The sequence below is a fragment of the Amaranthus tricolor genome, chromosome 15 (assembly GCF_026212465.1).
Source record: "Amaranthus tricolor cultivar Red isolate AtriRed21 chromosome 15, ASM2621246v1, whole genome shotgun sequence".
In the NCBI taxonomy this organism is placed as follows: Eukaryota; Viridiplantae; Streptophyta; class Magnoliopsida; order Caryophyllales; family Amaranthaceae; genus Amaranthus; species Amaranthus tricolor.
Window position 1 is genome coordinate 2,804,479 of NC_080061.1, and position 71,433 is coordinate 2,875,911.

The 71,433-nt window shown below is 32.8% G+C and overlaps 8 protein-coding genes and 1 non-coding gene across 18 annotated transcripts in view; 2 read left to right on the plus strand and 7 right to left on the minus strand.

The window, feature by feature from the left end:
• Window positions 1-988: 988 nt before the first annotated feature.
• Window positions 989-4,875, plus strand: LOC130801767 (SNF2 domain-containing protein CLASSY 4-like). Its single transcript, XM_057665647.1, has 3 exons — window positions 989-2,125; window positions 2,592-2,759; window positions 2,854-4,875. The coding sequence occupies exons 1-3, from the start codon at window positions 989-991 to the stop codon at window positions 4,657-4,659; spliced, it is 3,111 nt and encodes a 1,036-aa protein (XP_057521630.1). The 3' UTR covers window positions 4,660-4,875.
• A 136-nt stretch (window positions 4,876-5,011) lies between these two features.
• On the minus strand, window positions 5,012-8,380 carry LOC130801663 (uncharacterized). Its single transcript, XM_057665549.1, has 3 exons — window positions 7,214-8,380; window positions 5,808-6,072; window positions 5,012-5,592 (listed from the first exon to the last, which is right to left on the minus strand). The coding sequence occupies exons 1-3, from the start codon at window positions 7,942-7,944 to the stop codon at window positions 5,416-5,418; spliced, it is 1,173 nt and encodes a 390-aa protein (XP_057521532.1). The 5' UTR covers window positions 7,945-8,380; the 3' UTR covers window positions 5,012-5,415.
• A 3,195-nt stretch (window positions 8,381-11,575) lies between these two features.
• On the minus strand, window positions 11,576-16,997 carry LOC130801664 (casein kinase II subunit beta-1-like). The gene is made up of 5 exons (XM_057665550.1): window positions 16,196-16,997; window positions 14,018-14,236; window positions 12,773-12,882; window positions 12,531-12,696; window positions 11,576-11,978 (listed from the first exon to the last, which is right to left on the minus strand). Exons 1-5 carry the CDS (start codon window positions 16,428-16,430, stop codon window positions 11,848-11,850), a joined length of 861 nt encoding a protein of 286 aa, XP_057521533.1. The 5' UTR covers window positions 16,431-16,997; the 3' UTR covers window positions 11,576-11,847.
• Window positions 16,998-18,131: 1,134 nt separating this feature from the next.
• On the minus strand, window positions 18,132-24,522 carry LOC130801467 (NAD-capped RNA hydrolase DXO1). Its single transcript, XM_057665328.1, has 13 exons — window positions 23,998-24,522; window positions 22,426-22,655; window positions 21,338-21,403; window positions 21,158-21,236; window positions 20,743-20,822; window positions 20,616-20,639; window positions 20,215-20,339; window positions 19,781-19,997; window positions 19,646-19,699; window positions 19,481-19,527; window positions 18,814-18,898; window positions 18,653-18,716; window positions 18,132-18,572 (listed from the first exon to the last, which is right to left on the minus strand). The coding sequence occupies exons 1-13, from the start codon at window positions 24,425-24,427 to the stop codon at window positions 18,466-18,468; spliced, it is 1,608 nt and encodes a 535-aa protein (XP_057521311.1). The 5' UTR covers window positions 24,428-24,522; the 3' UTR covers window positions 18,132-18,465.
• An 8,153-nt stretch (window positions 24,523-32,675) lies between these two features.
• LOC130801477 (uncharacterized) lies at window positions 32,676-38,315 on the minus strand. 2 transcript variants are annotated; one of them, XM_057665339.1, is made up of 3 exons: window positions 37,799-38,315; window positions 34,438-36,177; window positions 32,676-33,446 (listed from the first exon to the last, which is right to left on the minus strand). In XM_057665339.1, exons 2-3 carry the CDS (start codon window positions 36,155-36,157, stop codon window positions 33,025-33,027), a joined length of 2,142 nt encoding a protein of 713 aa, XP_057521322.1. In that variant the 5' UTR covers window positions 36,158-36,177; window positions 37,799-38,315; the 3' UTR covers window positions 32,676-33,024. The 2 variants fall into 2 exon arrangements, with proteins under 2 accessions (XP_057521322.1, XP_057521321.1); XM_057665338.1 differs by having other exon boundaries at window positions 32,677-33,446; window positions 34,438-36,163; window positions 37,799-38,314.
• A 3,530-nt stretch (window positions 38,316-41,845) lies between these two features.
• Window positions 41,846-41,927, plus strand: TRNAS-AGA (transfer RNA serine (anticodon AGA)). Its single transcript has one exon. It is a non-coding gene; the product is annotated as a tRNA-Ser (tRNA).
• Window positions 41,928-42,820: 893 nt separating this feature from the next.
• Window positions 42,821-44,936, minus strand: LOC130800914 (chlorophyll a-b binding protein CP29.3, chloroplastic-like). Its single transcript, XM_057664647.1, has 2 exons — window positions 44,155-44,936; window positions 42,821-43,373 (listed from the first exon to the last, which is right to left on the minus strand). The coding sequence occupies exons 1-2, from the start codon at window positions 44,662-44,664 to the stop codon at window positions 43,017-43,019; spliced, it is 867 nt and encodes a 288-aa protein (XP_057520630.1). The 5' UTR covers window positions 44,665-44,936; the 3' UTR covers window positions 42,821-43,016.
• Window positions 44,937-45,704: 768 nt separating this feature from the next.
• LOC130800915 (peptide methionine sulfoxide reductase A1-like) lies at window positions 45,705-49,684 on the minus strand. Its single transcript, XM_057664649.1, has 2 exons — window positions 48,773-49,684; window positions 45,705-46,196 (listed from the first exon to the last, which is right to left on the minus strand). The coding sequence occupies exons 1-2, from the start codon at window positions 49,310-49,312 to the stop codon at window positions 45,945-45,947; spliced, it is 792 nt and encodes a 263-aa protein (XP_057520632.1). The 5' UTR covers window positions 49,313-49,684; the 3' UTR covers window positions 45,705-45,944.
• Window positions 49,685-67,241: 17,557 nt separating this feature from the next.
• Window positions 67,242-71,433, minus strand: part of LOC130801422 (pentatricopeptide repeat-containing protein At4g17616) — a 5,695-nt gene continuing 1,503 nt past the window's right edge. For 3 of the 9 annotated variants that reach the window (XM_057665276.1, XM_057665280.1, XM_057665281.1), the window contains exons 3-5: window positions 68,815-71,352; window positions 68,617-68,713; window positions 67,257-67,877 (exon numbers count right to left, since the gene is read on the minus strand). In XM_057665276.1, the coding sequence (XP_057521259.1) occupies window positions 69,106-71,274 (2,169 nt within the window). In that variant the 5' untranslated portion in view covers window positions 71,275-71,352 and the 3' untranslated portion in view covers window positions 67,257-67,877; window positions 68,617-68,713; window positions 68,815-69,105. Of the gene's footprint in view, window positions 67,878-68,616; window positions 71,353-71,433 lie in introns of all 9 variants that reach the window. The other 6 variants (XM_057665279.1, XM_057665278.1, XM_057665282.1 and 3 more) reach the window with 5 other exon arrangements.

The following is a 71,433-nucleotide window of genomic DNA, read 5'->3' on the forward strand; positions in this document are numbered from 1 at the left end:
TTTCAGTTTACTTTTTTTGGCGAATTACCTACTATAAAAGGTCATTGGGTTATCCAAATTTACTCTAGGCAAACATCCCCTAAAGTTTAGATTATTCTTGGTTAATCAATATGTGAAAATTGTTAAAAAATCAAAAAAAAAATTGAATTATTTTAGGTAATTTTTCTTAAAAATAATTTGTATGTTATATTTGTGTAATAAAAGCTCAAGTAATAAAAATTGACCAAATACTTTTTGCTTACAACTTAACAATTCACCAACTTTAGTAAAACGTCTTGGTAAAAATTTGACAGTTCTAATATTTTCTCTATTAATTTACTTTATTAATTACACCAGTTTTTATATATTTTCTTCGATTCAGAGTAATTGTCACATTTAATTATTACACAAATTATCGTGAGACAGTTTTTTTGAGAGATCATCTCTAATTTGATCAACCCATTGTCATTTTTTACTTTAATTAATTTTTAATGGGTTGAGTTTGAGAGACGTTTATCAAAGAGACGGTCTCTTAAAAGACCGGCTGTTTAATTTTTTATTTGATTCTTCTCGATATAAATTTTATTAATTTATTAAATTTTCATAATTATTAATTACACATAATTAAAAAAATTTAAAATTAAATTTGTGCATTTAATAGAATCTAAAAAATCAAATAAGGCGATTCATTTGATGTAAAGGACGTATTTTTTTCAATTACCTCGAAGCAAATGCCAAAAAAACCTTCCTAGAAAGTGTACTGGGTTGCATGTATTTTTGGCGCCCAATCTTCCTTGCCCTTCATAGGCTGCATCAATTCTCTCTGAAAAACCTAATAAAGTGATACTTCTAAGTACTAAACAGCATTAAATTTTCACTATTTTTCATTTCATTTCTTCTGCATTTTTATTTTTTAGTTTCTTCCTTTTGGGTCATATAATTCATAATTGAATCTTAAAAACTCTGTTTTTAATTGTTTTGATTATTGGGTTAGAATTTTAAGGAAAAAATGGTGAGAACAAGGTTTCAAAAGGCTAAAATATTGAATGAAGCAATAAGAAAATCTCGTTTGGCTGCGAGAAATAAATGGGAAAAGAAAACAAAGCAAGTTTTAGTGTTTGATAATGGTGGGAAAATGGTGGGTGAAGTTATGAAAGAAAAAGATAAAGAGGACGAGATGATTTATTTTGTTGATGAACATGCGTTTATTGAATCTAAGAAAAAAACCCAAAAAAATGAAATGAAGATTGTGAAAAAAGAAGTTTTTGATGATGATTTTGGTAATGATTATGATGTGTTTGATGATAAGAAGGGGAATGAGAAACTGATGGTTGATGTTAATGGTTATGATAGTGATGATTCTTGTCAAATTATACATGAATGTTATAACCCACTATTATGTAGGTTGAATATTGATGATGTTGATGAAGTTGAAAAAGAATTGTCTGATTCCAAGTCTAGTTCATCAAGTGAAGAGGATGGGGATGTTTCTGATAAGGATTATGATGATGATGATGGTGATGGTAATGATGATGATGGCGATGGTAATGATGACGATGATGATGATAATGATGATGATGATGATAAGTCTAGTAAGTTTGTTGAGAGAAAAAAGGATCCTAGTGATAATATTTTTGTTGGGAATGTTAATGATGGTGATGTTGTTTTTATTGATAGTGATGATAATGAAGAAGGTGATGATGATAAGTCTAGTAAGTTTGTTGATAGAATTGTTGATAATGATAATCAAAGGGAAGAGAAAAAGAAAGAAGGTCCATTTGGGTGGGATTGGGAGGTTGTGAAGGAGAAAAAACAAGAAATTCAACCCAAAGTGAAAAGAGGAAGACCACCCAAAAACATAAATGTTGAGTCAAAATTTGTGCCTTCAAATATTAAAGTTAAGAAAAAGGAGAATAATAATGAGTTCCAAAACACACTCTTAAACACAGTTTTGGATGGTGGAAATGAAATATTAGATGAGATGTTTTCTAAGAAAAATGAGTGTGAAATTCCATTGAAGTTTAGACTTGGAGGTGATAAGAAAGTAGCTCTAAAAACTGAAGAAGAAGAAGAATTTGATGAACTTTTTAAAGAATTTGATTTTGCTCTTGCAGCTTGCAATATTGGTATTGATGAATCTCATATGGTATGGCTTTTGATTTAATTCCTAGCTTATGTTATGCTTTAGAAATTAGATGTGTTGTATGATTAATTATGGTTGAATTAGAAGCCAAATATGTTGTATCTGTCAAAGGAACCAACTCAACCAAAAATTTAAGCTGATACTTGAAGCCTCGTGATATACTTACATCTAATATATCTAACACGCCTTCTCACACGAGAGCCTTTCGGGTTGGATGTGTGGATGCAACGATCTAGTGCTGAATGTTCCATTTTAAACGAGGGATGATTGTCTTGTGATTAAAATTCGTGACCTCTTGACATGCTGACTTTTGATGCCATGTCAAAGAATCAACTTTACCAAACACTTAAACTGATGGTTGATTAATTTATGTTCTTTGTTGTTTAATAGTACTTTTATAGCAAGATTTGATTCATATTGGCATTAATGCTTTTAGCTACACTTTATGAATGTGTATCCTAATTTGCAGTACAATAGTGAAGATGGCAATGAAGATGTTCCAACCAATTGTCCCATTTTGCAAAAGAAACTTTGTACTAAAGGAAAACATTATCTCATCCTCGATGAGGAAATCGGAGTCGTATGCAAATTCTGCTCTTATGTAAAGCTCGAAATGAAGTATGTCATGCCAGAATTTGTAAGTCTTTTTCATTGTGTTTATGATGTATTCAGTCCCTTTTGCTGGTATGATTCTGTCTATAAAGTCAAATATTTCGGTTTGTATGCGACAGCATAAGAACCCGTTTGGAAGGGAGGACAGAAGACGCTATGGAAGGTTCTATTATGAAGATAACTTGGGTAACAATTGTTTTCAGTTTCCCGATTCTGGGTATGATCATGATGATCATTCAATGTTCTCTGATGATGACACTGAAGGAACTGTGTGGGACCTTATACCAGGGGTGAAGAGGACACTGTATCCTCACCAGCGCGAAGGATTTGAGTTCATTTGGAGAAATGTTGCAGGGGGGATAAAAATCGATGAACTCGGGCAGTCTAGTGCTGACTTTGGTTTGGGCGGTTGCATTATATGTCATGCACCCGGGACAGGGAAGACTCGTCTTGCAATTGTGTTCTTGCAATCGTACATGAAGCAATATAAGAAGGCGAAACCAATAATTGTAGCGCCTTTTAGTATGCTTCGAACGTGGGAAGAAGAGTTTGCTAGGTGGGGTGTTGATATTCCGTTTTATACCCTGAATGATACGGAGCTGACAGGGAAGGAGGACTCGAAGATTGTTAGTTATGTAGGGAAGGGATGCAGAGACAAGAAGGTAATCCGGAGTGTAAAGATTTATAGTTGGGCCTCAGGGAAGGGTGTTCTTGCGATGAGCTATGGACTTTTACGACAACTTGCTGGTGAGACAGACGGAGATGATAAGATGAGGGAAATTCTTCTTAAGACGCCAGGAATAATAGTTTTAGACGAAGGGCATACAGCTAGAAATGACGACAGTAGTATATGGAAAGTGTTGTCGGAGATATCTACTAAGAAAAGGGTGATCTTATCGGGAACACCATTTCAGAATAACTTTGAAGAGCTTCATAACACAATCTCGTTAGTGCGAGAAGAGTTTTGGGGACCGGTTTTATCAGGGTATTATGAACAAGATAGTAGAAGAATTGACGAGTTCAGAAAAAGGATCAAACCGTTCGTGCATGTACATAAGGGGGAGATATTCAAGAAGATTTTAAAAGGGCTATTCCATTCACTGGTTATTTTGAACCCGTCTCCTTTGCAGAAGCAGTGTTTCGCGCTCTTGAACTCATCAAGGACGAGAAATATATTCAAAGATGAGAATTTGGTCTCGATTACTGCTGTTCATCCTTCAATCCTCTGCCATAAGAAACCCGATTTTGTTGATAAACAACTCGAGGCCAAACTAAAAAAGCACAACATGGATTGTGATGCAGGGGCAAAAATCAGGTTCCTTATTGAGTTGATTAAGCTAAGCAAGGGGGAAAGAGTACTAGTGTTTGGGCAGTTTCTTGACCCCTTGGAATTTATTGGGGATTTGCTCAAATTTACTTTTGACTGGACCATGGGGACTCAATTGTTGTATATGGATGGTAAGCAAAGCTCGAAGGACAGACAATCCACGATAACCCTTTTCAATGATCCAACAACTCAAGCTCGGGTTCTTTTGGCTTCCATAAAGGCTTGTTCCGAAGGTATCCATCTTGTTGGTGCGTCAAGGGTTGTTTTACTTGATGTCGTGTGGAATCCCTCTGTGGAACGACAAGCAATAAGTCGAGCTTATAGGATTGGCCAACTTAAAGATGTGTTTGTTTATCATTTGATTATCTCCGGAACTCTTGAAGAAGCCAAGTATCGTAGACAGTCTAAAAAGGACCTTATATCCGAGCTTGTCTTTTCTTCTTCCGAGGAAATCATGCTCAACAAAAATACCAAGTCAAACATTTTTGAGGATCGTGTGCTAGAAGAGATGGTCGCTCACAACAATTTGAAACACATGTTCGACAAGATTATCTACCACCCAAAAATCGATAATATGATTGAAAGCTTTGGTCCTTAACTCTTGGTTGTTGCGGATACTTGCTATTTCCGTGGGTTTTTTGGTTTTGCTCAAACGGGTTTATTTATTTTGATGTATTTAGTACATAAATTGGAACGATGTTCCTATAGGTCATAACTTTTCGTTTTCAGGATTTATATATACTATAATTATAATTGCTAAAAAGGATCAAATCCCATTTTACGATAATTTATGTTTTATCATAATTTGTGAAAATTTGGCTGCATCGAGAATGGACATCTATATAATAGCCAATATAAAGCATCAAGAATTGAGTGAGCCTTTGACAAAGATCATATGAAAGAAGCTACCAGCTGATGTACATTAACATGCTGCATTTGGCTCAATCTGATGTGAAATTTCGGAAATTCGATTGATTAACTAGAGTGATTGTACATGATGAATCGAGCTATACGGATAAATAAGATATAGCTGCTGTTTTGGATTACATCAATATTACATCCACGGAGATTACCCCAAAAACGTCATGCTAGAATTCAGCAGCCAGCACCTTCGGCACCACTGCCAGAATACCGCCTATTCAACTATGTACATCTTGGTTTATGAGCTATAAAGCTTGAGATTTGATCTCTTCAATGATCTACATATGCGTTGTAACGATTCTCGTTACATGTAGGGTTTTTGTTTGCAGTTGCATTCTTCCGGTTGGGAAGACAAAGTACTCGGTTCCTTCATGCATCCTCGTTTGAACAGCATTTTTCAGTATCGGTCTGTCATTTTTTGAGGGGGGTGTTCTCAGAAATTTCGTAACAGAACTCGACTGTTGATTCCTTCGTGCATCCTCGTTTGAACAGCCTTTACAGCTGCCACTCGTGCTGCATTAGCTGCTCGGTTAGCAGCTGCTACGGTTTTGTTCACTCTGTCGTCTACTGTTTTCACATTATATGCTTTCTCAGATGCTGCCCTTGCTTTCTGCAAATACAAAAAGGCTTACTTCTTAGACCAGTATAGGCATGGCCAAATAAATTTGGCACACGGAAGGCCAAAAACTCCGCCCAAACTTGAAAACACTAAGCTGGGCTAAGGGGCTCAATCACGTTTAATGAACACATCGAAATACATTATACGCTAAAGCGTGGAAAAACGCTTAAAATTTATTGCGGTTTTTATATTAGATCGTTCTTTACCTGAATAGCAGTAGAAACTTTGCACGAATAAGCAGAAAAGTGAGATTCGAGTTCAGGTGATTGAGTTTGATAGCTTGCTTTAACGAGGAACCCATTTTGCCAGTAACCCGATTGAGGATCCCCGTTTCTGAAAGTGTAAGCACCCATCCCTTGCCTTCTACCCTCGTGCCAGGACCCCTCGTATTGGTGTCCATTGCCGAATTTGTAAACTCCGAACCCATGCATCTTGTCAGCAAAGTATTCACCAGCATATACATCTCCATTTCTGTAAAGTGAATGTGGAAAACCTTTTAAGGAATGCAGTTAAAATTGGTAAATTATAGGGATACTTAAGTTGAGAGGCTCAGACAACAAATTTGTCCAAGTATTGATAAGCAATGTATTATTATATAGCTTAATCCGGAAGCAAAAAATTAAGAGTAAGTCGCTATTAAGCAACAACTACCCAAAAACTAAGAGCAAGTCGTAAACAAGCAACACAACGACAATAATGTTAAAGCCTTAATCCCAAAAAATTTAGAGTAAGTTGCGAACAAACAACCACCCAAGTTTAATGTCTATTGGCTATAAGCACCTCTAAAGAAAAGAAGATCGGATGAGCGCAACCTCACTGCTCATGTATGCTACTTCACAACTAAAAAGACGGTTTACTCCATTAAAGAACATCTAAAGCTAAACACCAGTTCATTATACAAATAAAGCTATTTCTAAGTGAGGATCAGTGGTTTAGGTCCCACCTAAGATCCCTTAGGTCTCCTTCAAAGTGTACTTTTTCATTTTACAAATGTACTCCCACCGTCTCCTTGAATTTGCTACACAACACCTAAAAAGCTCACTTTGAATAGCTTTATGCGGCAAATTCAAAGGGCTAAGGAGCATTATCCTAAAAAAACCAAAAAGTTTTGAACTTTTTGAGTTAAGTGGTTTCCCAACTTCTAAGACAAACTCATATTTAATTTTTTTTTTGAAGTGACAAACTCATATTCAATCCATCCAAGCAAATAATTACAAATCATGGACCATGTAGACTACATTAATCATGTGACCATGTCATCAACATTAGATCATTGAGAACCAATATTACAAAATCCCATCAATTTTGATTCCCTATTTTTCCCTAAAACATCCAATTCTGCCCATAAAAAACCATGACTATGTAAAGCTACATGATGTTGGACTCTTGATGAATAACCATTGCTCATTGTAACCAAGTCAAAGTAACAAATCACCAACAAACATTAAGCAATATTAGTACTCTACAACAGCAATAACAACAAAATTGTCAGATCCCTATTCAACAAATATTGGGATCAGCTCCATAAACCAATAGAAGTAATCTAAAAGAAGCAAAATCACAACTTTAAAGCTTAATAATCAAAAACAAAGTTATTAGAGAAAAAACTTACCTATATTGGTAGACACCAAATCCATGCTTAACACCCCACTTAAACTCTCCAACATATTTGCTACCATCCTCAGAAGCATAAACTCCACAACCATGAGATTGTCCATTAGACCACTCTCCTTGATAAACATCACCAGTATAAAACCTATAAATCCCAATACCATGCCTCAATCCTTGCCTATATTGTCCCCTATATCTACTTCCTTTTGCCCAAGTTTCCACTCCATACCCATCATATTTCCCATCAATCCAATCACCTTCATACTTTCCACACATATAGTAGTGATAAACCCCATTTCCTGAACACTTCCCCTTATGAAATTCCCCTTCATAAAAATCCCCATTACTAAAACCCTTGACTCTAAACCCTGAATCCAAACTTTTATCCAATTTAGGATTTGACCCAATTGTCCAAACAACAGGAGGAGTATAGTTTAAGGTTGGATTAATTGCAGAAACCTTAAATGGGTGAGATTTGGTAGTAAAGAATCTAGGTTGAGGAAGGTGAGGAAGAGCTAGAGTGAGTGATATAACAAGAGCAGCTAAAAAAGCAAAAACCCAAATGAAATCAATTGAGTTTGAAGTCAACAAGTAAAGTGAAGAGAGGGAAAGTAGAATAGCAATAAGAAACAACCATGGAGTTTTTTGGAATTGGATCTTGTTTTGGGTGTTACTTAATCTATGACAAAGATGAAAGATCAAAACTTTAGGGCTTTTGAGTGATGAATCCATTAAAGATTTAAACTTTAATTGGTTTTTTTGATTGGTTGATTGATAAAGGAAATTGGGTTATTGTTTCATTGCAAAATTTGGGTATTTTGTGATTGTTTTTGTTGGATTAGGAAGTGGAAAATGGTGGGTGTTTTGAAATTATAAATCCTTGGTTTTGATTGGTTTTTCTGTTGGTGGATTTAGTTTTCTGTTGGTGTTGGTGGATTCTACAAAGGAAAAGTGATTGGTATAAGTTGATGAAAGGTTAGGGGGGAATGGGATAGTTGATCTTAATCCTATTGGGCAAGTGGGGTATTGAAGTATACGTCACATCTAATCATCTAATTCTTGATTTAATCCTAATTTAGTTTTTGTTTTTCAATTATCAATATTTAATTCAATGATTGTGTTAGATAATGTTCATGTTCATTGATTCAATTATATAACATAAACTATCCTTTGTTAGACCATTACTCTTTTTTTCTCAACATTTAAAATTTTCGGGTAAGAACTATTTTAAAGAGATTATATTGCATGTGAAAATGATGACTAGGTCAAGTTGAATAATAAAAAACGAGTCGAGTGAATTGCATTTGTGATCATTCAAATTGACTTTATACATAATCAAGTCTTATTCCTACAACTTAAATGGGTTGAAGATGATGATTAGGTCAAGTTGAATTACAAAAGAAAAATGGAATGAATGATACTTTTATGGATTCAAATTGACTCTATGCTTGATCAAGTTGATTGATTAATCCAAGATGATTGTCTAAGTCAATTTAAAATAAATAAGTCAATATGAAACTCAATTCATTCACTAGATAAACATATTCAAACAACGTACTTGTGTTGTTATAGAGTTATCTTGGATATATATAGTACTATGTAGAATTTCATAATTTTATAGTTCTAAAAACGAAGTTAAATTTAACGTAAAATGATTGAAAAAATAATCTACCTTTTAAAAATAATTCAATAGTATAATTTCCATTATTCAACAAGGACTACATTGATATAAACATATATTAAAAATATATATACTTTATCGAGACTTTTTAAGATTGATGTTCTAAGCAATTGTTCATTGTGCACATGTTTATAAGACCCTTCTATGTTAATATTAAATTGATCAGTCTTTGTTGAAATTTAAAGTTAAATTGACCTACTAGTCTTTGCTCTCAGTATATTTGAATTTAATTATTAAAAATATAGTTAATCAGTTTAAATTAATTTTTAGTAGTTTAGTTGAATTAGATGAATAGATGATGACCTTGACAGATGACTAGTCGGCATGACAACCATATGTTAAGATGAGGAGTGTGATAGAACAACAATCTAAAACCCAAAGATATGGATGAATATTTAGCTTAACATACTTTGATACAAGTAATTTAGTCAAAATAGTTACACGGTTACTCCAATCCATTGGGATAACTACAATTATGACATGACTCATGAGGATGCAAATTGTGATCTTTTGGGATACCAAAGTATGGCCGAAATTGCTATGACATGGAAAGTTGGTAGGGGTAAAATTATAGAGGTATTTATTTAGACTTGAAAATGATTTTATTTATTTAAAGAAATAATAGTGTTAACATAAGGAATGAAAATTGATCGAACCCAATTAGATTTTGAGTTTTTATTTTAAGCTGATAAATAATCGGATCTATTAAAACTTAAAATTTTTTATTTTGAGCTGATGCAAACTCTGAAAGTTTTAAACCCAAGTCTAAACTCATTGGGTGTACTCCCTAAAACAAGTTCAAGTTATATTAGTATTTTTAATATTCTTACGTCAAAATTCTTATAAATTAGGTTTGAAGTCTAATTAAGAATATAAGTTTAGATTGGGTCATGATCTATAGATAGAGTTTCGATTTATAAAGTGATTGTAATTTGAACTTAAATCACTAAAAACAAACTCGAGCTTGACTCATATTCGTTATGAGATGGAAACCCTTTTGAAATCTAACCAAGAACATAAGTTTAAATTGGGTCATGATCTACAGATAGAGTTTTGATTTATAAAGTGGCTGCGAACTTAAATCACTAGAAACAAACTCGAACTTGACTTAGATCCATTATGAGACGCAAACCCTCAAATTATGATTGATTTCTATTACTTCATTAGGGAAGCTAGTTGGATCCAAAACACAAGTTTATGTTGTGATTGTGAAGCTAAATAGCTAATTCTATAGTAATTGCACCAATCTTCAATAAATTGCATTTAAAAAAAAAAATTCTCATAAATTGTGATAGACATCTACATTGAAAGCAAAAAGGCAGCCTCCACAAATCCAAATCAGGAATAAAATGCCATCACTCAACTTGGATAGGATAAGAAATTTCCTTTAAATTCTAGTATTATATAATTTGCTCTTATCTTTTCTCATGTTGGCCCCATTAGCAATGCTATGTACTCCATACCATATGTTTGTATTTTTTTTGGTAGGAATTTCATTTATGAGAACTCCTAAGTATAAATATGTCCTCAATCTGCTTAATAAATGACTATTTTGGTCAAAAATTCTTGAAAAGTGGATGGTTTTGGTGATCATAAATGTATGTTGAGGAGTTGTGGGAGAGAGGTGGATGGTATTGGTGATCATAAATGTATATTGTGGACTTGTGGGAGAGAAGTGGATAATTTTGCTCCATACGTTTTATAAATTTATAGGTCCCTTTCTAAAACATTGCATTCAAGAAATGTGAAAATTTTATCCAAATGTTCCAAGTATATAACAAAATAATGTTAATTACGATTATCATATAAGTAAGTTTAGTTGTTCATATATTTGTGATCGCGACTAAATTTTGGTTACTCCACTATTTTTATGCTCAATTTTACCAATTGTGTTTGATGGGTCAAACCTTCGAGACAATATGTTTTCTTTCGGCATTGACTTATTTGTGAACTGCAATAGAAAAAGTCGGGCTGATTATTAATGAAATACACTTCACTAATGTGACTGTATACAACAATATACATCGTAAAAATGTGATAGAGGATGAACTTTATTTTTTTTTATCCTTCGGCCCCTTTTCACTTTTTCAAACATAACCTAAATAGAATATTTAAAGGTAAACAACAATTGTTTACATATTTATATTATTCCTATGCATTTTTTTGAATGATAATTATTCTTAAGCATTAGTATTTCAATGACATAATATCATCATTAGCATCGTAAGTATTATAATTTATGAGTATACTATGATACTTGTCTGCGAAAATCGGAATAACGTTCAATAGAGCTTTCCCGAACCAAAAATGGTAACAGAAAATTCAAGCCCATACTAAACACAAAACACCTCCATACTCGTTGCAGAACAGAAGCTTTAAAGCTAGTGAACACAATTTTCTTAAGAATTCAACAAAAATAATTTTTGGCAAGGGTAAGCTTCTCTTCATCAGTGACAAAATATAGTAAATTTCTTTTTTAAAAATAAAGATAAACCAAAGAAAAGTAAATTATACACGAAAAAACTTTTTTTTTTTTTTTTTTTTTTTTTCAGTTTTGTTACAAGGAACCGAGGATTTTCAAACTACTTGCAAAACTAAGGGCAAAAAAAAAAAATACAAGATTAATTTGAACACTTTCAAGTTCCAAATACATAGCTTACAAACACTATAATAAGGTAGATATAATTTTGGATAAGAGTGATAATAACAGGAAGTGCAGCATCTACCAGACTACCACTGCATTTTTCTTCTTCTCCCGTATTAGGGGGTGGGGGGATGGGGGAAGGTAAATTTACGGTAAACATAGCATTTAACCCAGGACAGCAGTTTCCTGGCGGTTGTATAAGCTTTCTGATCTCACTTCTTAAAACTCGACATCCAGCAACATATCCTCCCTAGGATAGGTGGAGGTAATGAACTGCGTATTTGTTCTAACCGACAGGGTTTTTGGACAATCATGGTTTGTGGAGCTTGAAACCAAATACCCTAGGAGTATAGCTCTGACTTGGTTTTTGAGTATTGAGATGAGGGTATGTCATCAAGAATAGGTGAGGAAAGGTCGTTCCAAAATAAGCTCCATCAACATCTACAACTTGTCAAAGAAAATATAGCAATAAATGTGATTGCTATCAAGTAAACACTACAGAAATACACAGCAAAACTAACATCTGGAAAACAATGATGCCTACGATTTAACAATCCGATTCTGCAAATTTAGTCTTAATTTTTTATAATTTTTTCTTATTACCTTCATTTACTAAATCTTTTACCATATTTAAGTTTGTTTGTAGAATCCTACGCTCTTATGATTCGATTTTATGGACTCGATCCTACATTTCTGAACAATTCAAAGTGGAATCTCGATCCTAATAACTTTAGCTGCGAATTGCATTGATGGTCCATATGCAGACAATGATATGAGAAGCAATACTGCTAATCTACATCAGGAAGGATGAAGATTCTTAGTCCTAGTACATGAATATATGGAGAAGAAAAGAATCATGTAGCTCATTATAATCTACAAACCACTGGGCATTTATGATGCACATCAGTAATCAACATGAGTGAAAAGCAGCAAGCAGCTATCAAAAGGAGATAGGCAATAACATTAAAAGAGTTTTCAAATATCGAAGGATACTGCCTTGATACTTCGAGCGAGGATAGAAGATATCTTCGCATTTAGGACAGTAAATTTTTACTGTGCTGGATCTTGCAAGATCAGATTGCCCAACAGGAAGGCAAGGTTGTCCACAGCAGTAAACCCTTGGACATCTTCCAAAGTCATAGTTTTTATATTTCTCGAGCTGTATGCCGACCAGAACACCCAATTAATATTTTGGCATCCTAGGTATAACATAATGTAACTAAGATATTTCTCACCATTGCAGCCATCCCTTTGCTTGTCAATATGTATCGAGCATGGATTAGACCATAAAGCATCTCCGCTGCAGATTCAACTAACTCGTTCTGCTCATCAGTAAACATATCACCTGTAGACAACATACATGCCTTGTAAAAATAGAATAACTGAACAAAGGTAGAAGTAACACACTGGAGCAGCATCAGCAATCTGTTGCAGGCATAACCAAGAAAGAGAAAACGATTACATATGGGGGTTTCAGCAAAGGAGAAGATAATCATGACACTTGTTTCCCTAATTCTAAACATTGTTTATGATTTTTTGACTTCCATTTCCCCTTTTCTCAGTCACCAACTCATTCAAATCCCTATGATCAGAAGTTCTCTACAGTCCAGAAGTCCCACAAAACTCACAATTTTCTCTATAGTACACTATGATCATTAGCCATTATGACCACCACCAACCCCAACCACCGTATGACCCCACAAAAACGGTGCACGACACATCCACTATAGATCCAAAATGCCATCAACCAACCAAGTGTCCTTCACAACTCCGTCATAACCTCATCAACCAACCAAACATTCTCTGGCCACCATCTGTCACTCTGACAAAAAAAGAAAAAAAGCATTCGAGAAGAGTAGGGGACATGCAAAATCCAAAGTCTCCATGATATACAGGACTTTTCAATGGTAAAATAACCAGAGCTTAGATGGTTGATATCAATCACGAAAATTCGCAGCTGTGGAAGGGCAATGAAAGGTACCAATAGAAAAAAAAATAATTGTTGTAGTGGTTAGAGAAATTTGGTGTGTATAAAGTTGGGCCAAAGCTGCTGATAGAGGTTGGTTGGGGACTAGGGAATGAAGGAAACATAAAAAATTTCTAAGGACGGGAAGTCAAGACGAGATACAGAGGAGTGGGTTTAGTTAGCATTATTGATCAAGCATTACCCAAGGAAGACTTCTAATACTTAACTCATATTTACTACAGGCCAATTATAAACCTATACACTGGTAAGCAATGTAGTGAGACAACTAAACAGGGACAAAATTTGCAAAATACGCTTGCTTAAGTATGTATATGATAAAAAGATGCAACATAGACATACATGATACATCAACTGGATGAAAACTGAATACAGAAGTAACACCAAGAATTTAGCCATATAATGCATCAAATAACTTAAATACCCATCTAAACATTTGTATGCATCATAATAAAAAAAAAAATTCAAGGGTGGGGGAGAGGAGCTTAGAACTCACCATGTGAAGACTCCACGTCCAGTATCAAGTCCAGTGCATAGTCATAGTATGGGACTTGACTGCTTAATCCACACAGGTTAAAATCATCTTGAATGTAATCATCATCAACTTCACAAAAAAATTCATTGCCTCGCAAGTTGCAAAACCATGAGATCCAAGAGGTGTCATCACCGTCTGACCCACTAACATCAGACTCTTCACTATCAGTTTCTGATTCGTCTGCAAGTCAAGAGCCATGGCATGAAAACCCAAAAATGAACAAGAGCAATGATAAAAAAAGTGAAAGAAGCAGATAAAGTGATAAAAATTAATGGGACATATCATAGTTGAGTAAGCAGTCTAAACTACGATAAGATATTCAAGGAAAAACAGAACAAGAAGGCAGTTCGCAAAATAGAAGAAAGATGACGAGTAGAGAATTCAACTCAAACTTATCACAATGCGAAGGCCTTCCAATCTTGCATGATAACATATGATGCATAGCACATCATTAATAACTAATATGGACCTAAAATCTAAATCAAAAAGGTCGTTGTTTATATCACTCACAAAGAAAAAGACACATGCACAACACTAATTCCCTCCAAAACACACAATCAAGCTAATATAAGCAACTACAATAGAAATAAGCAAACCACCTGTAAGTATCTATCATAGCTCACCAATAAAGAGTATATGAAAGGTAATTGAGCTGCGTGAATACACAACAATGGGGCTGTTCCTCGACAAAGACTACATCAGTAGTTGGAGATAATTCAGTAGAAAAACTTAACCAACTTCTTTGAGATTCTAACACTTCCCTCCACCTCTAATACCAGCCTCACAAGTTAATTCAAGTATCTAAATTCCACATCCTCATTGCCACTCAAACACTATCCATGGTACCCGAGAATACTGATACAATGCACTTGTTATCTCAAAATATATACAATATGAAGCATGCAGAATCGTCTCAACCTCTAAATCCACACCTATACAATTGACACGACCTCCAAATATTAGAAATGAGAAAAAAAAAAGTCCACAAAAACTATAGCAGTTCAATACAACCAGATCACCAGCTCCAGTTCTGAGCCTGACATTCTTTTTCCAATCATAAAACAAGCAAACTTCATAATTAACATTTAGCAATCATAGCACCTAGCAATCATATACATTGCAGCTAGCAATCATAGCACCACATACATCCTACAGATGGAGCAAAAACAACAAGGCCTAGCCAACTAGGATGTAATGTGTTCAACAATTAACATTTAGCATTTTAAGATTCTCCAGATCAAGGCCTTTTCAGGTTCTTTAAGATCTAAAAAAAGCAATTACTGGCTGATAAAGCGAATAGAATTTTGTGTAACAAACAGCCATTAAAAAGTTAAGTATACAACATTTCAACAACATTCTGTAATAGAGACATCACATTCCATTACCCTAAAGCCATTGAGTAAGTCGGATGACCGCAACTTTTCCCTTATTAATGATAAAATTAACAAAGAGGTTGCTTTCGATTAACCCAGCAAACTGCAAAAAGGTCAAGTGCAACCTCACATAAATAAGAACTGCACATATTTAATAGGCCAATTTGCCAAACATCAACTAAAAAAGGGTAAACAAATGGTCAAGCTCAATTTCATCAATTGCCTTACAGTGTCTAAGTAGCAGTTTGAAGGGAATAGCAAATGATTAACATAATACAGCAACAGTAACACACAAAACTCAGCTCTTCACTCGAATTAAAACCTCAATCAATCTCACACCTGTAGCGATTATTAGTCATTAGCGTCCTACATCGTCACAAACTTGCTTAATAATACTTTCCCCATTCTTTTTTGCTGCATCATTTCTTCCAAAATATAATTTTTTATATATTCTTTCTCGATTGTTGAACATGACAAACAACTTCTATATCTACCATCACGAACCATACACTTCGTAAAATAAACTCTAATCTACCACCTTAAACAATCAAAATGTAGTCATTAAAACCCAACAGTGAACCCAAACCACTACAATTTTAAAAACAAGCAGATCAAACCATTCAAAACCAATTCAATCAACTAACCATATACCACATTATACCAAACAAAAGAGCAAAAACTACACCATTTTCTAAAACTACACACTAGAATATTAAACTCAACAAACAGAAAAGAAAAAAAGTAAGAAATAGTGAAAGGAGCTGACCATCAGAGCATCGATTCTTGGAAAGCGAAACAGAACGAGAATCTCTTTGATCGTAAGGTTGTTTACCACTACTACCACTAATAACCGTCGGTGCCGACAGCCTATCCTTATCTTTACCATTCAGTCCTTTTGAAGTCGATGGCGAAGACCTTTCCAAATGCTTATCCAACGCTTCATTGATTCTCTTCCGATCCACAGCGCCCATATCCGGTTTCAATCCTCGATCTTTGTACATCTTTCACACTTTAATTAATTAATCAAATCACTAATCAACAGTTAATTCATTCCAATTTTATTCATTATATCACAATCGATAACTAACAATAAGTTGCAGTTCAAATTCGCTTAATCCTAAGAAGAATAAAGTTTAAAAAGGAAAGAGAATAATGAAAATCTAAACCCTAAGATTCGAGATTTGAGAAAAATAAGATTAGATTAGATTTGGTGTTTAAATCACATAGATTAGGGAGAGAGATAGAGAGAAAATCGGCGAGAGGAAAAAGGGGGATAGAAAGAGAAAGATTAGGGTTTAGGAGAGAGAAATGAGGAGGGAGAAATAAGCCATTTTCCTCTCTTTTGGTTTCTTTTCGTGAGAGTTTTGTGCCGGAGAAGATATTTTGTTAGGTCTCTCGTTTCGGTGTTACGAACTGTTTGTTTTTGGCCAATGGCCAATTTGCACATTCTATTTGCATCGAGTATGGTCCTCACATATATACTTTTTTCGGTCACTACTGTCTCAGATGAGTCTATGTATAATAAAAACTGAATTTCCAAGAAGTGTTTTTTTAAAAAATAAATAAATGTAATTTCTTTTTAAAAATAGTTTTGACTTACCCGATTAAAGTCATTTCACGGTGAGACGACCTCAATTAAAAATTAGTGGTTTTTTTTAATTACACACATGAGCTTGAATCAAGCTGACACATGAGCGTTGAGGACTATGTTTCAGCTCAGCATAACTGACACGACCTTAAAATAGATGCAGTGAAAACGAGCATGCCACAATCACCATTTTGTAGGATTGACAGGATCTTATTCCGTCAAATTTGCCATTTATGTTGAGAAAAAGTGAAAAAATAGAAATTTGTATTATATCATGGCATGACTGACACGATCCACATGCTTGTGCTGTGTCATAGACTATTATTTGAGAATAGACAACACGTTACCATACATAACCCGCTCCAGCACATCCTATAACGGCTTAACCTCAGACGAATTTCATGTTTAATTGCACCTAACTACAATCGCACATAATTATGATATAGGCAACAACGGAGAATGTTTCAATATTGCTTTTGCTTGTAAAGTGACTAGGAGAGACTTGCACCTAACTACAATTACACATAAATTAAGATATCCTTATTTTATTGAACTTTTGTCACTCAAGTGAACTTATTTGAAATTGAAGACTTAATTTATACTGTGTTTTCTAAAAGTCACATTATTTTTTTTATTTGAACTTGTCTTTTCCTCTAAAAATTTCTAGTATTCCTTAAACAAGTCGTGTTTATTTTATAATTCATGTTTTTCAGATACAATAATATTTTAAATGGAAAATAATTGTCACATGTTAAAAGAGAATGATAATGTTTTGATGAGATTGATCAATTAGAGGTTGGATTTTAGTTATTGCATTTAGCATATTGAACGCACCACCAAAACATGTAGGCATGTGAGAATGAACATTTGCGAATTTGAAAGAAACAAAGATTGAGAATTGACAAAATTCCTTGGCCATTTGGTAAAAATTATCGTTGGGTAGGAGGGAAAAAGATTGAAAATGGATAGAATCTTATTATTTAGCTGAATTTGCAAATTACGTTTCATTATTAAAAATCAGCTAAAAACAATCTCTTTATTATCACAGAATTCCTTATAAGAGTTAATTTGTCTGTATATGACCTTCCAGTTACCGTTTAGGCGGACACACAGGTAAAAAGCCTCTGGTGGCATTGGCGGTAATAAAATATCATTACGATGATCATAACAATGAATGTAATATTTTGGTGATTACATAGATGAAGTTCTCCAAAATGCTCAACTCACTTTACATTAGCCTAAGGAAAGGCTGATGAACTGGTAAGCCAAAATTGTCATCAGCTTAACTACAGCTGACATAAACTGCATTTTAGGACGGCGAAAATTACACATCTATGAGAATAAACTTATCTGGATGGGGAGGGACATCTAACTTCTGCTAAATGTCGAGATCTAAATAACATCGATAATAACAGTATATATATCATACATATTAGCCTTCGGAGATGTCATCCCAATTGCTCAAGATGGTAGGTAATCACATCCGGACACGAGTTTGCCTGTAGAAGCTCCAGACGGTTGAAGGGCGGAGCAAACTGCAATAAATAGTCTTCACCTGAAATGGTCGAGAAAGACGAAAATAAATGTTCAAGTCATAACTTATGTTGAATTCACAGGCATGTACGGAAAACTTACCCTCTTTAACAGTTCCGTAAAGCCAGCATAATACTTCATCGGCAAATGCTAGGCAAACTCCCCCCTGATATGCAAAGCAAGAATATAACATGATGTAGACCGGTAATTTTTTCGGTGAGTGAAGAGTTTCGAAGGGAATGTTGTGCCTAGATTAGAGTTACCTGCCAATAATTCTTCATCTTTACTCTTTGATTAATCTCTTTAGTCCTCATTCTTTCGGTGCGTACAAGACGTCCCGAGTCATCCCTGCACATTAATGCTCGTTAAGTCAAGTGCGGAATCCAACTTATACTGACTATTATAATCGGATCGCATACAAAGCTAAACTTTTGTTGGTTCGTACCAAAAACTTTTCGGGATTAGTAAAATGATTTAAGAGTATGTAATATTTGGACTTTTCCCTACAACGAGATGCATGTTGTCCTAATTTATACAAGTAAACTGAGGTTAAAGTTAAATTTTGTCGGTCCAAATTGGTAAATCGGGTGATTAAGAAGACAGTCATGGTCTGTAAAACGGGCAATTTGCGGACGCGGCACCTCATGGTGTTACAACTCATTTTGTAGACATGGTAATGTGAATTAAAGCTTATACATAGACCATTTTGACGGAGTAATGCAAGTTTTCTAGAACATATATTTGAATTGAAGCTTATAATAGACCTTTTTAGAACTTAATACAGGTTACATAATGGGGTTTTGCGGAATAGTAAATGCAAAATCCGTTATCACGCGACCATTATTTAGCAGAACGACCTCATTTTTATTCCAAGAACGGGACAAGCAAATGATTCAACAAATAAAGTAGATGGTTGCAAATGAATTTTACCTAAAACCAACAACGATATAGGGAACGCCTGCTAAAAACGATTGAATCTGCAATCAAAAATCAAAATGTATAACTCTCTACAATTGAGATTTGAAGGAGATAAACTACCAAAAATCAAGGGGGAAGAAATTCGAAACAAAGACCAAGATAAACGGTTACGCGTACCCAAAATTTGAGTAGTTTTTCTCTCTCGTATCTTTCCTCGGTGTGATAATCCAACTGTCGAACAATAGTTGCGCAACGTAAGCCCACATCAAATCTTCATTCCCCTACATTTATGAAGATATAAAAAACACTAACCTCTCGGGATGTCTTCAATTCCACATAAAACCTCCTCCCATCATCGGTGGAATCACAACAATCCATTTCAGCACCCATTAATATCCGATGAGCGCCAAGTTTTGTTTTGATCACAGCACAATACTCGACGTTGGCATCAATATCATGTATACCCTCTCCGTCATCCCTCCTTGGATCTTCAGTTGCTAGGGTCTCAAAGCAATATCCCCAATAGCACCTAATTTAACATGAACTGAAGTATTACAAAAGATTCGAGAAAAAACAGGGGGAAGATGTATGTGAAGCAAAAAACAAAAAACATTTCCCCTCCATTTCAGCTACTTGGCAACTTGTCTATTTATTTCAGCTCCTTTTCATAGTTACATCCCTGAATATGGGTAGATATACGGATACAAATACTTAATTTGTAATAAAAAAAAAACATTTTAGAGTACCTTCTGCGATCCAATTCTGTTTGCGGTCTTTCGGGTAGTTTGTGAACATCAAGATAGACCACTCCATTTCTTTTGTGCACTCCCATTTCCCAGGGCTCATTCCTAATATAAGCTGTGGCCAGAATCTGCACAAATGTGGAACAAGACAAAAATTAAGCTTCAAATTGAAGCCAAAAATTAAAAAAATTTTGAATAGTTAAACCGGATAGATTGTAGAATGTCTATATAATATGCAAAAAATCTGCAGAGCGCCACATACTCCACATCATTAGCATAGAAAACTTTCACAAAGCCTTGTCCATTACCATCAGTCACATGGAAGATAAGATAGTGTAATTTCTTCTATTGCTAATAACACACGTTTTGTAAATAAATGAAAACAAGGGAGAAATAACATTTACCTTATTTAGGTTGTTGCGAAAAGTCTACACAAGACAAAAAAATTAATGAAAATGAAATCAGATAAACAGATACTTCACGGGAAAGATGTCAACCACAGAAGCCTCGAGAAATGACAAGTGTGCTTACCACAAAATGCATATTTTGAAGAGAAATTCTTTTATGTCTTATGCAATTAAGTAAATCACCAAAACCCTGGGAGCCCAAATCTATTATAAAAACCACCAAAATCAGCATAAACCAGTTATTGAGACACAATACCAGTGTAATATGGTTTGTCAGTTAATTCATTTTTTGGATTCGCGATTTGCTCAAAATGACCCTTAAGCCCAAAACCGACCATAATTCGCTTTTTTTGATTCGCGATTGGTAAGAAGAATAGTGAATCATGTGACAGTGCACAGTACACCAATGGCCAAAATGCAAAAGCATCTCCCTCGTTATATCATTGCAGATATTATCAGCATATATCACCCTCGATTGATCTCGTCCTCCCCTTTATAAATTACTATATTAACACTAGCATCGTTAGTGACTTCCCTACCTTTTTTTGGAGTGAAAGTATCAAAGCCTTCATTCAGATCTGCTCCCACATCTTCACTGATTAGTCGCTTAAAAAGCCTCTAATTAAATACATGCAAAAGATGGCAGACATTCATTAATTACATTTCATAAAAGGCACACATATTGGAAAATGATTACATAATTCATCTGGATGGCTTACCAAGCTGCGATCATCGAAGAAGACATCACCATCTTCAGCACGACTATAGCAGGCAAGTTCGCAAGGCTATTTAATGAAATGGCCATGAAGCTGTATTAGCAAACAGTAATTAAAGGAAAATTATAAATTACATAACGATCCTAACAAACCATAAGGTATATTAAGCCTAGGGCATGCTTGGAATGAGGGTAAAGCAACGAGGTAATAAAGTCAAACTAAGGAGATCAATGTGAGTTCAGTTACTAAGAAGGTGAAATAGGGTTAAACGAAGACATGTAGTAACGGTATGAAGAAAAGTTAGATATGGGGCTATTATTACTCCTATTATCATTGTGTAAAAATGTGATAACGGGTGATCTTGGTAACAGAACAGTTATGCGGTTATTATAGCGCCTAAATATCGATCAAAACCATAAGATATTCGTTGATGCAGCCCAAACGCGATTTTTTACGCCTTTACAACGCGAGAAATATTGGTTTGTTTATTTTGAAAACCTTAACAAGTTAACAGCGCGTCCGATGCAATGCGATGCAGCCTTGTTTTTACTCTGTGCCTATTGTGAAGGTAATAGACTATCCACCAAGAGTATGAGATATGTAATACACTAATAATTCACTATCCCTTCATTTTTTCATATCGCCACCATCCTATTCTATTTACAAAAACCTCAATATATTTATATTCTTTGAAAATACATTACCTTCCCCATTTTTGGATTATTTGACTTTTACCCGCAATGGATTACTTCCAATCCAAGCATGCCCTTAATAATATAATTTAATCCAAACAGTTGTGAATAAGAAAAGAATTAGAAGTCTAAAAATCCAAAAAACTACACAACACACTAGGAATCCATATATACATTAGTTTTCAGATAATCACATGATAAGCAATACAAAACACAACACATATATCAAGTCATGAAGTCAAGCTGAACACTAATGACTAATAATCTGGCTATGGTGTAACGATAAAAACATATCTGCCAAACCAAAGACCCCAAAACTACCAAAAACTCCTCATACTTATAAATTGATGCATATGTTTTATCGAAAGTAGTTACACATGGATCAAAAAAAGTATTTACCTCTTGGAACTGTATAGGTTTTCTAGAAAGTGTTTCCTCGCTCTTTGAAAACTTGAGCTCCGAAACAAAGCGTTCATCTCGTATAACAGGAAATCTGTTGCCAAAGCCATAATTTTGTCTTGGAGGGTATCCAGGCCGAGGTAGTATACCTCTATCGTTTTGCCATCGTCCACGGCCACGACCACCTCCACCTCTATCTTGGTGATTGTTAGTGCGGATTGGAGGCAATACTGCAGGATAAAAGTCCAACAGAAGGACAAGCAGAAAAGAAAGGAAGAATTGGAAAAGATAATCAGCAAATTCCTCAAATCAAGTAGTTACAGGTTGTTTTACTAAAGCTGCACAACATCTTCAAAAATACATCGACAAGGCATAGCATGTCAACAGAAACGCTTACAGATTCATCATCAGATCAGTGATAACTCGACATGTTAAACAAAATAGCCTAGTCACCAGATTGCCTAAAATATTAGCATGACTCAGCACCTCATACTTAAAAGCAACATTTTGGTTTGCAACCTACTGACATCACCTCATACAGTCATACTTACATCAATACAGCAACAGACATCCCCTCCTAAATCCTCATAAAGATGAACAATCACAAGCATGTAACACTCAAAAGTCAAAAACAACATTAAAGGTTAGCATCAATCTCCCAACAAATATATCAATTCAGTGACATAAAAAATGTTAAATCTAATAAATGATAATGCAGAGAGAATAATGGCCATCATATTAACAGGAATGAATAACATTTCAGTTTACAAAGCCCATTAGCAGGCAATAGCATCTAACACACAAACCACATTCAGTCTTTAGAAGACTAGCAATGGTGAATCACAAAATCTTCAATAGCGAACACCAAAGAACAAGTACTTCAGTACTAGAAGCATCATAGCAGTGTAACAATATCCCAATTTCCTAAAACAAACCCCTATACAAAAATGGCTCACTAAACTACAAACAGTAAGTATCAAAATCCAAAATTATATATAAACAATAGCATTCCCACCAAAAACCCAATAATAACCTAGAAACTAACACACCCACCAAAAACCCAAAATTAAATTAGAAAGTAGAAACAAAAGCACTCTGACCAAAAACCCAAAATTAAGTTAGACACAATAGCACTCCCACCAAAACCCAAAATTTCTTCAAAATTAATTCAGAAACACCTAAAAGAGAAATACCCAAAAAAGAAAGCTCACCACACTCAAATGGGCAAGCATCAAAACCTAAATTGAAACTAAAAACATTAGCACTCACTGACAAAGAAACCAAATTTTTTTAAGATCATAATATAAGTACCCAAAATAGAAATGTATACATGATCTATACTATAAACACCAAGCATCAAAACCTAAAAATTGAAGGAAAATTTACTAACAAAAAACAAATTCCGAAATTGCAACCACAACCACACAAAATAGAGAAACCCACATAAAAAAATCTCACCAAAATCAATGGGCATTCATCAAAACCTATAATTAAAACAAAATCATCATTACCCAGCAATAAAAAAACCCAACTTTCATCAAAATAAATGACCAAAAGAATAGAAACCATTACCAGGAACAGGGTGAGGGCTTATAGCAGAAGTTTTGCAATACTCTTCATTATCAGGTCCAAATAGATCATCATCATTATCATCATCTTCTTCTTCATCATCAGGTTCATCCCCAAATATATCCCTAGCAATATTTCTACTATTAGACACTACTTCTTCACCACCATTTTCCTTTTCTTCATCGCTGCTACTCCCACTACTACCGCTACCACTCGATGAAGATCTCGATCTTGATGATGAAGAAGATGATGAATTGGACGGTGACGATGAACGAGATGAGTCTGAGGATGATGAAGGACGATTACCACCACCACCAACTCTTTGTTGGGCATCATCATCATCATCATCATCTTGTTGATGATGTTCATTATCATGGGAGTATTCATCTTCTTCATCTTCACCGAATAATTCTAAGTCTATTGGATGCTCCATGGAATTTTGAAGATGGGGTTTAAGTCTTTTGGGTCTATTCTTTTCTAAATAGTGGAACTCAAATCTGGGTTTTGTGTTTTGTATTTTATAATTAGGCGATATAGAGTCGTTTGATACGTCTGTCGCCATCAAACCCTAATTATAGCTTTTGTGAGTGTAAATATTTAATTAGATTTTTTATTTATAAATATATGCTCCTAATATCATATATTCAATGATAATGTTTATATAGCACAATTTATTGTTTAAATGAGTTAATATATTATTTAGATCGAAGTAGATTAAATTATCATAGAGAAGTAAAATATCTTTAATGAAACTTGATTTAATTGTAAGAATGGATTGACTGTTAACATGATCTAACCTAAAAACAAGTTAGACTCTAATATATTAAGAATCAAAGTGATTTAATAACCACTAATAATTTTCAAAACCACATCAACATGATAAATGCCACATCAAAAACTAACTTAGAATCTTAAAAAAGCTTATAACCAAAATTCTTAAAGAAAGTACTCACAATAATTTTAAAAGACAATTCAACAAATTAAAAGACACATTATTCCTTCAGTATTAGAACCTATAGCGGCTGAAGGAAATATTCTTACACCAAATTAAAAAAAAGCATTATAAAGTTATAAATAAAGATACTCCATTGTATTTGTGCATAAATAGCTAAGCTCTAGTGCACTTATTACATAATCATCAAATAGTCTTTAGCCTTAGTAATCACCAACAATCCAATCATCACATGGATCAAGCTCATGTGCCTCAATGTTGAATTTCTTCCCTGAATTCTTGAGCTCCCTTAGATGAAGGTTATAGGACACAAAGCTATACTCCTTCAACCATTCATATGATGGATGAGTTTCTTTAACTGAAAGTGCCTTCTCTGCCACTTCTCTTTTTAGTTCATAAGATGAAGCACCATTGCATGAAAGCCCTAACACTTTTAGTGCCAGTCTTTGTAGTTCTGGATAATGATTCCCAAATCGTCTCCACCACTTATCTACATCAATATAATGTGAGAAAAAAAAAAATAAAAATAAATCATCACAAACATGCCTTGTTGAGTATTTGATTTTTTCATCAGCACGTTGGTTAGTTTTCGGCTTTCGACGTGTTAGTTGGTTAAACAAACATAATTTGTTTGGTAAGGGACTCCCAAGAATAAAAAGGCTATTGTGGTCAAGTTTTTTTTATTGGATTTTGACTTGTTGACAATTTTTTTTTCTAATAAACAGTTAATAACTAATAGATAATAGCTAATATCTATATTAATTGTCAGCTTATGGAGTTAGCTTTGCAGCTAACAGAAATAATTAATATTACTATTTCATCAATCAAACAAGCCATCAAAAATAACTGATAAACAATAAGCAATGGGCAATCCTCTACGCCCAATGTAAGACAATTTAGGTAGTATTTATGTATTGTCCGTCATGATTAGTGTGTGAAGAGTGTCATATAGCTCTAAAAATATATGATTCCTCTTTTGGTACATGCATGAATGGTGGAAAAGTAGCTAAATTTGTATGCAACATAGGACTTGAAGGTGGTTTTATGTAAAAGTATGCATTTGGGAGATAGTATCTTTATTAAAGATATCTATTTGAAAAATAATTATAAGCAGGAATTATTTATTAGAGTTATTGGAAGGTTTGACCAGGTTGACGTATTGTTTGATTTTTTTTTAAGTTAATTATTTAAGTTAACTGTTATATATAGATGTTTGGTAAAACTTAACTATATAATATTGTCTATTTACCAGTGCAAAAATAAGTTAAAAAGTCAAAAACCAATAAAAAAAACTAATCATAGTAAAATTTTGTTTTGCCTTAAAAATTAGCGAACTTCCATTCATCTTACGGTTATTGAGTCTTTTGACATATTAAAAAGTCAAAAAAATACTCATTTTCCAAACATAACCCTTTGACTCAGTGGACTTATATATTCTTCTAAGTATCATTGGTAACTAGCTAGCATTAAAATTAATTAACAAGGTCAAATCATTCCCAGAGAACAAAATTTTTTATGATGACTCACTTTATCTTTTTGAATTTATCTCATTGATTTGTCTCATTTGACCAAAAAAAACTTAAAAAAATAATTACAAAAATTCAAAAGAACATAGCAGTACAGATGAAAGTTTTCATACCTGGTGAAAAATTGTTAATTTCTTCTTTCCCTTTCTCAAAATCACCTTTGCTATCCTGATATAACCTCAACTGTTGAAAGATCAAGTTCTTTGTTTGTTGATCACCACCAAATTTGCCCACCACAGCCCATATTCCACTAGCCACTTCATGATCATCAACCAAATCTTTTGTATCAAAAAGTTTAGGGTTAAAAAAGTATCCTGCAGCATGAAGAGGGGAATGCAAAACATGGTTCCATATTTCATCAATAATACTCCAAAATTCTCCTTTAACTTCCTCTACATCAATCTCATCTGATATAGTTTCCTTCAATTGATCCATAGTTTCATATAAAATCCCCATATGTGGCTTATCTTTGTCATTATTTCCATCGTTCATCAACCTCAAAACATTCACAATTGGGATACTTCCCTTCACAACAAGGGCAACTTTGTTCCAAAACGACTTATTCATCACCAATTGTGCTACATTCTTTCCACTCGAGGATGATCCTAACCTCGATCTCTTCCATTTTCGAGAAGAAAATATTGTTCGGAGATTCATTTTCTTTATCAATATATTCTCGAGTGTCAAAAAGGGTGCAACTGCTTTTATTTTCGATGACTTCACAAGATAATTGTCCTCTAAGAGGCCTAATATGGAAGGGTTGCTATGAACTAGTCTTGTGATCTTCTTGGCTTGTTCTATAGTCTCTTCAACCCACCTTAACGAAGCTACACGTTCGAGCATTATTGTAAAACAATAGGTGGCACTACAGCTCCAAAATATCGATTCATATCGAGCCTCAATCCTAAGTCCTACGCCATTTAGCCATGGTGAAGACGCATAACTAAGTACTTGTAACACATTTTTTGGCCCAATTTCCTTTATTACCTGTTGGAAAATAGAATTAAATCAAATTATGTTAGAGTATATAACATGTATGTTAGAGTATATAACATAATTAAATCAAATTATGTTAGAGTATTAGAGCTAATGTAACAATTAGATCACATGTTTGAATCTGTACCACCCCTTATTAAAGTGGAGATCTCAACCATCAATTTAAACTTTTTGGTTGAATTGGTTCATTGATAATCTTATATGATAAAAGGTTTGTTTATCATTACCTGCTCAATAACATTCTCCATTGCATTCACATCATCAAATTCTTGTGAAACATCAAGTGATTTTAGATAAACAGTCCCCAGTGGACAAGCAACAAGAAAATTCATCAATTTTCTACCCTTGATTTCATCAGTCCATCCTTCTAAGATCACACTACATCCAGTTAAAGGCCATGATTTCTTAATATTTTCAACCCATGCTTGAATTTCATGGAACTTTTTACAAAAAATATCTTCTCTAAGATCTTTAATAGTAGGAACACTAGACTGAAGTTGAGATCCTTTGCCTCCTATATTTAGTAACTCCTGAAAACTTGAGGATTGTACAACATTAGGATCAATGTTGTTTGAATACAAGTATTCAGAGATATACATCTTGCACTTACTATAAATAGGAGGTTCCATGGAAGGTGGGGTGGAAATTCTAGAAGGTTCTTTGGTTTGTGAGAAGAGACCATTATTTCTAACAAGTGATGGCCTTTGATTGTTCTGTTGATCTAACAGCATAGGTAATGATGATGATATGGAGTTATTGTATGTAGGAGGGTCCATGGTAAATGAGGTGGAGTTAGTATTCCCAACCGGTAATGACCTTTGATTATGATGTTGATCAAACAGTTTGGATGATGATATTGATGACATGTAGTTATTGTATGTGGACGGGTCCACGGTAAGTGGGGTGAAACCAGTATTCCCAACAGGTAAAAAACTTTGATTATGGTGTTGATCAGATTGCATAAAGGATGATGGTGATAAGGAGTTATTGCATGTAGGAGGGTCCATGGTAAGAAAGTTGGAATAACTATTTCCAGTAGATAATGGCCTTTGATTTTGCTGTTGATCAAACAGTTTAGATGGTGATGATGACATGTAGTTATAGTATGTGGAAGGGTCCATGGTAGCTGAGGGTAAACTAGTATTCCCAACAGGTAAAGACCTTTGTAAAGGGGATAACGGTGGTATGGAGTAATTGTATGTAGGAGGGTCTATGGTAAGTGAGGTGGACCTTGAATTTCCAAGAGATGATGGCCTTTGATTTTGATTATAATCAAACATCATAGGGGATGATGGTGATAAGCTCAAAGCTTCTGTAAGATTTGAGAAAATACTAGGAAATTGGAATTGTATGTTGCTATAATCATTGTCATTGTGATCCCTTGCAAACATTTTCCCTTTGCCTTTGTCCATGCTTGAGCAAAGCTTCTTTCTAGAAGGTTCATGTGATGCTTGTAAGTCTTTTCCTCGATCATTTCTATTATCCATATTGGTTTATTACCTGTAATAATTCAGTATGTGAATCTAAATTTATTCAACATTTTATGACTATGATGGTCGAAACTTGACTTTTAGTGATTATGTTACTTGTTAAATTCTATATATATAATGTCTGACTTAAGTAATGCCTTATGAGTTCTCATAAATATAATATGCAATTAATTTTGAATAAAAAAAATTATATACTATTATCCAAAATATCCGATATAATATTTTCAGGCTTATCTAAGTGCAACAAAGATAACTCACAATCATGCAATCATGATTTTTAACAATAGTGTACACTAACTTCTACACCTATTGAATCACCATATGGATATGTAGTTGGCGAAGAAGTAAAACAATTCTATGTTGATGTGCCTAATCATGACATATATATGGCATATAACATGCACTAAGTTCAAGTTTTATTGTGGGTCCTTAGCAAAATAGTGAATAAGAAAGGGTCTATATATAAAAAAAATATAGTTTTAAAATATTAAAAGGGAAAAATATAATAATAGATAAAAAAATTGAGCAAGTCAATGTAAGAATGTAAAAATACCCGATTAAAATAAAATAGAAGATAAAAACAATATTAAATTAGATGTTTAGAAAAAATTAATTAAAAATAGAAAAGAAATAAAAACACACAGAGAAGACAAAGAATAGTGTTGAAAAATGCTTATATGTAATCTTATATCGATAAATTAGTGAGATGTTGACTAGTATATAAGTTTGATGAGTTATTTCTCCTATTGTCATATAATTTTTGAGAAGAAACTTCAATAATTTTAGGAAGACAACCTAACAAAAAGCACAAAAAATCTAAAAACTTTTTATCAATTTTTAATGTAAGTGACTTGCACCTTTGTTGAGACCAAAGTATAACTAAGTATTCTAGTATTATCATTTGTTCAATTACTCTAGTGCACCTTTTAGCCTAAATATTGTATAATAATTTCAATCTCAACTAACATTTTTATACTCAAAAAATTAATTTTGATACTATTATTTTGTTGATATAATATTAATTTTCAATGGAAAGCTCCAATTTCATAAAAGTTGGAATGAGTAAGTGATACCCTATATATATATGGGTGAATGTTTTTAATATCCATTTTGTACAATGATTAAAATTACAATTCAATCAAATAAAAGGGGAATTTTGTTGTACCATTATTTTCAATGCTCATATATACAATGTTAACCAAACAACTAACTAATACAATTTGAAATCAAATAAAGAAAAATCAAATAAAATTGAATTTTTTTATTTGCAAGAGAAAATATTAGTTTAAATAAATGAAATTTATTCACTTAATTTATAAAGTGAATCGAGTAAATAGATGGTAATTCAAATTAAAATCTTCATCCATCCAAAAAATTATCCCAAATTGAAGATTTCTCATCAAAACCACACTTTATCAAGTGAAAAATTAGATTTGCACTAAAGTGAAGTGAATGACAATAAAAATGTTGTAAATACACAAATTAAGATGATAATCATTTTATATACTTTGATACTTAATATACATATATTTAACTGAATGCATCTTACCAATTGAATCAAAAGGCAAGAAAGTACATAGATTGAAGAACAAATCTAATTCAAGGAGGCAAACACATCAAAAAGTTGAGTTTATTTTTACCTTTTCTGCACGTAAGAAATTTGTATGGCGAAATGTTGAAATCGGCTAGAATAAAGCAAAAACCCTAATAAAAGACATTCAGGAGGGAAAAAACTGAAATGTAAAGAGTTGTAAGAATAAGTGAATGACTTTACGAAAAAATGATATAAAATAAAAATATTATATTGCGCTCTCCTATAAAATTGATGGTGATGAAAATTTTCGAATGGCCGCCCCTTTTCAAAAAGCAAAGTAAATTGACAAATCACTTTTACGTTGATTAACTACCATATTTTGATTAAAAATCAATATATGTTTCTTTCCAATTTTCCATCAATTATTTAATTATTTTGTTTATTGGTTTTGATAACATAATTATAAAGATGTGGCCAATGATTAAACATTTATTATAATTATAATTTAGGAAATGAAGCAACATAATTTTTTCTTATACATAAACTCAACGAAGAAATAACTTCATAATTTTTTAGTTTTGCATCACGCACTCTATATACACATAATTTCAAGAGTGGTTTATAAGTATCTTTATTATTATTCTAATTAAATGTCTTATTTCTTGTTTTAGTAGTATTTATTAATCACTTTTAGTTGTTGGACCCACCAATCGTAAATGATCTGCATTAGTATGATATTGTCTGTTTTAGGCGGAGCCTACACGTATTTATTTGTTTTTAAGTACCTTCCCAAAAAGCCTCATACTAATTTGGAGTTAAATTACTTATACATGTGCAACACTTTCTTATTATTCTGGCGTGGAACGTAGGATGTACACACAACATCCCTCCCTTAGACTAAGGACCACATCATTCGTATCCTCTCCTCCAACGATATAATATGTCTCCTTGCATCTTAACATTCACCACATAGCCTGCTTCTTTGACCACCATGTCAAGAAAACTCTCGATATATGTCATTTAGATGGTGTTGCTCCATTGAATATGTATATTTTCAGTCAAACCTTTGACTCTGATACAAATTGTTGTGCGCACTATACGCAAATGACCCGCATAAGTATGATATTATATGTTTTGAGTTGAACCTACACGAATTTTGTATTTGGGCACCTTCCCCAAAGGCCTCATACTAATTTAAAGTTAGATCACTTGTATATTTGTCAAAACTTTCTTATTTTATGACGCAGGACTTGAGATGTACTCTCAACAATAGCTAAGTGAGATCTTACTTAATTTATCTCATTATATATTTTATTGCTTTTAACTTTTCTTAATTTTTAACCCAATATAATTAGAGATATTTAGAAATGAAATAGTATATCGACAAGTGTGTAGAACCAATAGAAAATTTAATTAGAATAGGAGTGAGTTGAGGTGTGCGTTTGTAATTTTTGGATTTTCAACTTATACTTTCATTTTTTAATTTCTTATCCAACCATTAGAACTTTTAATTTTTATGTTCAGATCTCATTGTATACTAAACTTTATATGTACGTTTAGTTAATTGTTGGTCATTGCCTTTATAAGTGAAAATGGCGTTCAATGTACATATTTTAAATAGTATGAAAAATAAATATTATTTTTTCAAAATAAAATTTTGAATTTGATTTTCATTTAGCTCTTTCCTCTTTTTAATATTTAAAATTGTCTAAAAAGTATCACAGTGCACTAAATGCATAAATAAATTTATTGTATATCAATCATTGACGCTTAAGTCATCATTTTTTATTAGAGTTAATACCTTTTATTTTCACCATTTTATTTTTAGTACTTCTATTATTATTCGAGTGATGAATTTTCTCATTAAATCTACCTATTCGGTTGTTTACAAATTCTTAAATGAGACGATTTGCTGGTGAAATTATCTTTATTGTGCTCTCCCATATACATTTAACGTGGTAAAGTTTAACAACTCATCTTATATAAGACAGTTTCACCATAAGACAAACTTAGATAATTAGCTCATTTCTCTAATTAGTATTAAAACTTTGTCAAAAATTGTAATATAATTTTTTTTGTAACTTAGTATCTAGTCCCCTAAAGTAAACAATCAGGAGTAACGTTTAGGGTTCAACCAGTTGAACTATCTCTCAAGGTTCAAAATTGTCGTTATAATTTACATTATTGACAACTTCACATAAACAAAAGTGCATAATATCACGTATAAAATTAATTTTATAAAGTCCATTATAATTCAATTACTCAAAACATACAATAAATATTTTTGACAGATGAAGTTCACAACGGTATACAATGAACTACGACTGTACAAATCTACGACACTGAGATAGTCTGTCCACCAACCTATGTATCTAACTACAATACATCATTTCTTTCTTATGCAAAATAAACAGAACAATAACACACTGTATTTGCTCTAATCTTCCGATTTTGGATTCTCAAAAAGACCGAAAAAGACGCATAATCGACCATTTCGTACATCATTCAACATTACAAGTGAAACCGGACACATTAGACTTTCAACATCGGGTCTACTGTTGGTAAAACAACACGAGAAGGGCAGCTTTTGTTAAGGGCATTTAGCGTGCTGCCAGAGTGCATGTCTGGATGTGCACAGTACGTTCGTTCAGACTCATCTGTGTCGGTTTTATATAATTCGTCTACAATCCAGTCATCTAATGTGTCGATCTCATCGTCGATGAAGCTGAATTTTGCCAACTTCTTGGATTGCTTTAACTTGAGATTGTAATGAACATACGCCAATTTCTGTAGTCGTCTATTTTCGATGACATTTTCCCCACTCGATAAGAGGCGCTCGGCTATGGCCCGTCTAAGTCCATAAACTTCAGCTCCGTTGCAGGTCTGACTAAGGATTCTGACGGCTAGGTTTTGAAGTTCGGGACAGTGTTCCCCGAAACGCAACCACCAAGTAGCTGCAATCGGGTCAAGATTATCAGTAAAGGTTAGCTACACAATTACTCGAACCATAAGAAAAGACATAAACATTAAGAGGCGTCGAAAATGAGTGTTTTCGGCCTTTCATAATTCAATTTCTATAGGTTATGAACTCGGGAAAGTTGGAACTTCAAGCGAAGTATGAGTAAGTAACTACTAACTCGTACACGTTTACACTATTGCTTAAAACATCGTAAGGGGATCCCTATATGCAATCTTACCAATAAGGGGCTATTCTATTAAACCGCTCAAACTGATCATAAAAGTTGCAGATGATGTTTGCTATTAAGAGTCAATTGAAAACGTTTTTGGTTAAAAAACGCTAAGGTTATGTACATTTGACCCTTCTAAACCCCGCCTACGTGAAAGCCAAAGTGGGTCCCACCAAGACTGGATCATTAATGGCATTGCAATAATGAAAACAAAAACAGTTGAGATTGCACATAGCAGACAATTCCAAATTTCAAGATGCTGAGAATCTTCGTTCCATCGCCAAGTCATTTGGCCATGGATCAAATTCCAATGAAGTAATGCGAGAAACAATTTCCTTACGACTCACACCCCAAATCTCAATCACAACCTGGTAACAGGCAAAGACCATTTTATATGACAGATGAGATGCATAAACACCCATTTCCCCGGTTTCCCTTAACACATCAAGTTAGCAAATTCTATACACAAAAGTTTTCAATTACATAGAAATTTTAAGCTCCATGGAACCGAGTCAACTGAGGTTAGAATCCCTTCTTCCATGAAACTTGAAAAATCAAACTCACTTCATCATCGTCATACCCAATATATCCCGCTCATAGAAGCGAGGACCACATCTGAGTTCGACGAAAATTGAATGTCGATAGACCATACCCTTATCAAAAGACATAGGAGGTTGCGAGCAGTGAGACCCTTGGCTCGAGTTTACCAAACACATTACATATAATTATATAAACAAGCAAAGATTTATACACAAACCTGGGGAAAGGGATCCTTGGCTGTTATTATCAGTCCCGATTTTGAAATCACCTTTACGTTTACCATACACATCAAGCTGTTGAGATATCAAGTCCTCAATACGTTTATCTCCAGCCATACGAACAATAGTGACCAGGAGGCCACTAGCAACTTCAGTATCGAAACAAAAATCTTCCGCAAAATGGAGCTTTGGGTTAAGGAAGTAACCAGCAGCATGAAGGGGACTATGAAGAATCTTGTTCCATATCTCATCAATAATGTTCCAAAACGGGGTATACTTTGATCTGTTTCCATTAAATTCCTCACTGATTGTCTCTTTAACTTGATCCATCGTTTCATATAAGATTCCCATATGGGGTTTACTATCCCCATTAATCAAGGATATAGCCTTCACTAACGGAACGGATGCTTTCAAAGCAAAATTCACCCCATCCCAAAAGGAATCGTCGTTGATCAAATTCGCAACTATTTTACCTTCAACTTTTGATGCCCAAACCGAGTTCAACCAGTCCGAGGACTTAAACATAAGCGTTAGGTTATCCCTTTCCGCCAACAAATTCTCTAATGTCAAGAACGGCACTGCTGCCTTTACTTTGAAGGATTTCACCAGATCATAACCGTTAATATATTTTCTCAACATCTTAAGTACCACAGCGCGGCTATAAATAAATTTAGTAATCCGTCTTGCCTTATACAAGGTCAGTCGAATGGAATCATTCATCGCAATTTTGTCTAACATAAGTGATATGCAATGTGTAGCACTAACAGTCCAAAAAAGTGACCTATACTTTTCAATTATGTGCTTGCTAACTTCCTCTAAACTATCGGAACTAGTGTGAGCAACAATCTGAACTACATTCTTCACACCCAGTTCGTCCAAAACAGCTTCGAGCAACTCCTGCAATGCATTAGCCCCAGTTGAGGGTGATACATCAGCTGATCGGAGGTAAATGGGACCCTCTGGAGAATCGACTACAACATTTACGAGACTCCTACCAGATTGATCGGTCCACCCATCAAGAAGTATGCTACATCCAGTACGAGGCCAAGAAAGTCGGATATTCTTCACGTATTTTTCTATCTCATGCAACTCATCATCGAATATCCAACCCTTAAGCTCACGAATGCTAGGGATACATCTCTTCATCTCACCACCAATTAGAAAATTGCTCATCATACTTACAAAACTTGGTGATTCAACACTACAAAAGTCAATCCCGTTCTCAAGGAAAAACCTACCAATACTTCTTTTACCCATAATGGAGTTAGGATCTTGCCCATCTTTGCCTGAATAAACGTTTTGAGAAGTTAGCATTCCGTTGTATGAAAAACTCGGTTTCCTCAACTTATTTCTAGCCATATGGATGCCGTTTTGATACCTTACGGACTGTTCTAACTTCACTTCATTTACTTTCGAATTAGAAGTGCAAAACCTCTTAAGAGGAGGACTTGGGTGATCCAACTCTTCAATTTCCTTTACCGAGTGATCTAGTTTCACAGCATGCGAACTTTCCCTAAAAAAAATCTTGACCTCATCTGGAACATTGGAACACTCAACTATGTTCCCACGAATCCCTCCTAAGTGATGCTGAAGGCGATTGAACCCGGTAACAAGTTTACCACAATAACAGCATTGGACTCTATTGTTTGAAGGATCAAGAGCCATTCCATGATTATACACTTCCTTGGATGGTTCAGTGGAGGGATCAATTGGGGCCATATGATTCTGGTCAATAACAACTATCACAAATCACACCAATAAAACAGGTATGGCAATGGGCAAAACAGAAAAGTTTGTATACTAAAATTTTGCATAATGAAAGGAGAGGGAAGGGAAGGGGGGCGAATAGTAGGAAAAGTCTCGCTTGTTTGTTCGAGAGGGAAAAGAAGGGAGAAGAAGAGGAGAGATAACATATTCCTTCGAACCCATTAACATTTGAAGAGATTTGATGAGTAACAAAACTAAGGGACTTAATCCTTTCAAATTCCTTTCAAAATTCCTCCCCTCAAACATTGACACACAAAGAAAGGGAGTTATATTCTTCCAAATCATTCCCCTTCCTTCCCCTAAAATTTCCACAATCCAAACAAATTGTTAAGGCGAAGTTATGAAAAAGGCTAACAATTTTTCATGTTTGTTTAGAGCGATTTGTGGGAAAAGGATGAGAATTTATAGAAAAGAAAGTTGCAAATTGCAAGTCCTTGTTTGTTTACAAAAAGAGAAGAATGGGAAAGACACTGAAACTTGATCAAAGCCCCCCCAAAAAATGTTCTTAAGAGGGCAAGTATTAGAGGTCGAGACCAGTGTAACATAATTCGCTAGCTATTTCACCTTTGGAATTTGGGATTCACTCAAAATTGTAAAAAAAAAGCCCAAAACCGACCATAATTCGCTTTTTTCTAATTGCGATTCATGGGAAGATCAACGAATGAAATGACACTGGTCGAGACATTAGCCTCAAAATTCCAACTAAACGTCTAACATAACAAACAACGGATAAGACCTTTTCAATCCCAAAGCTTCGGATTTCCATCCCCATTCGCCAATCACCCCCTAAGAGCTACTTGTTCATCACTAACAGATAAGTAGATATCAAATTACTCCCACAATGAACAATCCTTCTCACATGCCACAGCCACTTTTGCTGATGTACAGTTACAGATACCCTTATATGACTATTAATTCATGTACATATTGGCAGTTAAAGCCCAATTTTTATGGGTGCATTCACATAAATGTTCAACTTTACTAATCCATCCAACCAATAAGCCTCCCCATACAGATTATAACAAGAAGATGGGAACAAAAACATGAAAAATGCCTTCATTCTGTTAATTGGAAATGCCAAGATTATGAAATTAAAATATGATTATGTGACTAAATTAAATATTAACACAAGTAATACACCAAAATATCCTAAAATACCAATAACCCTTTTTCTTATCAAACCCAAATACACAAGTAATACAATGATTTAATAATTAATTCCCAATGACAACCCAAATAATTTTTGCTGAATAAAAACCTTAATCTTTTTCTTATCAAACCCAAATACACAAGTAATAAAATGATTTATTAATTAATTCCCAATGACAACCCAAATAATTTTTCTGAATAAAAACATCAATCTTTTTCTTATCAAAATATTGAAAAAAAAAAAAACTAAAACTACTAACAGCAAAATCTATCAATATAGTGAATTATAGCCAAATAGAAATGAAAAACATATTATCAATTTTGGAAATTATAATTAGAATTTGAATGTAAATTAAAAATCAGGACATTTCCACAACCCAGACAAAAACGGTTCAATCTTTTTAAAATTCAGAGAAAAACAAACAAAAGGGAACAGAAATTTACCAGAAAAGAAGAAAACAGGAACAAGAAATCTGCTCTTTAGGATTGTTCTGGAAATGATTCTTTATGTGACATTCCACAGTTCTTCAAATGGGTACTAAGAGGGAACCCTTAATCTTCATGATCATCATCATTAACAACATCATTTGATCATTTTTACAAACAAATCTGTCTCTCTTTTCATTTAGCATCTATCTTTCTCTATATTTCTCTATGTATTTTCAAGGTGAATTGTTTATGGGGATGAGAAAAACTAGGTTTGAAGGTAAAGAACTGATGGAAGTTGAAGGTTTCTTACAATGTCATTACCTTTTACCTATGGAACTAATAGAAGAATAGTGATTTTACAAATACTATAGTACTCATTTTCTCTACTTTGATCTTGCTATAACAGGATTTTTGGTTTATTTTAAAGATACTTTTAGTTACGATACATTGAGAGGATGAGAAGACTATGAACAATTGAACTTAGAATCATATCAAAAGAGGTTTTGCAAGTTTCAATAGAGGTAAGATTTGATTTTCATATTAATTTTTTAGGTTTTGATATACAAAATAGTGGGGGTATATACAAAATAGTTGAATTAGTAAGATGAGCTCATATAAAAAATTTAAGGTTATATTAAGAAAAGAATGTGACAGAGTTTAAATTTAAATGGTCACAAAAATTAAAGAAACGGTCGGAGTTGTGTGCAATTAGTGTGACTTAGCAAGTTGTTCAACATTAATAGCTATCAATAATTTATTTCCCTGTTTACAAAATCAGCGTCGATACGTTTCTGGTTTACTATATCTAAATTTATGGATAAATATATTATAAATGACTTCTTTTCACTTTAAAATGGTGACGTGTATGATAATTTAAACCGTAATATATATTTTAAAAAGTATCATCTTAATGGTTAGTATTAAAAAATAAAAAAATAAACAAGTAGAAGTATAAGATTAAAAAAAAGTGGACTAAAGACGTATGTGGATGAGAGATAACTAAATAATAAGTTTGTAGTTGAGATTAAAAAATAATGTAAAACAAAAAAAAGAATTTTAAAAAATAAATATAAATAAAAACAAAGAGAGGAATTAAAATGAATATCAATGTTATAGAGACAAACTTAGTATATACAATTAATATGCCATTTTCAAGTTATCATTATTATACCTATCAATAATTTTTTTCCTTTTTATACAAAATCATAAATTGATCCGGTCTTAGTATACCACTGGTAAGTGCCCATGTGATGCACGGTTTTATTAAATTTTCCAATATATTTGTATTATTTTAAAAATTATAATTTTAAGAAATAAATTTTACATTATAGTTATATCTCATTTCACTCTGAATAGTTGTATATATTACGTATATTGTTTGATTTGTATCATACTTTGCACTGTGGACGTATATGATTGTGAAAATTTAGTTCATGACAAATAAATCTCAACAAAAGACAAAGAATTTGATTATATATTTAATATAATTATATTTATACTTCTATTTGTTTATTTTAAATAAAAGGGCAAATAATTTGTACATGAAGTATACATACAAAATTATGAGTACTTTTAATAAAAAAAAAAATACCAATTTATGCTAACAAAAACAAATATTAATTTATATAAAGTATTAGAACTATTAATAACACACTTCAAAATCAAATTTAACATAAATATTTGTGTAAAATTATTTTATAAAAGTTTAAACAAAAAAATTACATAATTTATTTGTTATAAAAAATATAAGTGACTTGCATAAAGATAGTCACCACCTAAATCATATTAGAATTATGCATTGCATTTAAGTAACCAATAGAATAAATAAATAAAAAATCCTAATAAAAGTATATTATCTTTTAACCAGTTTAAAATATCCAATACACTTAAATAATATTTATTTAATAAGTAAAATTAAAAAAAATAAAATAAAATATATGGTTTTCTTATACATCAAATGATGTGACCTAAAAAGTATAAAATCAATCAATATGGATAATATTATAGTCATAATTAAAAAGTAATAAAGTCAAATATATAAATATTAGTCATAATAACAATGACATTATTATTGAGTTTAGAGGAAAAGTTTTTATTGAAGTTGTGACACGTAAGCTATATTAAATAGTAATGATGTAAACGTGTTTTGTTTTAGTAATAGTTATAGATTATAGATATCTTGATTCAATGATGTAAATATAGGCGTTCATTTGGATTATCGAATCGGTTTTAGTCCGGATGCTTTATGTCGGTCTAAACTTTCAAAACGGGTTTTGGTTTTGGTTTTTTTTTAAAGATATTTTAATTACGATAGGTTGAGAGGATGAGAAGATTAAAAATAATTGAAGTTAGAATCTTATTAAGAGAGTACCTACAAGTTTCAAAGAAGACAAGATTCAATTTTTATATTACTATTTTTAGGTTTTGATATAAAAATACAAAATAGTGGGAGTACAGAAAAAATAGGTGAATAAAAGCCATATGTTAATAAGATGAACGCACATAGGAAGTTTGTGGTTGATATTAAGAAAAGAACGCAAGAGAGTTCAAATACGATTCGTAACGATAATTAAAGAAACAGTCGGGGCAGTGTGCAATTAGTGTGACTTTGCAAGTCGTCCAGCATTATTAGCTATCAATAATTTATTTTCCTGTATAAAAAATCTGCGTTGATACGTTTCTGGTTCACCATATCTCAATTTATGGACAAACATATTCTAGATGGTGTCTATTTCGCTTCAAAATAGTGACACGTATGTCAATTTAATAAGTAATATGTATTTTAAAAGAGTATCATCTTAATGATTAGAATTTAAAAATAAACAGTAGAAATATAATATATAATAAGATTAAAAAGTAGACTAAAGAAGTATGTGGATGAGAAATAGCCAAATAATAAGCTTATATTAAGATTAAAAAAAAAAAAACAAAATGCAAAAATATAATTATTTAAAAAATAAATACAAATAAATAAAACAAAGAGAAGAATTAAAATGAAAATTATATCTATGTCAATGTCATATAGACAAACCAAATATACACAATTAGTATGCCATTTTCATGTTTACCATCATTATTATACTTTTCAATAATTATTTTCCCTTTATACATACATTGATCGGCTTTAGTTTACCGTATCTTTTCTTTTTGTAAGGATGTTTACCATATCTTAATTCATGTGAAACAAATATAGGTGTTCTTTCAGTTTATTAAATCAGCTTTTAAGTCAAATGTTTTATATTGGTGATCTAAATTTCATATTTAAATCTTGTGTACATATTGATTTCACATAATTTTAACTTCACTTTGTAGTCGAATAAATATTAAATTTTCAGATTGATTTTAATTACCTCTAGACACATAGACACATATTCTTATAAGTATTTGTTTGACAAATAGTGACGCATATGCTAATCTTAAAATTTATTTTTGAAGACTAAAAACAATTATCAATTTAATTGTCAATCATAAAGATATTTCCAGATGTGTTTACGGGGGCTTGGGTGGGTAATAGACCGGGTAGTGTCTAAAAAAATTTATCCACGGGCTCAAATATTCAAAAGCCCGTGGTTAGGCAGGTATTTATTATATAAAAATTAAAAACATAAATTAAAAAAATTTAAAAAATTATTAAAGTGGGTAGGACTCTAATTACTAAAGTTGGGTATGTAACAGACAAATAGTACTATATAGTAAACTATTAGTTTCATGATCAATAAATTAATTATTTGATAATTAATATATTAAACTTAGCAGGCAGGCGAGTATACCCACAGGTATTTTTTTTACATCGCTACCCACCCATTTATCTTAAAGGGCGGGTATTACCCGTCCAAATTTAATTTTTTTTTGAAAAATGTTGTTCAATTCCATCCACTTTTTGAGTTGTGTGGGTCGAACTTGGCGGATAGCTCGCCCATAAACAGCTTTAGATATTTCCTTATGTTGTAGCTTTGTAGGTTCCATGCTTTAATTTACGTGTTGATGAACCAAACTGCACATTATTTTGAACTGCATTTTTTTATATTATATATGCGCTGTATACGTTGAGGTTCACTAAAGGTGGACGTGCCGGAGTGGTTATCGGGCATGACTAGAAATCATGTGGGCTTTGCCCGCGCAGGTTCGAATCCTGCCGTCCACGTTATTTTTTGCTCCTGAGTTCTTTATTTCCCATTTCCAAGTTCTTGATCTTTTCATTAACAAATTTATGTGTATATTTTTGTTCCATGCTAAAAAAAGTCCCTAAGTGTATATTTAATTCATGAAAATATTGTGACATTTTTATAAACACTATTGAGTTGAATAGTTCTTATCAATTTATTTTATTGTGTACTTATTAATTATGAATTATGAATATCAAGGGTCCAAGAAATTGATTATTTATAATGTACGTAACAAGAACAATAATAAAACATTTACCATGATATTCATCTATGCATATAATTTAGGTTGGACGTACAAAATATTACTATTACATTTTATTATGTCGATGACAATAAGCTAATAACTTTTAATTATACAGAATTTGAAAAGTTAGATTTATTCATTATGTGTTCTATTGTCAATAAGGAAATTTTTTCTTTGCAAAATTTAGCAAATCATATATATATACAGCATTACCTTTGTAATAATAAAGCAACGTTTGTCCACAAATTAGAAAAAATAAGAAATGAACATAAAAAAGTCTTAATTTTTTTTCCTTTATGGAGAATGAACAACAAGACATAATAAAAACAAGTATGGCAATAGTTTAATTATGAAATATGGTAGCAATAAAAAATAAATTTGGATAGCTTCTTAAAAATACAGCTAGAACGGTACCTTATATCTCTGTCATAGGGTTAAGAAAGGAGAAAAAGGTGTGAGATACATGAGATAAAGATCAAACCCATAATACTCGACTACTCGAGTGTCAATGCAAGGTAATTACCAACTGAGCTAGCCCACGATACTTAATATAAATTTTATTAGGTAGCTAATTAAGTTTAATTCTTCAAATTTAATGTCTATGAACAATGCAAAAGATAAGTCATAAGATAGTAAAAGTACATTGTGTTTATTTATAAGTATAATAACAAATGTATTATATTATAAGTGAATAAAAATCACAACTAACATCCTCATTCACTTGGGGAATGAACAAAATTAATTAATGAGAATGAGGATAATTAAAGAAAATGGAAATGAGAGTAAACACATAATAATAATATAATTACTCATAAGTGCATAATTAAGAAGAGAAAGTTTTGAAGATGTTGTTAGAAGGATCACTCAAGAATTCAGCCGCATTGCTAAGAGGGCCTTTTCCGGTGGCAGCGGCTTGGATGGCGAAGCCCAAGAAAGCAACCATAGCGAGGCGAGAGTGCTTGATCTCGGCCAATTGAAGGTTGAGCTTTTTCTCAGGATCCGCGGCTAAGCCCAGGGGGTCAAAGTATTGACCTCCTGGGTAAAGCCGCTTTTCTGGGTCAAGCTCGGCATTCCTTTGGAACTCAATGTATCCTACTAGTAGCACTTCTATCCATATCAATGTGCTTAGGGAGAATGGTAGCTTTTGGCCTAGGTAGGACGCTCCTTCTACCAATTCTACCTGTAAAACAACACAAATTTTATCACTAATGTCATTAAATGACTTTTAGTTAAACAATTTTTATGAGGTTGGATGTACCTAATCTTATTCGAGCAATAATGCAGAAGGTTTCAATTTATCTTTGATCAAAAACATTAAACGTGACTTCACATAAGCAAAATATGCATATATTTAACGAGTTATTTTATATAGTCCTTCAAAAACAAAAACCGAAGACATATATTGACTCTATCCAAAATTTGCAAAAATTCTAGATCTATTGATTATGCTTCAATTCTAGGTTTCACTGCGTTTGCTTCTGTTAATAGTAAAAGCACACTCAAAAAAATATGAATGAAACAAATTTAATTGAACTCAATCACAAGTATATATTAAATAAGAAAATTCTAATCAATAACGGTTATTTATAAATAATCATAAAATGACAAAATACATATTATTAAAATAAATAAAATAAGAAAAAGATAAAATAAAAATCTTAAAAGCCCTCCTATAAAATGTAGACACGTAAAGATAATTTACTACTTTCTTAAATAACCGTTATTTACCTATGAATTTGTATCACCTCAATTATATGCTCCTTCTTCCTACTTACTTTGCTATAATTTTTTTCTATAGATCAAGAGCTTTTGAATATAAATATAGCAAAATAAATGATAAAGACAGAATAAAAATTGACAAATTATATAAAGGTGCAATACAATTTTAAAAATTATGATATTAAACATGCTAAGAATCTCCCCATAATAAATTAAAAAGTAGTTAGTAGATGAGATCATACCTTTCCAGCATCTTGCCAAGAAACACCAGTAAGAGCTTCAACAGAGAGAGCACCAAGAGTAGCCAACATGGCCCACCTACCATGAATCACCTCACACTCCCTAAACCTTTGGATCCCAAACACTTCTGCATAAGGCTGAAATGGTGTGGGCTGAATATCTTCAGACTCAATCCTAGCCCCAATAATCTCACCAGCCACATTCTTGGCTAAATTCTGGTCCAGCCCATCATAGTCAAACTGCAAATACTCAGCAGGCTTAGCAAGCCCAAACGGGTCAAACCCACGATCCCCAACCAATGACCCATCTAACCATTCGGGTCGTTTCGCTCCTGGGAACCACACCAGGTTATCATCATCTGATACTACAGGCTTCTTTGGGGCAGCTTTCTTTGGTGGAGCTGCCTTTTTGCCAAGGCCAAACAGGGCATGGAATTTTCCAGGCCCGGGTTTTGGCCCGGAAATGCGGGTTCCAAAGATGTAGGAGGCGGTAGCGGGGGCAGCGGTTGCCATTGTTATGGTTAGTAGAAGCTAAGGGAGTAAGAAGTTGATTGTGTATGGGCAAGTGTTTGATGAATCTGTAAAGGGTAATATGTGGCCTAGTATATGACAGATATTTGGACTTTGAATGGTTGGTTTTGGTTGAATTATAGGAATGTGGATGTGATATTCCTGGGCCTTATCTATCTTGTATGAGAATGATTGGTCTTCCTACATTTCTTAATCTTCCAAAATTTTCACACCTGAATTTTTTTTGTGTTGGATATGGAAGCAAGTATTACAATGTAAAAAAATAATATAAAATAACTCAAGCCAGTTAGAATCCAATTTTTTTTATATTAGGTTTGCTTTGTAATTCGAGGTCTCCACAATTCACGAGTTAACATGAAATAATAAAAATTCATTTTTATATATGAGAAACTCATGCACTTACATATGCGGTAAACTGTAAATCTTATGCTACATGTATAAAATAATTTGTTATCATATATAACGCTTAAACTATTTGCACGACTCAAGAAGGTATATATATACTCTTGTGACCATAGGATGGAATTAACACCTAGCTAAATTTAGTGGCATTTATTTTTCACAAATTTTTAAATGAGATGATCTCATGATGAAATTATCGCTATTTGGCTGGCCCATGTACATTTAGTTTATGAGCTCGTCTTATTTATGTTTAGCTTGCTTTGTTTGATTAGTCATTTATATTTTGCTCTTAATGAATATAGATCAAGACCAAGATCAGATTTAGCCACATTCTCACCTTTACATGCTACCATAATGTTACATCTCTGAACAGTAACATTCCACAAGGAAGGAGTGAATTGTTTAAACGTAATCGATTAATCGGAATCGAGTATGAATCAACTCAAAATAACTGCACATAAAGATCAAATTAGATTGTCAAGATATTTACGTACACACATGAAGTTACGTACACACAAGAAGCGAAATTATATTGACGCAAAATATCATATCCGAAACTCGCCTGAGCAATCGAATGCACACCTCTACGAAGAACACAATCGAAACTAGGCACTAGCAGCTCTTATAAGAGTATCATAACATAACATTTACAGGCACACCACATTATACGGTTCATGGGCACAAGATGATAAGCTTTCAGCCACGCGAATAATTACAGGGGATGTGACATTGTGAGCTAATTCGGTAACAGAAATCTAAAACGAGCAAGATAAGCACGTTAAAATTCGTTGCGTTATATAAGCATAATGTAATCTAAGCAAGTATAAGGACCAAGAAATGCGTGGGCTTGAAAGATCAGATCAACCATAGCATCGAATTGGGTCATTGCAGCCTTTCTCGGTGGATTGTTTGAAACCAAAGCGTCCACCCTTGGCTAGGTACTGCTGATGATACTCTTCAGCTCTGTAGAACTTCTTAGCAGGCAGAATCTCAGTCACGATGGTCCTGTTCAGGAGCTTCTGTCGCCGATCCCTTGTTTCAATTGCATCTTTCTCTTGTTCGGGTGTGTAGAAGTATATTCCTGACCTGTATTGCGTCCCTACATCATTCCCCTGATACAAAAAGTCATCCAGCAGTCAGAACAAACTCGTTTGCAACCCCACCCCGAAAATCTTGAATTGATCATGAATACTTTCTGAAACCCTCCCAAAACATCTAAACAAACTTCATACATTCAAATAGAATAAAGACTCACATTTAAAGACGGGCTAACTAATAAGCATTGAAACAAGAAACTGGTGGAAAACAAAAAAAAGACAACCAATTGTGGTCTGATGGAATCCGAAGATCTTGATCTACAGGAGAAATACATTCAAATAGAAGATCCCGCACCACCTCTCGTCTTTTTTCCTGCCCTGGCTTACTTCGAAAGGGTAGACAATAGGAAGAATACAGGCACCAAGCACTAATATATCATGATTCTCATCAATCATCATGTCATTATGCACAATACAACGTGAATCTCAAAAAAGACCCTAAGATACTTCAAACAAAATTGTGCCCCAAACCAACATTAGTCGTGAACTTTAGGAAAAACATCTAGCGTGTTTAATGAACGGATAAAACTAGCGATTAGTCCATATCCTGGTCGACCGATGAAAGTTGAAGTGCTTACCCAACAAATTAAAATGCCCTTTTGACACCCAAACTTCTAATCAAAACCTGGCCTTTCGACACCCGCTTTTAAAATAAAATGATGATGGTCATGATGCTATTTATGGAACTGAAGAGGAAATATACTTCAATCAGGATTGACATATTAAAAGAGCTAAAAAAACAGCAAACAAAATCTCAAGGAACACCATCCTTTTCCATTCTTCTTTATCTTTCTACTATCTGTTAAAAATTGCTACACATTTCTTTTTAGTTTGTTTATTTTACTTTGCCACGTTTCTTTTTATGGAAATGTCCCCACCTTTCTTTGTGTCAACTCCCCACGTTGCAATTTCAAAGTGACATACGGAGTGATCCATAGACATCTTGTCTTAAAAAACCTTGTCTTGTTCCAAGTGCTGAAATGACAACAAAAGGTGTTCTATGTCTTGCATCACTCTTAACTTTCTGTTGCATATATGCTTCCAGCTTCATCCAGCCCACTCTTAACACTTCCACAAAAACTCTTACGGCCCGTTTGGTTGCTGTACTAAATGGTAGTAATAAGAATGATTATAGTGTGAATTTCATAAAATTTACCATGTCACTCCCGTGGTAATAAATCTTAATCATAAAAAAGTAAAACAAGCATGACCGCTAAACTTGTCATGAGATTTTCTCATCAAATTTACACTAAATTTTCATTACTATTCTCACCATTAAATACAGACTAACAAACAGGCCGTTAGAAATCTCTTTCCACATAAAAGTGCTAGGCTTTTTCGAACCTTAAAAATATAGTCAATGACATGATGGCCTCAAATTCAAACTTTTGACCTTAAATTTCAATCTAGAAAAGATTATGGCAACTAACAGGATGGAGAATTGACAAGGAAGACAAGGATATATAACAGTGAAAAAGGATGAAACTTGAAAGAAGCAAACTTTAAAACCTCTCCTACACAAAACAACAGTCAACCTTTGACTAGTATGAGAGCAAAGAGAATGTATAACGGTTCAATGGTGGGCAAATACAAACCAATAATAAAACACAGTTTTCACTTTGATTCTTTCTAGTTTCTACTTAATTAGAGAATATATGCAATAACAAAACAGGCCCCAACGAATAAAAATGGTGGACAATATAAGGAGCAGTAATAAAATACTTCCTTCTATTCACTCTAATAGTAGCGAATGTATCTGAAATTTTCTTCACTTGCAAGGAGATGCCTTTTCTAATACTCCCTCCATCCCAAATCTATGTTTCACATTGTTATTCATACGAGTCGATTATTTTTAATAACCCGAACATATCTTTGGGATGGAGGAAGCAATAAAGTTGATCATACAAACAAAAAAAATGTTAGCTAGGATAACATCAAACTTAAACCTTACATTCATTAAGAAAATACTAGGAATATGGAGTAATTTAAGAAACACAAACCCACAAGTATATGATTACATTAATCTAGTTAATCTAGTAGTATTCAAGCAAAAGATAATCAATTCTCAAAATTCATCAAACATAATAGAGAGCACTAACTTAACAAATTACATTAACCAATAAAAATATCATATTCACTAGCCATTAGCAATCAAAATGTGCATCATCGTCAGCTAAGCACATAATCAACCAATTCCACACTCAAAACCCAAAAGATGGTCCAAAAGATATGTGTTCTACTCATTTTTTTTTCCAAATCTCTTCCCTTCAAGAGAAATTAAGTCTTCAACAAAATCCCTCCATTTCCCTCCCTTATCCTATCAAAGGAGGGATTAGCATTCTTCTTTTTCTATTCTCTTCCTCTCCCTCTCTCCAAACATCAATGTAAGAGTAGTATATCATCAATATAGAAATATTAAAGAAGCACTACATAAATCACATTTATCAACAAAAATCTTGAAACCCATTAGTTATTAACAATCAAAATGCCCAATATCATCAACTTAAACTCAATAAAGTACTCTATCAATGCAAAACAAAACCCCAAAATTCAATGAAAACTCAAATACCCATTTGAAAAAAGGAACTCACTTGGCGATTAAGGGTAGTAGGATCATGCCTAGACCAAAAAACATCAAGAAGAGTCTCAAAACTACACTCTTTAGGATCATACTGAATTCTAACAACTTCAGAATGATTAGTCATCCCACTACAAATATCTTCATAAGTAGGGTTATCAGTAAAACCTTGAGTATACCCTACTTCAGTACGAGTAACACCAGGAACTCTTTGGAAAGCCAATTCAACACCCCAAAAACACCCAGCACCAAATTGAGCAAATTGTTGCCCAGGTGCAGGCAAATCATCATCTGGGCCTTGAGCAATTGAAGAAATCATGGAAGTTTCAGGTGATCTTGAACCAAAACCCAGTTTTCCAAGGAGATTATTCATGGGGCTTTTGAAACTAAAAAGAGAAAGAGTTCTAGGTGATGGTGGGGATGAAGGTTTTGATGAAAATGGGAAAGAAAGACAACGAGAAAAAGAAGAAGAAGAAGAAGAAGGAACAGATGATTTGTTGAATTTGAAGAGTAATGGAAGGGATGGAGATGAGGAAGATATTGTCTTTAACATTGTAACACAATTTTCTTGGAATTTCTGAAGGGAAGTGAAGATTTGGGGAAGATTTTTTCTGGTTTGGAAGTTGAATTGTTCTTGAAAGACAAGGTTCTTAATGGCTAAAGAAAGGAAAGGAAAGGAAAGGAAAAGATCTACAGTAATTTAGACAGAATTAGGTTCGTCTAGAGGATTACTTGTGTTCTTGTAATGATACTCCTATTTGGCTATTTGGAAGGATGTTCATTGATATTTGGGAAGGTTGTTAGTTTTTTTGTGTGTTCTAATGCAGTTGTACTACTGTTTGTAGGATTGCCTGACGTGGTGTTATTTGATTCATTGAAGATATTTTATCTCTACCTTCTAGTCTCTACACGGTTGTAACTATGACTTGGTTTTGGGTTTTGACTCTATTGAGATTACGGAGACTCTATAAAATAACACAATTTTTTGTGATCGAATATATCTTTGAGAATATTTTTAATTGAATCGGCACATAAAGAAAAATATAAAAAAATTATTAATATTAAACTTTAATGGATTGGGCATGAGAAATAGTCTCTCAAAAGACTAGCTGATGAAACAATACAAGTTTTTGTAATACTCCGACTTCGTATGGGCTAACTATTTATGACCATATTGGTTATGGATTGTTTCTACGAATTAATACAAGACTTTATATCATTTTGTCCGAATCAACAATAACTACCCATATAGATTATAGACTAATCCTACAAATAATCAATACAAGTTTTTGTAATACTTTGAAGTTTGAAGACTGGTCTTGTGTGACTATGCATAGAAATAATAAACTAACTCGAATTTTATTAGATTATATAATATATCATGAGGTGTATAAAATAATACTAGTAATTTTTGTTTGTTCTTACTTTTTTTACTTAGTTTATATTCATCATTAAATAATACAACAATTTGTGACTTTGAAAACTAAAATAAAAATAAAAATTAAATAGACAAAATTAGAAAAGAGAGTTTGATCAACCAAAAACAATTGACAAAAGGACTATACAAACGGAATAATAAGAAACACAATTTATCTCAAGATAAAATTGCGATATTAATAACAATAATCTCAATTCTCAAGATAATGTTTGAGGTCAACATCAACTAATACAAGGGCAAATCCTAAATACTAGTATAAAATGAGTTTAACACTCACCTGTATACGTGTATTAAACTAGCTAAACTATTATTTTATATATCACAATCAAACATTAATAAGATTTTTACAATTAATTCAAAGAGACATCAGCAATTTGGACAAAAATCAAGCTAAGTCAGAAGTTAAAACATTGAATATAAGTTAAATTTGTCCATGTCAGCAGTTAGATAAGTATAATTAGACTTGACTAAACTGCTCAATCCATGTAATACTGATTTTAAACGTAGGGATAAACTTAATCTTAAGATAATGACACAAGCCTACCAAACCATATCTACTACTACCAATTTTATGTTTTATCGATTGGTGTGACATAATTAATTAATTTTTCATAATTTTCACTTTATGTGTGACACAAGCCTACCAAAAAAGTATATAAGAATATAATGGTGTAAATGTTGTTAATTTCACTTTAACTTTGTTAATTAAATATATAAATAAAGTTACATAAAGTTAGTAGGTTGCAAAACATATGACAAGTTCAAACCTTTACTTTACGTACATTAAAAATGAACTTTATTATTGGAAACACCATATATTGAATATAGTAACAAAAAATTTTGTATGTAAACTTGATATTAATTCTAGGCGAGATGCTCTTTCCTGAAACATTATTTTCTCCCTACTACGGTGCTTGGGAATATAAATCGGAAATATGTTCTGAGGTACAAAGAATTACGCTAAATTCCTAGTACAAGGAACTTAGAACGACATGAGAAAACTTACGTGGAAGAAGAAATGGAAATTTACAATCAAGGATTGCAAGTTCTTTATGTAAAGTACTAGAGAAGAAAAGAAAAATCATAAATTGCATGTATATTCTATGTACATCTCATGTAAAGAATAACTTACGCATGTCTTTTATATTTATAAAAAAACATATAACCATTCATGAAGTAATATGTCACTTCATGAACCGCAACATCGATTCACGAATCAATGTCGATATTAAATCAATTCATCCCAATAATTCAGTTAATATAACCATATTAAACGTAGGTAGTTATTGCATAACTAACAAAACCGAATAAAACGAACATTGCAAAAACCAGTGCGAAAGTCGCGAGCCGCGACTAGGCCAATTCGCGAGCCGCAACCTGTGCTTATACCAAAACAGAAACTTTTTGCAATCTTAGGATATTTCCAATTAATTATTAATTTAATTAATTTATTTGATTTAATTAATTATAATTTTCGATGACCATTATACCCTCTAAATGACAACAGTAAACATATTCTTAATCTTAAAATAATGACAACCCTACCAAAATAGTAAGTTTTAATTATCAACTTGCTTACACCTTCGCACGATGGTAAAATATAATGGGTCTGTTGATATATTTCATCATGAACAATAATTTGAAACCATTAACTAATTAGCATGATAGTTTTTAAATCTATTATGATCGCTGTGTAATTTTAAGTATCTCTTATAAGTTCTTGGAAATATTGTTTTGAATATATAAGGGCTTAATTATTTAAAAATAATTAATAATAGAAATTATTTACAGTCTTACATCAAGTTAGCAAATAGACAATAAATAAGATTATTCAGGACAATCACTAGTGAAAAAAACGTATCTGCTGCTAATTATTTGTTGCGGTTTTTAATATACGCAGCAATAAATAGGAAAAACAATTAGAAAAAAAAATTTACAAATGCTGCGGTTTTCAAGTAGCCCGCAGCATATAAGCTTTAGGATCATCAAATGCTGCGGTTTATTCTTTGCCCGCAGCATATAACAATAAAATAAATTCATCAAATGCTGCAATTTGTTCTTTGCCCGCAGCATATAACCTCTTCAAAAACCCGCCTTTTAACGTTATAACCTCTTCAAAGAACCCATTGCACGATTGTTTCTTCTCTTCAATCCCTCTTCTGCATCATCTTTGTTCTTATTCTTCTTCATCATTCTTGCTCTTCTTCATCATCTATTGCTTTAAACTGCCGATTGTACGTACATTGTTGTTGCTCTTCTTAAACCCACGAAATTTGGGCTTAGTTCTTGCTCTTCTTCAAGATATAATTTTTTGAAGCTTAGTTCTCAAACCCATTGTTGTTCAAGCTTCATTAATTGTGTACGTTTTAGGGCTTAGTTTTTTTATACTAATTTTTTTTTCATTGTATAGGTTATACGCAACCCAAAACCCACGAAAATTCAAGGTATAATTTTCATTTTGTTATGTAAATTAGGTTTAAATTTATCATAATTTATCAATGTGTATGTAGTTGTTGTTTTTAAGTTTTAAATTTATCATACATTTCATGTTTTGTTATATTTTTAAGTAATTTCTTATGTGTATGTAGTTGTGGTTTTTAAGTTTTAAATTTATCATAATTTTTTTATAGTTTGTGAATTAGGTTTAATTAGGGTTGTTAATGGTTAAATTTATTATTATTTGGGTTAAAACAATCTTCTTATTAGAATATACATATTTTTTGAACAATTTATAAATTATGATGGTTTATTATTAATATTGTAAATTAGGGTTTAAAGAGTGTGTTGCTACTCAATCCCGTACGATGCCACCTGATGAAGTAGCAACCCTCCGAGCAGAAATTGCGAAGGACGTTCTCGCCAAGGTGGCACTCGTGTTGCAAAAGATGGGAGCACCCACTGTTGACTTGGCAAACCTGATTGTCGAGGATCAGCAAAGTCAACATGGGGATCCTAACGCTTCGGTCGAGCCAACACCCGAGCCCATTACTCCCGTAGCACCCCAGCCCATTACTACCCTTGAAGGGAAAAACCCCACACCGGAGACCATGTACTTCGTTGCTCAAAATCCGGAGCCAACTCCGGAGCTAGTGGTACAGGTACATAGTTTTTAAACATATAAGAACTTATTAATTTAAATTGCAACGCGTTTTAATATTTTATTATGATGCTTATTATACTAAACTTAACAATTTTCAGGAGGCGACTCCTTGTTCTCTTTTGCTGCCTCTGTTAGGTATTGCTAGTGATACCGACTTAACTGAGGTTGCATATGGTGTGGCCCAGCCAACCAAAGAGGACCAAACAGTGCATTCGATGCCTGTTACAAGTGGCCACATCAGTGTGACCGTGGAAACCATTCTAAAGGGGTTTGAAGATTTCTCACTCCCGGTTCCAATGCCAGAATGGAGCCTTGAGAAACTATCAGACGCCCTAGGTAATTTCGTCACATGGCCATATGCTTGGGTCCGATTCACTAACATGGTAATAATCATTTGTACCTTATTTATTTTTATTTTTTTAATTGCATGCTTACACTAATTTAATTGTATAAATTGAAATAGCAGACCAAAGGGATCTAGGACAGAGATCGGTTCCTCATCAAAGGTGTCGACTGAGTCAAAGTCGATGGCAATCACTCCAATTTTGACTGATGCGGAGCTAAAAGATCTCTCTCAACATTGCAAATGGCTGCATACTTGTGCATCTCGCATAAGTGAGAAGGACCCAATCATTCTAAACCTGCAGACGGAACAATTCTGCTTTGTAGAGAGCCCATTTGTAATTATTGATCCTAAAGACATTGAGCAATTTTTGAGAGGAGAGATGTTGAACGTAGCTCTTATCCATGTCTACATGAGGTGATGTTCATTATCTTACAAGTTAGGCATTGTTGTTTAATTGTTTTAATAACCAAATTACTGACAAAATTTTCTTATTCGTGAGTTTAGTGCGGCTTACGAGGAGCTAAATTCTTGCGAACCTCCAATAAAAATTGGATGGTTTTATCCTGAGTCGATTTCGGATACTAAAAGTGTAAATGGTCCAGATGACGTCAAAGCATACATTGAGACTTCTTTGACTAATTCCCTTGCATCTAAACACACGTTCATTCTGGCTCCATATGTGGAAGAGTAAGTTTTGTTTTTGAAATTAAACGATTTTTAAGTTCACACAATCTCTAATTTGTTGATTTTAAATTTGCATTTGTAGTTTGCATTGGATACTTTTGGTCATTTGTCCTTTAACGAACATTGTGCACGTCTTCGATTCGTTACAAAAACCTCAAAGCCCGCCTCGCAACACAAAATTTAAAGCGTTGTTGAATGCGTACGTAATATTAATTATTTTACCAATTTGATTTAATTAAGTGTTATATATATATATATATATATATATATATATATATATATATATATATATATATATATATATATATATATATATATATATATATATATATATATATATATATATATATATATATAGATATATATATATATATATATATATATATAGATTTTGGATCAAATGAGAAGGGGTATGAAAATGAGAAGGGTGAGAAGTAATCTAAACCATTCATTTTTTGATCAACGGACAGATTTAATTAGCATTTTTTCATAGTTGCACGCGGTTCAATTTGGATTTTTCATGTAATTTGAACCGGTTTTTTATTGATTAACCGGTTCAATATATAAAGAATTTTTTTTTTCTCTCTCCTACTTTACTTTCTCGACATTTTCTTTGCGTTCCATCCTCAAGAATTTTCGTCTTCCTCCCGTTCATTTTTCTTGGATTTTATTTGTTCTTCAATCGTTTGAATCTCAACCGTTCCATCCTGCTTTACTTTCGTTTGAATCTCGACATTTTCATTGTTCTTCAATCGTTCTTGGATTTTATTTCAGGTATTTCAGTTCTTGATTTAAGGGTTTATTTTCTTCGATTTTTGGTGTTTATTTGAATATTACTATGGTATTTGATATTTAGGGTTAATTTCTGTTGATATTATTTGATATTACTCTGCTTTACTTCGATTTTCATCTTGTTCTGCGACTTTTCATTTTCATTCGATTTTTAGGGTTAATTTCTTCATCTTGTTCTGCGACTTTACTTCGATGTTTTGATTTTTTTAGTCTCGACATTTTGATATTATTTTTGGTTTAATTCTGGTATTTTAAATCTTCGATTATCACTTTTTTTTTTAGTTGTCATGGCAAAAACAAGAGGTTCGTCAACTTCGAAGTCAGGTCATCAACGAGGTCGCAGTATTCCAGTTGATATTCCCTCCACTTCTAATTTACATTTGAATTCCAACACAAGAAAGAGAAGAGCTGAGGAAACTGACAATGTACAACAAAGGTCTGTAAGGTATGTTGAATTCCAAAATTGTAATTCCAACAAAGTATTCCAGGTCATCAACATTGTAATTATTCATAGTCATAGTATCCTTTATTGATAACATAGTATCTTTTTCTAAGAACATTGTATATTTTTTTTGTTGTTGCAGGTTGAGATCTACATTCCAGACAAAAAGTAGACCTTCTCAATTGATCAAATTGATGAAGGGATTCACTGAGAAACAAAAAATCTCAGTGAGAGAGATTGGTTTTGGTGGCCTTCTTAATTTAAAGTTATGTAGAAATCCATCTGCAATGCTTGGTTGGCTTGTAGATTGTTTTGATCCCGGTAGTTGTATGTTTTCGATAGACTCTTTCAAGTGCTTTCCCATTTCTGAATATGATGTATATGATGTTTTTTGTCTACCTCTGAACCCAAACAATGATGTAGATATAGTTTCAAGGTGTGCGAACAAGTATAATCCTGATTTTCCCTTGAAACAAGAATTTAGATCCTTTTTTGGTTATGAAGATACAAATGCAGCAATTCCTTTAGAATTGCTTGAACGAATGATCCCTAGGATGATTGATGGTGGGGATGAGTTCAAGCAACTTTTTGTGTTGCATGCTATTTCTTCTTTCTTAGCCCCAACCCAAAACAGAACAATAGACCTTAAGATTGTAAAGTCTATAGTAGATTCGAATAAGATTAGTTCTTTTAATTGGTGTAAGTATGTGCTTGATCAGTTTTGTGACTCTGTTGTTAGATATCGTAAAGGAAAGGTGCAAATTTTTTCTGGATGCATTGTTTTGTTGGAAATAATTTATTTTCATCGTTTGAAATTCAAGAATATCTCTTTGCCATCCTCTTTACCCCTTATCTCTCATTGGACTGGTAAGGATGTGTCAAAAAGAATTAAGGAGGAAACATCTGCTAATCATTTTGGCAGTGGTTTAATTTTGAGTACATATCCCGTGAGTCAGACGATGGTTTTTGAGTATGGTCAAGCTGTTGGGTTAAAGGTGAACAACGTTGATATTGGTCAACCAAGTGTAAATGCAGAACCCTTCAGAGATCAAACAGTGCAAGACGATGATAAAATTGAGTTTCACTTGCCGTTAAATGCAATGCGTAATTCTGAAATACGCCAAGTAGTTGAGGATGTAAGTATGATCTTACTTATTTATGTATAACAAACATTTTAATGATAACACAGTAGCATTCTCCTGTATCTTTAAGTATGATCAAACACAGTAGCATTTTAATCACAAACATTTTAAGTATGATAACACAGTAGCATTCTCCTGTATCTTTAAGTATGATCAAACACAGTAGCATTTTAATGATAACATTTTAATGATATGCACAGTAGCATTTTAAGTATGTAAGTGTAAGTATGATCAAACAGTAGCATTCTCCTGTATAACAAACATTTTTCAAATTTTCAAAATAGAACACAGTAGCTATACATTGTCATAGTAACTTTTAATCACAACATAGTATCTTTTTCTAAGAACATAGTAGCATTCACCTTGGCAACAAATATTTTTCAAAATTTCAAAACAGAACACAGTAGCTATACACAGTCATAGTAACTTTTAATGATAACATAGTATCTTTTTCTAAGAACATAGTAGCATTCACTTTTGGAAAATAATCATAACATAGTATTTTTTTTTATAATGTCATAGTTACTTTTAATTTGAACAACATTTAACTTTATCTTTACTTATTTTTGTAGGAAATATGTGAGTTGCTGATGCTGATGAGGAGAGACACTCAAGTTGTCTCCGAGTTTTACATGCAGAAAATTAAGTTGTTTTTAGAACAAAAACGTTCATTTTCTTCTCCTCCTGTCCCTTTTCCTGATGTTCCTTCTACCTCATCCACACCTTTTTCTGAAACCCAAAGTTTTTTCATGAATCCTACCGTGCTCAATACAATCGATGAGATAGTTGACACGGTTAAATGGGTTACCTCTATTCCCAGGATGGTGAATGAGGTTTTTGTTGCTGATGAGGGTGATGTAGATGTAGATGTAGTGGATGAGGTTGAATTGGATCAAGTTGTAAATAATGTTGTAAATAATGTTGTTGATGAGGGTGATGATGATGTTGTAAATAATATCACTGTTTTTGAAAGCCATGGTTATGAGAATGTATTGATACATGGCAGGGCTAAGTGTTCCATTCCTTTCAGAGGTGTGAATGATAAATTTACATATGTTTCACATCTGCTGAAGTCAAACAAAAAATATATGAGAACTCTTGGTTCGTTACTTCAAGAAACAGTTGACTATTGTTTTGTTTCTGATCAATGTTTTGACAATAGGTGAGTCTTTTTTTTGGTTTTTCTTTTTATGTGATTTTTGTTTTTTATTATACTTATTTTATTCCTTTTTATTTGACAGTGAATTGCTCGTTAATTATGAGGACAATTTGAGGATTCAAAGGGAAGAGTTTTATACTCTTGGGGATCCCTCAAAGTGTACTCATGTTTCTGTTGTGGATTGTTGGTGTTTATTGCTCAATGAAAATGAAAAGAACAAGCAATCTTCAAAAAAGTTCTTCTTTAGTGCTAGTTCTAGTGTACGTTTTTTGTCATTTTTATTCTAAATTACTTTTCTTTTATTTTGAATTATTTTTAGTTATTTCATTGTTTTTTTTTACAGCTTGCTTTGTTGGATTTTAATAATAATGGTGGTTCTGAACAAATTGATTTAATTTGTGATTCTTGGGTCAAATGGGTGGATTTCAACCAAGTTGATTTGACTAAGTTTGATCTGGTAAGATATTTTTTTAATGATTGATTGGCTTATATAGTCACTATTTTAGTTGTTATAGCTACTAATAGGTAGTTAGTACTTGTGCAGTCACTTTTTTTTAGATATATTTATTGATTCAGTGATATATAATATACAGATTGTTGTCCCGATATTGAAAGGCAGTCAGTACTTCTTACTTCTTCTGAATATGAAGTTAAGAATGGTTCAATGGATAGACAATGTGAACCATACTGCTGTTTCAGAAGAAGAAATTAGAAAGCTCGGTGACACTATGGTATGTGTAGCATTTTATTATCCTGAAAAACCTTTTGCCTATGTTGCTAAGATTATGAAATATTTATTAATAAATATTTAAATGAAACTTTTGTAGAAAGATTTGTTGTCAACAATTTTTGATGATAAGATGCAAGCTACTCATGTTATTCCATTATGGAAAATGGAACAAGTTCCCACCGATTGGAAAATGACTGCTAGGACGAACATTGAAAGTGATGTATTTATGATGATGAGCATGCTGTTTTTCGAGGGAACAGTTGATTTCCAGTGTCCAATATTGAATGCAGTTACGATTTTTCTTCTTAATATTATCTTTAAATGTATTTTTTTGAATGACATTCTAATTAAAAGATTCAAACTAAATGTATTTTCTTTTTATGTAGGCTCCATTGAGACATGTGGCAAGAGTTAAGATTGCCGGATCTTTATTGTTATCTGATTTGAACAAACAAAGATCCAAAGTTTTAGAAGAGCTGTCCAATTTTAAAGATAAAAGACGCTCCATTGCCAAACAAGTTTCTATCAGAAGATTAAAGATTCGTTAATGTGAAGTACAAGATGAAGTTTGTGAATTTTTAAGTTGTACAAACATTTGATGGAACATAGTAGATAATCAGGCACTTAGGCTTAGGCTTTAGGTCCAAACTCCAAAGTGTTAGCAGGACTTGAAACATTATGGTGATTGGACTTTGAAACATTAAGTATTAAACCTGCAAGAGCAAGGTTTACACAAGCATTGATTTTCTTTCTAATTAAACATTATGCTCATCGTATAAAGCCAAAAGCAAGATTTTAGGCTCTAATTCCCTTATCACATACAATTATGCAAAGTCATTTACAATTAGGCTTAATGAACTTTGACTTATTTTATTCAAAAAAACATTTCTCAAAAATTGGAAAAAAAAAAAATTAGGCTTAATGAACTTTTTAATTTTTCCAAGAAGAAGCTGATGGTAAGGCACAGCAAACAAGTAAGTGCACTAAACAACAAAGACTAAGAGATGTGGGCTAACAGGTGAACAAGTAAGTATGAGCTTGCTTCAACAAAGGAATAAATAACTAAACTCAATATATGCTTCATACAGACTCATACAAACTCTGTAGAAGTAAAGACTTCAACAAAATTCAATAGAAAGATCTTTTATGAACAACCTGTTCAAGAGTGAAAAAAAGAGCAAAAATACACATTCAAGAATTTCAAGAATGACGACTGTACCAAAGCAACAAAGCATAGCTAATAGCATAGTTTTCCCAGGATAACATCGATTGTGTGGAATCATTTTGAAAGGGTGAAGAACGCTGATATATGTTATGCTGATATTTTTGCAACAAAGTTTTTTCAAAATTACAAAACAGAAGACAGTAGCTATACATTGTCATAGTAACTTTTAATCACAACATAGTATCTTTTCTTAAGAACATAGTATCATTCACTTTTGCAACAAAAGTTTTTTCAAAATTACAAAGGAGTTGTAATTACAAAGTGGTATGCTATGTTGTTGGTGCTAACCGCCCCCCTGTATGGTAAACAAAGGAATTATATATATGAGAACTCTTCATCTATCTGTTTTTTCAACATAGTATTTTTTGCCAAACAAAAAATATATGAGAACTCTTCATCTATCTGTTTACCAAAAAATATTTTTTGCCAAAGGAATTAAATTTGTCCGTTCATCAAAAAAATGAATGCTTTAGATTACTTCTCACCCTTCTCATTTTCATATCCCTTCTCATTTGATCCAAAATCTGTCCGGTTAATCAATAACGAGTTCGATTTTATCAATCCGATTTTTGAATTTTCTGCAGATATTCATATCAAACCCATGTGATGTAAATATCAAGTGAGACAGTGATTAAGAAACCAAAACGGTTAACATCGGTTGTGTGGAATCATTTTGAAAGGGTGAAGAACGCTGATATATGTTATGCTGATATTTTTGCAACAAAGTTTTTTCAAAATTACAAAACAGAAGACAGTAGCTATACATTGTCATAGTAACTTTTAATCACAACATAGTATCTTTTCTTAAGAACATAGTATCATTCACTTTTGCAACAAAAGTTTTTTCAAAATTACAAAGGAGTTGTAATTACAAAGTGGTATGCTATGTTGTTGGTGCTAACCGCCCCCCTGTATGGTAAACTAAGGAGTTTTCTTGGTTAGACTCAATTCATAAGAGGAACAAGAGAGAGCATGTAGTATGACCGGAATTATATTTGATAAAGAAGCATTCGTTATCAAACCGTGGGATGCAAAGATGTCATATAAAAAAAATAGATGAACCACAATGCCTATTTGGTAACTCAGCATGTCGAGTATGATTGGCTCCCGTTATGGTGCTCCAAATGTAAACAATTTGGGCACATGAATTGGAGTGTCGGGTTGGCATCAAGCAAACCAATCACCGGCCTAATCTGTTGGTAAATGAGGATGGTTTCAGGCCGGTAAAGTCGAAGTGGGTGAGAAAAAATAAAGGTTTATCAATTGACCAGAAAACCGCCATGTTTAATGGGCAAATTTAGCAGCATGTAGGAATCCTAAAATTGCAGTAACAGCTGATGTTCCTAAACCTTGTGCATCCACTAGTAAGGAGGATGCTATGAATCCAGCAGAACATCCGTGTGCATAACCAGTCAAATGTACAGAAGACAGTAGCTATACATTGTCATAGTAACTTTTAATCACAACATAGTATCTTTTCTTAAGAACATAGTATCATTCACTTTTGCAACAAAAGTTTTTTCAAAATTACAAAACAGAAGACAGTAGCTATACATTGTCATAGTAACTTTTAATAACAACATAGTATCTTTTCCTAAGAACATAGTAGCATTCATTTTTGCAACAAAAGATTTTTCAAAATTACAAAACAAAAGACAGTAGCTATCCATAGTCATCTTAATATAATCTCTTTATCTATCTGTTCTTCAGCATCAATTTTCCTGCATAACAAAAATTTTGCACTTTCATTTACATAATCAAACTATTAAATAAGGATACAATAAAATATAAGCAAATTATATATATTTTATACCTTAAGTGGGGTATCTTTTGTTGATGGGCAATTTCGACTATCATGATAATCAAATTTACCACAAGTTTTGCACTTTCTTTTGGGCTTCTTGCTTTGCTCAATAGTTTGTTCCTTTTCCCCAATTATTCTTTGCCTTTTTCCTTTGTTCTTTGATTGGATTGGGTTTTGTATTTCCATTGTCGAAGATGAACTTGTGCCTACTAACAATTCGATTTGTTGCTCTTTAGTAATGTCCACCCTCACATCATCACTTTCCTCCAATTTTCTACTAATATCTTTTAGGTTTTGTAAAAGTGATTGTAAATCACTCTCACTCCGTTGAGCTAAACCTACACAATTGAATATTTCACACCAAACTTCCCCCAACAACTTCCCCACGTTGTTACACTTTTTGCTCTCTTCAATCAGATTCCCATGCAAATCAAAAATAGGCTTCTTTAATGCTAGCTTCGTCCAACGATCTAAAACATATTGCTTTGGTATTTGTGTTATTTGTCTTGCACTCATAACACAAATCGCATGGGAACATAATATTCCTATCCGTTTAAATAACTTGCAATCACAATCTACCTTCAACTGGTCAATCGAACTTCCCAGTATAAAATTCACCTTGTACATCTTACTTACCGTTGAGTCCAAAACAGTTATACTTTCCACACTTTCATTCTTTTCAATACTTTGAATATAAGTTTTGAAACAAGACTTATAAACTTCATTTTGAAAAAGAAAAAATTTTTTTCTAGTATAGACTTCACCGGCATGTTTTTCAATCGGCAATGGTGTTTTATATTGTGGGTTTGTGTGAAGTGATTCAGCATTGAGCTTATCTTGTTTGTACCTCTGTGCATCCATTGCACTTTCATAACTCATATAAAATTCAACAAGTGTCATGTGAGTGTTTGAAAAGTGGTTGAAGAAACTATTAACACTTTCCGATCGGGATGTAGTTCTCAAAATCCCCCCCAATGGGATATCCCTAAAATATGCGGGTATCCATTGATCTCGTATACTAAATATACTAGTAAACCATTTATCTGTTTGAAGATTGTATTTGGTCATAATTCCCTCCCATTTTTCTTCAAATTCATCTTCTTCTTGATCAATATTCCACACACACCCATTTAATTCTTTCAAAAAATCTTCATTTTTGTTCAATTCCGGTCCAACTTTATCAGTCACTTTACTCATGATGTGCCACATGCAAAGTTTGTGTATTGTGTGTGGAAATACATTTTTAATCGCAATTTTCATTGCAGGGTCTTGATCAGTTATCAAATATGTTGGCATACACTCCCCCATACAATGTAAAAAAGTTCTAAATAACCACTCAAAAGATTCACTATCTTCCTTAGCTAATAAACCTATACCAAATGTAATACAAGACTTATGATGATCTACTCCGGTAAAAGGGGCTAAAACCATGCTATACTTATTGGTGTTATAAGTACAATCAAAAGTAACCATTTCTCCAAATAAACAATAATTCTTTCTACTTATCGCATCGGCCCAAAATAAACGTGATATGTGGTCCTCCTCATCTAAAGCATAATCAAAATAAAACCCCGTGTAAATATCTCTTTTTCTGATAAAATTCTCGATCAACATCTTCCCATCATCTCCTTTGATATATGCTTTCAAATCCCTATGGAAATTCTTAAAATCTTGCATTGTCACTCCCACATTCTCATAACTCCCGACATTTTCCTTAAACAATCTAAAGGATTTGACCGGTCCTATATTAACCCGTGCATTCTTAGATATGAAATTTTTGTGCAACAAAGTCATTTTCCTATTACCCAATAAAAATTGACGCGATGTAGGGCTAACTAGACAATGATTGTGCGCCTCTTCGAATTTTAAAACATGGTATGTTCTCTTCGCTATGTCATATTTCAAAATCAATCTAGCTTTACAACCAATTCTTTTGGTTGATCTCTTATAACGTGCAACAACATCTGCACTTTTCTTAGGGTTAGGTTTTATGATACCCTCCCTACTACAAACAAAATATTTTAAAAAAACAATACCCTTTTTTTTGTAGGTAGTAGATGAACGTATATCAAAACCGCAAATTTCAGCATATTTACCATAAAAATCTAAGGCTTTCTCTAAGTTTTCAAAAGCCATACCAACAAATGGTTTTTTATCAAACTCACAATGAGGAATCCACAGGGTTGAACCATTTGGGGTAACTTGTGTAATAGTTCTTGGAGTTTGAGTCCCTGTATAACAATCCAAAGTTTTTCCAAAATTAAAAAAAGAAGGCAGTAGCTATACATCGTCATAGTAACTTTTAATCACAACATAGTATCTTTTTTTAAGAACATAGTAGCATTCACCTTGGCAACAAATATTTTTCAAAATTTCAAAACAGAACACAGTAGCTATACACAGTCATAGTAACTTTTAATGATAACATAATATCTTTTTCTAAGAACATAGTAGCATTCACCTTGGCAACAAAGATTTTCAAAACTTTCAAAAGAGAAGACAGTAGCTATACATTGTCATAGTAACTTTTAATCACAACATAGTATCTTTTTCTAAGAACATAGTAGCTTTCACCTTGGCAACAAATATTTTTCAAAATTTCAAAACAGAACACAGTAGCTATACACAGTCATAGTAACTTTTAATCACAACATAGTATCTTTTTCTAAGAACATAGTAGCATTCACCTTGGCAACAAAGATTTTCAATATTACAAAAAAAAGACAGTAAATATGCACAATCATAACTTAGTTTTTTTTTTTTGAAGAACATAATAACATTACCTTCTGACAATTCTTTTTCATTGTTGGAAGTTTTTGGTGAATCTTCCACATTTAGCACTTTTTGTAAATCTTCCATAGTATCTCAATCTGAGTCTGTTAATCAAAATCAACAAGAAGATTCACATCAAGATCTGAGTCTGTAAATCAAAATCAACAAAGAAAAACGAAAATGAAAATCTGACTCTCAGTTTTGAAGATACTAAATCGAAAACGAAAATGAAAAACTAAGAAATCAATCAAAACAAATCTGAATTTGTAAAAGGTACACATAAGAAAACGAAAACAAGTAAAGATTTTTGACAGACTAAGTAATCAAGAGAAGAGGAACATTTTCGCAGAAGAAAACGAAAACTAAAAAATGAATCAAAACAAATCGAAAAATAAAAACTATAAAATGGTAAATTTCTAATTTGCATACCTTAATTCAATAGAAGAGGAAGATTTCGCAGAAGAAATCAAAGGTTTTTCGAAGGTTTTTCGAAGGTTTTTCGAAGGTTTTGAAGGTTTTTCGAAGAGTATAGCTTGGAAGAGAGAAGGCGCTTGTGTTCTTCAGAAAAAACCGAATTAGCTTTTTTTTTTTTTTTGCCCTATTTTTTCCGGCTTGATATCTAGACCATTAGATCTTTGAGAAATCGACGGCTCAAAATCCTTCTCACCCTTCTCATTTTCATACCCCTTCTCATTGGATCCCTCCCCTATATATATATATATATATATATATATATATATATATATATATATATATATATATATATATATATATATATATATATATATATATACTTTTTCCGTTCCATAATACCCGCTACATTTTTTATTTTTGGCAATTTCATATTACTTGCTACATTTTCGTTTTTAATAATAAAACAATCATTTAAAGTTCTACCTACCCTTATTTTTTATCCTACTCTATACTCTATACTCTATAATAAAATACTATACTATACTCTATAAAGTAACCTAACAACCTATTTTTTCTTTTTCTTTTTCTTTTTCAATTAACAATAATAAATTATTATACTCTATAAAGTAAACAATCAGCTACAGTGTAGGTCAATCACTTTTCTTAATACCCGTGCCCATGCAAATGTAGCGACTAAAACGGAACGGAGGAAGTATATAAATAGTATTACTTTTCCCATATGTTTCAGCACAATGAAGAAAGTGCGTGGACAAATGGGATCTATATCCAGAGCCACATTTCCGAAATGGACAACAATATAAGTACACAATGCAACACTATTCGATTTTATGGGTTTTTAAGCGTTTTTGGCACTTTCGCGCATAAAGTAGCTCAAACTTGGTTTGTTTTGCACGAAACTTGGCACACAACACTATTTGGTATATATTATTGTGTTGAAGTGGTTAGAATTGAAAATCATAGTCATATGCTAGAAATTACGTGTTAAGTTGCGATTTTAAGGGTTATTAAGCGTTTTTAGCACTAAGATCTATTTTTTCTTAATGCTTTCGACAACCTTCTAATTCTATTGATTGTGGCTATTACACTCTCAAATACATGGACGATATTTTAAAATCCGTGAAGTAGGTTGGAGTCGAAAACATAGATGGCGTAAGTATTTGTTACGTTCTTAAATTATAATATATATATATATATATATATATATATATATATATATATATATATATATATATATATATATATATATATATATATATATACATATATATATATATATATACATATATATATATATATATATATATACATATATATATATATATATACATATATATATATATATATATATATATATACATATATATATATATATATACATATATATATATATACATATATATATATATATACATATATATATATATACATATATATATATATACATATATATATATATATATATATACATATATATATATATATACATATATATATATATATACATATATATATATATATACATATATATATATATATACATATATATATATATATATACATATATATATATATATATATATATATATATATATATATATATACATATATATATATATATACATATATATATATATATATATATATATATACATATATATATATATATATATATACATATATATATATATATATATATACATATATATATATATATATATATATATTTACTATTATTGGTAAAATCTAATGTTTATGTATCTTTTAATTTTATATTATATTATAGGTTTTATACGATATTCCAAGGAAAACACGCCCTTTGAGAAATGGAGAAATGCGCGAATTAAAAGACAAGATTGCCGCGTATCTTGTTAATTTTTGTTCTTGGTAAATTGTAATTAGTTTAGATTTTTAGGACTTTAATGTATATATGTACGTACATATTATTATATTATATATACGATCGAGAATTTATTATAACAAAGAGATTATTGGTGATTATTTATGATTATCATTGGATTAATCATTGTTTATTACATTGTACATTATTATTGGATTATTATTAGTAATAAACGAAAAAAGAAAAAAAACTTCTAATATATGCTGCGGTTTTTTAGGGGCCCGCAGCATATAGTTAAACTATATGCTGCGGTTTTTTTGTAGCCCGCAACATTTGGTGAACTTTTCTGCTGCGGTTTAAAACCGCAGCTTTTAAAATAAACCATCTGCTGCTCTCACTAATGCTTGGCCAAAACCACAACATATTATGGCCAAAAAACCGCAGCAAATGAGGTTTTTTCCACTAGTGAATTTTTCTTAAGTTTTATAATATGTTTGTTATATTTTAATCATCTTATTTTCTTAAGATAATTCATTCAAATACATATGCATTTTAAATCAGATTGTAATTAAACATTGTGAACAAAAAATACTTATGATCAAATTTCCTCGTCATGAGTGACATTAGTATACACTATAAATAACTCTCATCGCCTCCTTTAGTACAAAAATCAAATAAAATATTACTATAATATCATTATAAGGGACATATCCGGAGACGAGAGGGGCTAAAAATAGATAAATGTTTTATACAAGTGATATAATTGAATAATTTGGATAGATTCAACATATTTAAAGAATTTGGCAAACATGACCATTCAAGTTTTAGTCCCATATAATCACCATCAACCAAAAGCTAATCAGTTGAACCTGAAGCTAGAAGCTCAAACAAGTTGTGAAACTTTTTACAAATCTTACTAAAAATTTCTTCAGCAAAATCACACTCATCAAAGCAAAGCTTATTTGTTCGATCAAGCGCACCTAAAAGTTGATCGAGCAAGCTTCCACTTAAAGGCTACAAAAGCTGCTCGATCAATTTGTCTATTTGCTCTGTGGCAGTTGCTCGTTTGAGTAGCAACTCCACGAGTTAGTGTTTGGGTTGCTGCTTATTGCTTGTCCAACCATCTTTTGAGCATCGAAACTTACGAAGCCATTGCCTCCTTCGTGGACATGACTCATTTGAGCACTTTTCTGGATGATCATGGTACTCGACCTAGAAAATTATTGCAAAGAAAATATACAAATTACATTATGACATGTTTTGGAACAATGATTTCATTTGGAAATTAGGAATAAACTCAAATTTATTGTTCTATAATTTGGATTAAATTCCATCATTGTTTTTAAAGTAATTAAAGTTGAGAATTTGAGAATGACTACCCAAACCTTGTCATTCTCAAATTTTTCATTTAGGTTTCATAATTGAAATCCATAATTTGAAATTAAATACTTGTTCCCAAATACTACATTAAAGTTTTTTATTCAATATATTTCTAAACTGGTGTATAAAATATTCATGCATTTGAAGTTTGAACAAGTTGTGAGTTAACTGAAACTTCGATTAAGAAAATGTTGCAATCAAATGAAAATAAGTTACAAAATCATCGTATTTCCAAACACAACAAAACACAACCAAGAGCTTTAAACCTACAGCCTACCAATATGTGGCGTACGAATTAGGAGGGGTTACATGGATGTAGAAAAATATTATAATCATCATCATTATATACGGTATATCCAACTCATAAAAACTATGAGCAAGGTCTGCGGAGGGATGAAAGATTGCAGATCGTACTCTTATTACAAGCTAGTGGAAATAAAGTCATTTGAACAAGGTGGATGATTTCAATAAGTTTATATTTGTCAAACATGTCCAATCAAGTTTTAGTCCTATATAAATTTATAATTACCATTGACCAAAAGCTAATCAGTAAAGCCATGAAGTAGCGTACCTGAAGCTACAAGCTCCAACAAGATGTGAACCTTTTTACAAATCTTTACCAGAATTTCTTCAGCTTTTTGCAATGCTAGAAAGAACATGCTTCAGTTCTGCAACAAGAGACACAGTCAAAAGAATAAGTCATCAAGAATCAATCATGAAAATACACTCATGAACGAGAATATAGAGATCCAGTCTTTCAGTTACATACCAATGCGATAGCTAAAATTTTCATACACCATGGTAAAACTTTGTAGAGATCCTGAAAGTAAACTGCTGTGCTTGCTTTTGGTACAACTTTATTTACTGGGTAGTGGGAATAGATTTGAAAAACTTGCATATGATGATGGGAAAAGAATCAAAAGTTCACTTACCAGTCACCACTTGCTGAAGTCTCAGTCTTCACTATCCAGCTGTCTTTAGTCGTTGATTTCACTAGTTAGCAAAAGTCCAGGGTCTCCCCTTTCTAGCATTTAAAGCCAGATAATCTCTAAAATGTCCTTCAATTATTGCGAACCCACATCCTGAAGGCTTTAACATGTTCAAGCCTTAATTTCTGTGCTTCACTAGTGGCATCTGTGGCCCTCAAACTCCTGTACAGATTCTTATGAAGTCTTACAAACTCCTGCTTATACATCCATCGATCAGTACACATACTATGGTCCTTCATATGGCGAAGAACTTCTAATACTCTCTCAAAGTAGCCTCCTCGAAGAAAATTCATTAATAGCAACTCATACATATCCCTATTTGCAAGCAAACATCCAGCATTCATGTACCTTTTAATGTCACCCCATAAGATAGTGATTTCCCGATACATTTTCAAAGATGAATAGCCTTGTATCAAGAACGCAAACGTTTGCACTGTCGGTTGGATATGCATTGCTTGCATTTTTCTGTATATCTTCCGGGAATCCTCAATCATTTTAGCCTTGCAAAAGAAATACATGGAAGAATTTAGCTCAAAAGTTGTAGGAGGCATTTTATGATTCCTGTTCAATTCTTCAATCAGATAGGTGGTTAATTCTGATTGCCTACTGGTAATTGGTGTTACCACACTCGGACTACAACCATCAGCTACACCTGAACGACACTTCGAAATAATTACTTCATCGGATGCATCCATGAGCAAGCCAATCCTCTTTATTTGTTTCACAAGGGCTTCCACTTCCTTGAACATATTTTCTCTGCAATAGGCTTTCAACAGTAACATATATGTTGAGGTGGGAACGGTTATATTAGCCATTTCCATATCATCCAAAATATCATGAGCAGTTTCTAGGCAACCAGAATATATGCATGCGTGAATTACATCGCAACATAAACTGCCTTCTTGAGCTGCACCCATATTCTTTTGAATTGAAGCCAAAAGTTCCGACAATTGATCAACTCTTTCGCTTCTCTTGTATTTTATAATGAGTTGTGCCAAGCCTTTACTGCTAAGGATAAGCTTTCCATCCTTACATACTACAATCTTCTCAGCATTTGGCACATGAATGACAAAATCCTTCTGCAGCAACTCAAACATTACTTGAATGTTCAAACCATCTTTCAAATATGGGGGACCAATGGGCACCTGACTGGACTTCATTTGGTTCTTATTTTGTTGCAGAGGGCGTGACCCCCAGCAAAAATAAATATCAGTTACAAGGCTGGAAGCAGCATCAGCATCATCATGATCAAAATGCAAGCTCAACAGCTTATCATAGAAATGAACATAGTGTCCAGCAATTGGGATAGAAACTTGATCAACATAATATTTGAACTTATTCAACTCATCCCTAAGGCCATTCATCTCATAAATGTAAGTGAATAGAATAACGGAGTGTACATCAGCTACTACTCTTATTTGTGCCATTGCCTCTATTATTTGGAGCCCTTTCAGGAACGATCCGAATCTCACACAAGCCTCAAGAACAAGGTTGAAGATTGCAGTACTGGGTTTCACAGACATGGCGCGTTCAGATCTTTTTGCACTCAGATGATGGAAGCAATCACAAATCTCAAGAAGGGTATTTGACGCCAAACATGTCCCAATTTTAGTCTTCACCATATGCATAAAAACAGAACACAACACAGATCCTGGAGGGGCATTATTTTTCTGGAACATGAGTCTAAGTATTTTTGATGCAGGTACAGGCATCTGTGCTCTTCCTAGTGAAAGGCAAAGGCTAGACAAGCTATCATGCTGAAGTGATTCAGAATTCACTTTAGAAATTTTAAAAACTAAATTACATGCTTTAGAAAGTAAGTGCTGATCAGATGAGTAGGAAAGTCTTGAGATCAACTTGCTCATGATAGCAGGAGGAGGAAAACCATACGAATTCCTAAATTTGCTAAAAATTGGCCATACCTCGTCCTCTTTGCAATTCAACAATGAAGTTTCAAGTCCTTTTAAGATATTATCATCGTTTATCCAACACAGCTGACCTTGCTCAGCGCTAGTACAAAGATGCCTAACCCACACCATGTTACATTGTTGATGGCATGAATTGAATTCCAGAGAACTTATGGATGATTTAATAGTATGTACTTTATTGTGGATTACTCTTGCTGCAGACTTCTTAAAGTTTGAAACAACAACCAAATTGAAGCCATGGAATTTCATCAACCTCTGGTACATTGCACCACTTTTATGATACATGGATACGGGTGGAACATTTGCTACCATCTATTGAAAATAGTCGCATGCTCCCTCGCAAAATGTTGAATAAATGTGAAAGCATTGTCCGCTAAAATATTCATACACCTGGACAGTTTCAAAAAAATCATACACAATTATCCAACCGCACAGAAAAAGATTGTTGTAAACAGGAAATATAGTTTGCAA

What these genes read in the sequence shown, in the direction of transcription:
- LOC130801767 (XM_057665647.1), top strand. Translation starts at nt 989, where the DNA reads ATGGTGAGAACAAGGTTTCAAAAGGCTAAAATATTGAATGAAGCAATA. An exon ending in GTATTGATGAATCTCATATG is followed by an intron (nt 2,126 to 2,591) that starts GTATGGCTTTTG and finishes CCTAATTTGCAG; the next exon opens with TACAATAGTGAAGATGGCAA. An exon ending in AGTATGTCATGCCAGAATTT is followed by an intron (nt 2,760 to 2,853) that starts GTAAGTCTTTTT and finishes TGTATGCGACAG; the next exon opens with CATAAGAACCCGTTTGGAAG.
- LOC130801663 (XM_057665549.1), bottom strand. Translation starts at nt 7,944, where the DNA reads ATGGATTCATCACTCAAAAGCCCTAAAGTTTTGATCTTTCATCTTTGT. An exon ending in TTTGGTGTCTACCAATATAG is followed by an intron (nt 6,073 to 7,213) that starts GTAAGTTTTTTC and finishes TTCACTTTACAG; the next exon opens with AAATGGAGATGTATATGCTG. An exon ending in AAGTTTCTACTGCTATTCAG is followed by an intron (nt 5,593 to 5,807) that starts GTAAAGAACGAT and finishes TTGTATTTGCAG; the next exon opens with AAAGCAAGGGCAGCATCTGA.
- LOC130801664 (XM_057665550.1), bottom strand. Translation starts at nt 16,430, where the DNA reads ATGTACAAAGATCGAGGATTGAAACCGGATATGGGCGCTGTGGATCGG. An exon ending in GGACGTGGAGTCTTCACATG is followed by an intron (nt 12,883 to 14,017) that starts GTGAGTTCTAAG and finishes TGTTGTCTACAG; the next exon opens with GTGATATGTTTACTGATGAG. An exon ending in TCGCTCGAAGTATCAAGGCA is followed by an intron (nt 11,979 to 12,530) that starts GTATCCTTCGAT and finishes GACAAGTTGTAG; the next exon opens with ATGTTGATGGAGCTTATTTT.
- LOC130801467 (XM_057665328.1), bottom strand. Translation starts at nt 24,427, where the DNA reads ATGGAGCATCCAATAGACTTAGAATTATTCGGTGAAGATGAAGAAGAT. An exon ending in TTCGCAACAACCTAAATAAG is followed by an intron (nt 20,340 to 20,615) that starts GTAAATGTTATT and finishes ACATTTGTGCAG; the next exon opens with ATTCTGGCCACAGCTTATAT. An exon ending in ACAGAATTGGATCGCAGAAG is followed by an intron (nt 19,998 to 20,214) that starts GTACTCTAAAAT and finishes ATGTTAAATTAG; the next exon opens with GTGCTATTGGGGATATTGCT.
- LOC130801477 (XM_057665339.1), bottom strand. Translation starts at nt 36,157, where the DNA reads ATGGCCCCAATTGATCCCTCCACTGAACCATCCAAGGAAGTGTATAAT. An exon ending in CCAAGGATCCCTTTCCCCAG is followed by an intron (nt 33,447 to 34,437) that starts GTTTGTGTATAA and finishes ACCCGATTGCAG; the next exon opens with CTACTTGGTGGTTGCGTTTC.
- LOC130800914 (XM_057664647.1), bottom strand. Translation starts at nt 44,664, where the DNA reads ATGGCAACCGCTGCCCCCGCTACCGCCTCCTACATCTTTGGAACCCGC. An exon ending in CTTGGCAAGATGCTGGAAAG is followed by an intron (nt 43,374 to 44,154) that starts GTATGATCTCAT and finishes GTTGTTTTACAG; the next exon opens with GTAGAATTGGTAGAAGGAGC.
- LOC130800915 (XM_057664649.1), bottom strand. Translation starts at nt 49,312, where the DNA reads ATGTTAAAGACAATATCTTCCTCATCTCCATCCCTTCCATTACTCTTC. An exon ending in CTACTACCCTTAATCGCCAA is followed by an intron (nt 46,197 to 48,772) that starts GTGAGTTCCTTT and finishes TTTTTGTATCAG; the next exon opens with GGGAATGATGTAGGGACGCA.